At 43.6% G+C, this 62,182-nt stretch overlaps 2 protein-coding genes across 2 annotated transcripts; both read left to right on the top strand.

Annotated features, from left to right (window-relative positions):
• Nucleotides 1-2,100: 2,100 nt before the first annotated feature.
• LOC308668164 (2-acylglycerol O-acyltransferase 2-A-like) lies at nt 2,101-22,753 on the top strand (the record flags this gene model as incomplete). Its single annotated transcript, XM_081327864.1, has 6 exons — nt 2,101-2,282; nt 5,968-6,146; nt 11,979-12,183; nt 12,883-13,057; nt 13,392-13,591; nt 22,599-22,753. Exons 1-6 carry the CDS (start codon nt 2,189-2,191, stop codon nt 22,751-22,753), a joined length of 1,008 nt encoding a protein of 335 aa, XP_081183990.1. The 5' UTR covers nt 2,101-2,188.
• Nucleotides 22,754-27,775: 5,022 nt separating this feature from the next.
• On the top strand, nt 27,776-49,787 carry LOC308668166 (2-acylglycerol O-acyltransferase 2-A-like; the record flags this gene model as incomplete). Its single annotated transcript, XM_081327866.1, has 6 exons — nt 27,776-27,869; nt 30,220-30,398; nt 36,574-36,775; nt 47,597-47,771; nt 48,113-48,312; nt 49,633-49,787. The coding sequence occupies 6 exons, from the start codon at nt 27,776-27,778 to the stop codon at nt 49,785-49,787; spliced, it is 1,005 nt and encodes a 334-aa protein (XP_081183992.1).
• Between the last annotated feature and the right edge of the window lie 12,395 nt (nt 49,788-62,182).

The raw sequence follows: 62,182 nt of genomic DNA, 5'->3' as shown, positions 1-62,182 counted from the left end.
GGTTCCATTGAGGTTGTAAGTCGAGGACTGCCTGTACTGTCTTGTTTCCCTTTTTGCACAATTGTGATATTTAACCCTGACCAGGTTTTTGCTTCCTAACACAGACCGTCAAGCAGAAACTTCCTAAGGATGGTGACATGTCAATCACAGCCACACTGGATGGAAGACTTGCTGGCTGTTACTTCGTGCCTCCGGTGCCTTTTTTCCAAGGTGTGCGAGGGACAGACTGGGCGACCCCACCACACCCCCCATTCTTCTCTTGCTTGGCAGTACATGCAGTCCACGACATAAGACCACAATTGAGCTCAAAATTCCTCTTGCTAAACGAGTCAAGTTGTTGAGTGAATTTTGCCCCATTTTATCACCTTTCTTGCCAGAAATATTGTGAACCTTTACAGTTATTTAAAACTGTAGTACAGTTTATAACTGTAGTAAACAGTTACAGTTAGTAACACGGTTCTTCATAGGTTTCCCCCTTGACTTTGCTTGTCAGAAGGTCGCAAAATGGGGACACTGAAACCGTCATAAATATGAGTCAGTGGCCAAGTGTCCGAATTTTGATCACGTGACCACGGGAGATGCTGCATCTATTGTCATGTGTGGAAAATGGTCATCAGTCGCTTGGGTGCTGTTGTAACTTTGGACGGTCAGTAAACGAACGGTTGTAAGTCCAGGACATTAATTTTTCTAATCTTCTGGATCTCTGTCGGGCAGAAGAACGTTCTCCTGCAAGGTAAAGAAGGAAATAAACGTGGCAAAGGTTTCGTGTGGGTTGTGTTGTTGTTTTTTTTAGTTAGGACAAAGTGGTGTCTGGGTGTGTAAATGCCCCGCCTCTCCTTGCACAATTCTCTCTGTAGCCCTCTGCAGAGTGCAAGGCATGGCCCTTCACCCATCACCGCTGGACGTCTTCGGATTGGGACACCAGGCAACCTGGAACGTTTCCTCAGGACAGGATACGCCTGATGGAAAAAGAAATCAGCTTCAACGTTTCTGCCGTCTCCATAACAAGGCAGGCTCTAAAACCAGCAATCCAATATTTCAAATATTTGAGGATTCTGACCGTGGGAAGAAGCATTGGAAAAATGGGAGAGCTGGCTCCGCAGAAGACTCCGACCCAGGAGTGGCTCCTTAAAGGTGCTTTGGGTATAGGAGTCTGGTCTAGTGGTTAAGGTGCTCGTCTATCAATTGGGAGTCTGTGAGTTCTGCCTTAGGCATGGAAGCTCGTTGGGTGACTTTATTATTATTATTATTATTATTATTATTATTATTATTATTATTATTATTATTATTATTATTAATTTCGGTTTATATACTGCCCTATTCCCGAAGGACTCAGGGCGGTTTGCAGGGTAGAATTTAAAAACAATACAATATAAAATTAAAATAAAATTAAATTAAGTATAGCCCCCAAAAGTCAAAATTACAATTTAAAATCATTAAAACCCCTCAGTCCAGGCCAGATAGCTCAAAGAGCAAGGCGAAACGAACAAAGGTCGGGGGCAGTCCGAAGTTCCATTGGCAGTTAATTCCAAAGGCCAGGCGCGCCCACAGAGAACGCCCTCCCCCTGGGGATCACCCACCGGCAATCCTTGACTTTGGGCCAATCACCAGGAGACAGTGAGTTCTAGTTCTGCCTGAGGAGATATGAAAGCCAATTGGGAGACTTTGAGCTAGTCCCTCTGTCTCCCAGCCTATCCCACCTCACAGGGTTGTTGTTCTGGGGTTGGCAGGGAAGAAGGAATATTATGCATGTTTGCCACTTTGTATTACTTATAAACTAATAATGCCGGGTTAAAAAAAATCTAATAAATCCATGAAGAGGGATGCAGCGTGCTTTCCAATGCGCCGTTGGCGTCTTTACGAAGAGGAGAAGGTGCACCAGAAGGAAGATGGGTCCCTTCCAAAAGTTCTCATGAACTTTTCTGCTGCTTTTTGGTGAGGTGGCTGAGACACAACAGAGAAGCAAGAATTTATGACCCAGCCCTACACACTTAACCAGTCCAGTGTGCCAAAAAAGGGGCCGGGTTTCCTCCAGATTTCCACATTAATTACTGTAATTGCATCCAGCACCCTGTTCCTCCTGGACGGACAGAGGCCACAGACTTTGCCCCTTCCTCCCGCGACCAGCGCCACAACACTGGGTCAGCGTCTTCAGTCCGAAGACAGTGGAACGGGCTTGGCTGCTACGATGAAGATTGAATTCGCTCCTCGCCACATCCCGTGGGAGAGACGGCTTCAGACGGCTGCCGTGCTTCAATGGCTCTTCTGTTTATTATGCTTGGGTAAAAAAAGAGATGGTTACTCCTAATTAAGGGGACGTTTTTAAGGATATGGAGGTTGCCAAGGGGAGGGCAGGAGGAAGGTGGGGGCTGTCTTAAGGCAGAGGTCCCCAATCTTTTGGGCACCAGGGACCAGTTCTGTGGAGAGAGGTTTTTCCGCGGACCGGAGGGTGCGTGGTTTTGTGTGCTGCCAGCATCCCGCGGATGGGGCTTTGCTTGTTTGTCCAGACCGGTTGCTGGCATGCCACGGCCCGGTACCGGTCCACAGACCTGGGGTTGGTGACCCCTGTTTTAAGGGGTTGCCAGAAAAACTCCACCGGTGGCTGCATTGCACATCAAAACCGAGGGGTAGATTTTGCAGAAATAAGACTCTTGAGATGGACAGGGATCAGTTTTCCAAGCTCCCTCAGGCAGGGATCTGGTTTTCTTTCCTGTTGGCCTCGACTTACAACAATTCATTTAGTGACTGACGTCACAACGGCACTGGAAAAAAAGTGTCTTATGACTTTTTTTTTCAAGCTGACAACTGTCACAGCAGTCCCATGGTCAGGTGATCAAAATTTCAAACACTTGGCCACCAACTCATATTTATGACAGTCGCAGTGTCCCCGGGGGTGTGTGCCAGGTGATCCTCTTTTGTGACCTTCTGACAAAGTTAATGGGGGATGCCGGATCCACTTAACAACTGTGTGTCTACCTTAACTACAGTGTTTCATTTGTGGCAAGAAAGGAGTAATACAGGGCAAAATTCACTTCACAGCTCTCTCGCTTCATTTTGAGTTCAATAGGGGTCGTAAGTCGAGGACTACCTTTATAACATATCCTGGATGAAGCTAATCAAGGAGAGAAGCAATCTGGAATGAAGGAGAAATTTTCTGACAGTAAGAACAGTGAATCAGCAGAGTGACTTTTCTCCACATTGGTCGCGCTGGTGAATGATCTCTGGAGGGCTAGGGACAGGGGTTGCTCCTCTGTCCTGGTCCTATTAGATCTCTCAGCGGCTTTCGATACCATCGACCATGGTATCCTACTGCGGCGTCTCAGGGGGTTGGGAGTGGGAGGCACCGTTTTACGGTGGTTCTCCTCCTATCTCCTGGGCCGCTCGCAGTCAGTGTTGACGGGAGGGCAGAGATCCGCCCCGAGGCCTCTCATTTGTGGAGTTCCGCAGGGGTCGGTTCTCTCACCTCTCCTGTTCAACATCTATATGAAGCCGCTGGGCGAGATCATTCGTGGTTTCGGGGTGGGGTATCACCAGTACGCTGATGATACCCAACTTTTTCTTTCCACCCCGAACCAACCCAGTGATGCCCTCGCTGTGATGTCCCGGTGCCTGGAGGCGGTCCAGGTCTGGATGGGGAGAAACAGGCTTCGTCTCAATCCCGCCAAGACTGAGTGGCTCTGCATATCGGCATATCGGGTTAACCAGACTATTCCACCTCTAACGATGGGGGGTGAGGTGTTACCCCCCGTTGATAGGGCTCGCAACTTGGGCGTCCTCCTGGATTCACGACTCAATTTTGAAGACCATATAGGAGCCGTGACCAGGGGGGCTTTTGCACAGGTTCGCCTGGTGCGCCAGTTGCGTCCCTATCTGGACCGAGATGCCCTACGCACAGTTACTCATGCGCTCGTGACCTCCCGTTTAGACTACTGTAACGCTCTCTACATGGGGCTGCCCTTGAGGACCACTCGGAGGCTTCAACTGGTGCAGAATGCGGCTGCACGAGTTGTAATGGGGGTCTCCCGATACTCCCACGTAACACCTCTACTCCGCGAGCTGCATTGGCTTCCGGTTGCCCTCCGGGTGAAATTCAAGGTGCTGGTTATTACCTATAAAGCCCTACATGGCTTGGGTCCGGGGTATTTGAGGGAACACCTGCTGCCGGCAACAAATGCCCTTCGTCCAGTGCGCTCCCACAGGGAGGGTCTGCTCAGGGTCCCGCTGGTAAGAGATTGGGGCCTTCTCAGTGAGGGCGCCTGCCCTCTGGAACCAGCTGCCAGTGGAGCTGAGGACTGCCCCCGACCTCCGTTCATTCCGCCAGGGCCTGAAGACCTGGCTCTTCGAGCTCTCGGGCCCAGGCTGAGGAGTAATTTATTTTAATCGGGGTTTTAATTGCACAGGGTTAAGTTTAATCTTTTTTAAATGGGTTTTAACTTTTGTATTGTTGGTTTTTAATTTCCTGTAAACCGCCCTGAGTCCTCAGGGAAAGGGCGGTATATAAATGTAATAAAATAAAAATAAAATATCTGGCATCTGCGTGTCTGTCCTCAAAGGTCATAACTGTCCAAAGTTGATTTTTCAAGAGGCAACTACTAGACTTTCTTGTTTTTCCTTTGAAGATGTTTCACTTCTCATCCGAGAAGCTTCCTCAGGTTCTGACTGAATGGTGGGGAATGGAAGGATTTATACTCCTTGCAGTAAACACTGGTGGTTTGCCTCCTTTAGCAAGTCATTGAGGCCACTTGGAGGTTTATCTATGTCCTCAGGGTCACCTGAGTGGTGCAAATGGGTGTGGAGCCTTCTAGGCACTAATGTTAGTTGCTAATTAGGATGTTGGTGGCCAGCTATTGTTAATTCCCGCTCCTTTGTCTCCTAATTACCTGGTAGGGAGGTAATAAATCAGCACACCTATTGGCTGACAATGGGCCTGTTTCTCAGGCTTCAATAATTTCTCTTGCTATTTTTGTCCCTGCTTGGCCGACAATCTTAATGGATGTGAAATTGAATGCATGTCCTTGTTCACTGCAGTGTGAGACTTCCAACGAGTCTGGGTCTCTTCATCTAACCTAGGGGTAGGCAACCTTGGCTCTTTTATGACTCGGGGACTTCAACTCCCAGAATTCCTGAGCCACTACATTCAAAGTTTCACCCACCTCCAAACAATCTTTGTAGTTCACTAACATTTGATCTACATTTGGGAGAGACCAACACAGGATTGCATAACTGTCCAATATCTTAAAAAACCACCTTTCCACGCTTCAGTTACAGACTAGGTGAAACTTGGCTTAACAGCAGTAACTGCGAGAATGATCTCGGAGTTTTAGTGGACCATCCCTTAAATATGAGCCAGCCATGTGTTGCAGCTGCCAAAAAGGCCAACACTTTCCTATATTACATTAACAGAGGGATAGAATCAAGATCAAGTGAAGTGTTAATGCCATTTTACAAGCCCTTAGTAAGGCCACTCTTGGAATACGGCATCCAGTTTTGGTAACCACGATGTAAAAAAGATGTTAAGACTCTACAAAGAGTGCAGAGAAGAGCAAGAAAGATGGCAGGACAAGAAGCAACGGATGGAAACTGAACAAAGGGAGAAGCAACCTCAAACTGAGGAGAAATTTCCTGACAGTGAGAACAATTAACCAGTGGAACAGCTTCCATCCAGAAGTTGCGGGCACTCCATCACTGGAGGCTTTTATGAAGAGACTGGACAGTCGCTTGTGTGGGATGGCGTAGGGTTTCCTGCTGGAGCAGGGGGATGGACTAGAAGACCTCCAAGGTCCCTTCCAGCTCTGTTATTCTGTTATTCCCGATTAGGGAATAACAATGTGCTAAGCACATTGATTTGTGCTTTAGATTGTAAGCCGCCCTGAGTCTTCGGAGAAGTGCGGGATACAAATGGGATTTAAAAAATATATATGTGTGAATGTGAAAGACCCCTAATAGTTCTTCCTTTTTTTCCTCCAGGTCCATGCTCCGTTGCCATCTTCATCCTCCTCCTCTTCACGCGCTTCTGGCTGATCAGCGCCCTCTATGCTGCCTGGTGGGCTTTTGACTGGGACACCCCGAGCAAAGGGGGGCGGCGCTCCCACTGGATGCAGAACAGCGTCATCTGGCGATACGTGAAAGACTATTTCCCGATCACGGTACGTGTCCCCCTAGAGGGAAGGAGTATAATGGCGCGGGAGAAAGACCTTGGGAGACGGGGACGAAGAGATGCTGCCTAGGGGAGAAGCCGAGAAGAGGCAGCACAGCCTCCAGCTGCATAATGGGGTGGAGAAGGAGGCTGTCAAGGAGATGACGGGAGATTGATACAAGTAGTCCTTCACTTGCAACCGTTCATTTAGTGACCGTTTGAGGTTACAACGGGCCTGAAAAAAAGTGACCTATCAGCACTTTACACAGCATGATTGCTTTACACAGATGCTGCAACATCCCCGGGTTGATCTGATTGAAATTCAGATGCTTTGCAACTGCCATGTATGTAGGACGGTTGCAGTGTTTCCTTTTGCAACCTTCTGACAAGCAACATCAATGGGGGAAGCCAGATTCACTTAACAACCATGTTACTAACTCGCCTGTAGTGATTTACTTAACAACTATGGCAAGAAAGGTCACTTAATTACTGTCCTTTAACTGATAAATGATGGTTGTATTTTATGATTACGATCATGATTTATCTCTTGTTGCTTGAATGTACACTGAGAAATTATGCAGTGGAGACAAATTCTTTGTGTGTCCAATCACACTTGGCCAATAAAAAAATTCTTCTCCTTCTCCTTCTCCCCTCCCCTCCCATTCTATTCCGTTCCATTCTTTCCCATTATTCTGTATTCTATTCTGTTCTGTTCCAACACTGGAAGCTTTTAAGAAGAGACTGGACAACCTTTTGTCTGAAATGGTATAGGGTTTCCTGCATGAGCAGGGGGTTGGACTAGAAGACCTCCAAGGTCCCTTCCAGCTCTATTATTCTATTCAGTTCTGTTCTGTTCCATTCTATTACTATTTCATTTAGTGGTAGGATTCAAATATGTGAACAATCAGTTGTCTGTGTGGATGCCAATTCTGGAAGTCCATTCCGGGCCTGGGCAACAAAAAAGTAGCTACCGGTTCTGCTAAACTGGGGCGAACTGGCTGAATCCCACCACTGATTCCATTCCATTCCATATTTTCTATTCTATTCTATTCTATTCTATTCTATTCTATTCTATTCTATTCTATTCTATTCTATTCTATTCTATTCTATTCTATTCTATTCTATTCCATTCCATTCCATTCCATTCCATTCCATTCCATTCCATATTTTCTATTCTATTCTATTCTATTCTATTCTATTCTATTCTATTCTATTCTATTCTATTCTATTCTATTCTATTCTATTCTATTCCATTCATTCCATATTTTCTATTCTATTCTATTCTATTCTATTCTATTCTATTCTATTCTATTCTATTCTATTCTATTCTATTCTATTCTATTCTATTCTATTCTATTCTATTCTATTCTATTCTATTCTATTCTATTCTAATTCTAATTCTAATTCTAATTCTTGCTTAGTGGTGGAGATTTTGGGCTCAACTACAGCGTATCATAATTTCATTTTTATTGTTAATCTAAACAGTCCAAAGGGGGTTTCCAATCAGCATTAAAATTTCAGGTATGGTGTTCCTCAACTTTAAAAGGTAAAGGTTCCCCCGCACATGCGTGCTAGTCGTTTCTGACTCGAGGGGCCGGTGCTCATCTCCGTTTCAAAGCCAAAGAGCCAGCGCTTGTCCGAGGACGTCTCCGTGGTCATGTGGCCGGCATGACTAGACGCCAAATGCGCACGGAACGCTGTTACCTTCCCACCGGAGTGGTCCTTGTTTTTCTAGTTGCATTTCTACGTGCTTTCGAACTGCTAGGTTGGCAGAAGCTGGGACGAGAAATGGGCACTCACTCTGTTACGCAGCACTCGCGATGGGCAATTTAGCAGCAAAGAAAGGGTATCCGATAAGGTGGGCTAGTCCCAGGCCAATCCATGGAGGGGTTTTATGCAAAAAGGATGGATCACAGAACGCAAAACCAACCACTGAATGGATTGAGGTTTGGGGAGGGGGGGGTCAAGTGGTAATGAAACCTGTTGGGTCCTCGTTTGAGAGAGATTTTCCTCATTAGATCCCCCAGAGTCTCAACAGGGGTAGAGCTTCTAATATACTTGAAAAGTTCTTCGGAATTCATGGAGATACAGGTAGTCCTCAGCATAGGACCACAACTGAGCCCAACATTTATGTTGCTAAGTGAGAAACTTAAGTGAGTTCGCCCCGTTTTTACAACTTTCCTTGCCACGTTTATCAAGCGAATCGCTGCCGTTGTTACATGTGCCACACAGTCATTAAATGAATCTGTCTTCCCCCATTGACTTTGCTTCTCAGAAGGTCACAAAATGAAATCGCGTGGCCCTCGGGTCATGGCAGCCGTTGTAAATGTGAGTCAGTTGCCAAGCGTCAAGTGTTCAAATGCAATTCGCGTGACTGTGGACAGGCCACACACTTAAGGTGGTAAGTGTGAGCGGCACGTTTTTCAGTGCCGTTGTAACTTCAGACGGTCACTAAGCGAAGCGTAAGTCAAGAACTAACTTTATTCAGTGATGTGTCTGCCTCGGAAGCAGGCAAGGTGGAACTGTACAACACAGTCAAACATCAGGAGTTTTTTAATGAAATCTTGTATTATGTCAGAATGGAATATTTTATTGGCCAAGTGGGATTAGACACACAAGGAATTTGTCTCCAGTGCAGAAGCTCTCAGTGTACATGCAAAGGAAGGGAGGGAAGGAAGGAAGGAAGGAAGGAAGGAAGGAAGGAAGGAAGGAAGGAAGGAAGGAAGGAAGGAAGGAAGGAAGGAAGGAAGGAAGGAAAAGATTGACAGGGAGGAATGGAGGAAGGATGGAAACAAGGAGAAAGGGACAAAGGAAGGAAGGAAGAGAGCTAGGGAGGAAAATAATGAATAGAATGGAATGGAAAGGAAAGGAATAGAGTAGAGTAGAGAATAAAGAGATAAAAAGAATGGGATGGGATAGGATAGGATAGAATATAGAATATAGAAGAAGAATAGAATAGAATAGAATAGAATAGAATAGAATAGAATAGAATAGAATAGAATAGAATAGAATAGAATAGAATAGAATGGAATGGAATGGAATGGAATGGAATGGAATGGAATGGAATGGAATGGAATGGAATGGAATGGAATGGAATGGAATGGAACAGAATAGAATAGAATGACAAAAAATTCTGAATAGTGGACATGGCAGTACTTGGAGAGAGCAGAATAGTAGAGAAAGAACTGGAGATCATATAACATCGGACCTGCAAATAGAAGTAGAAACAACTGTGGCAAAAGCAAGCAAAGGTTGCACCAATAGTTATAGGAGCTTTGGGTGCAAGTCCAAAACATCTGGATCACCACTGGAGCAACCTCTGCCTCTCTCAGGTCCTTGAGAAGGACCCAATAGGTAGATAAAATGCCAACTCTTGGCCGTGTGACCAATAATATAAATATCCTTTTTTGCTTTCTTCTAGTTTTTTGGGCAGACAGCTTTCAAAAGCTTGTAATGTTCCCTTGTATTGTTATTCTTTTTATTAAAATGTCAAAATACGATGGGAATTTTATGCAAGGCAACCCACCATGCTTTATCAGCAGAAGATTTTCTGTGTGGGAATGAAATTAAGATGAGCAATTGGGCAATTTCGCTAATACGCCCACTGTCAAAATTTAAGCTCCGTAAATCTTTTCCTTTGCCAAGTCACCCACTGCCTGTCATCGAACTACCTCCTCAAAATGAAAATCTATACCATGATAAATCCTTTGGCTCTCAAACTTGTAAGACGTTGATGGTGCTAAGTGGTTCTTGTTCTACCTATCAGAGCAGAATTTGGGAAGGAATCCAGAACCAAGATTTATTCTTTTAGGAAGGCAGATTTTCCTGGTCCCGGAAACAGGTTTGATTGTTGTATCTAATCAGTAATAAAAAGGCATTTAACTAATTTAAAATGCCCTGGATAACTTCTTTCACTGGGGTAAATTGTACCAAAGAGGAATGCTGCTATGTGAATAAAATGAGATAGATAGAGACAGACAGATAGAGACAAGACAGATAGATAGATATAGAGATAGATATAGAGAGATAAAGACAGATAGATACAGTGCTTTTTTTCTATATAAAAAAAAATGTGCCGGAACTCAGAGGTGCTGTCGCCGACCATCCTTTGCACCCCTGCCCCTGCGGCTCGGAGCCACATGCTGTGGGGATTCCCCTCCCCAGAGCCGCCGTGGGGATTCCCCTCCCCACAGTTGCCTTGCTGCGGCCCATGCTGAGCCCCCACCCGGAGCTGCTCCGAACCCTGACCCAGAGCTGTGTTTCTCGTGGCAGCGGTCTCCGGCATCAAACAGCCTCTTTCCAACCACATCCAGAAAAATGTGTAACAAACATTGGAATTCTCAAGGCCGTGTTTGGTATTTCCCAGCAATCTGTTACTGGAAGGAAAAAGCAATCCCTGCTGCGTAACTGATCCCAGAGAAGCACTTGCACGTATGCAGGTATCCTTAGGGTGCCATAGTTATGGATGAGAAATATTGGTTGCAAAGTTGGCATTTCTGGATGTAATACAGATATTTTGGACTTATTTTTGTTTCATTGCATGTTTGATATTTTAAAAAAGGCATATGCTTCTGACTACACTTATGCACATACAGTATGTAACATCTTTTGCTAGGATACATGCCCACTGCTAAATATAGACACACAGACAGAGAGATTTGGCATGAAAGCCGACTGGGTACTTTGGGCCAATCACCAGGAGACGCTGAGATCTAGTCCTACCTTAGGCATTGTTGAAAGAAAAATCTTCATCAGGGTCCAGTCCAAGCCGGGAATAAATAAAATGGAGGCTGCCTCTGACAGAAGGTACTTGTTTATTGAAGAGCAGAACCACAACAGTATATGGCTCTGGGGCAGCTGACCACTTGTTGGGAGTGATGGGTTTTTATACCTTCTTGGGCTTTTGTGTTTGGACTCGTTCTTGTTCCTGTGGCATGAACTTTGACCTGAGGTCCAGTGTGCCCTTTTGGTATCCTGATGGTGGCGGGTTAATCCTATTACATCCTAAAGGTCATATCCTGCTTCCCTGGGGTTGTGGCTGATGGCTATGTCCTGTGTTGGATTTTGGGGTGAGGGGTTGCTGGTTCTAGGGGTCTTTTTCTAATCCCATCAGCTCCAAGCTTCCCAGCTCCAGTCTTTCTGAAAGGATTATCAAATCTGCATTTCTACAGAGCTGGTTTCTGCTTGGAGCAGAGAGACTTGTGGTGGGGGGAGTTGTTTCTGCCTAAGATTTTCTCCATTATTCCTTTGGGGAAATATAATATTCTGCCTTTTTAATATCCCCCAAAATATTTCTTTCTCTGGGGAGAAAGCTGGCTGGGTGACTTTGGGCCTCTCTCTCTTTCTCTCTTTTTCTCTCTTTCTCTTTCTCTCCCTCTTTCTCTCTCTTTTTTCTCTTTCTTGCTTTCTTTCTCTTTCTCTCCCTCTTTCTTTCTCTCTCTTTCTCTCTTTATTTCTCTTTCTATCCTTTCTTTCTTTCTCTTTTTTTTTCTCTCTCTCCCTCTCAGCCCAACCTACCTTACAGGGTTGTTGTTGTGGGGAAAATAGAAGGAGGAAAGTGGATTGGATATGTGGATATTTTTTTGCCAAAAATAATGGAATTGGATTGGATCGGATTGAACCGAATCCTTTATTCGGCCAAGTGTGATTAGACACACAAGGAATTTGTCTCCGGTGAGGAAGCACTCAGAGTACATGCAAAGCAACAGAATCTTTATCATCATCATGATCATCATCATCATCCCACCAATAAAAGGGGGAGGGGAAGTAATTAAGGCTGGATATAAATAAAATAAATAAATAAGAAATGGAACAAGTATCCTAAATGTCTTTGGTCTCCTAGCTGGTGAAGACGGCAGATTTGGATCCATCCAAGAACTACATCTTCGGCCTTCACCCTCACGGAATCTTGGTGGTTGGAGCCTCCATTAATTTCTGCACCGAAGCCACCAGTTTTTCCAAGCAGTTCCCAGGGCTGAAGCCTCACGGGATGACGCTGAATATTTTTTTCCGAGTCCCCTTTTTCCGGGATTACATGATGAGTATAGGTAAGCCGACTTTGAAGGGATTTCTGATTCATTGGGAAACTTTTGGAAGAGCAAAATCAATCAATCAGAATAGAGCTGGAAGGGACCCTGGAGGTCTTCTAGTCCAACCCCCTGCTGAAGCAGGAGAACCTATATCCTCTCAGACAAGTGACTGTCTAGCACCTCTTCTTAAAAACCTCCAGTGATGGAGCTCCCACGATTTCTAGAGGCAAGCTGTTCCACTAGTTAATTGTTCTCACTGTTAGGAAGTTTCTCCTTAATTCCAGGTTCTTCTCTCCTTGATTAGTTTCCATCCGTTGCTTCTTATCCTGCCTTCGGGCGCTTTGGGGAATAAATTGACCCCCTCCTCTTCTTTGTGGCAGCCCCTCTGATACTCCATCTCTGCTATCATGTCTGTCTTATTTCTTCTTTTCTTTAGCCAAACGCAAATTCTGCAACCGTTCTTCATACGCTTTAGCCACCATGCCTTCAATTGTCTTACTTGCTCTTCTCTGCACTTTTTTTGCAAAGTCTCAACATCTTGAGACTGAAATAGTAGGGTCTCCCGCTTGAGCAAGGGGCTGGACTAGAAGACCTCCAAGGTCCCTTCCAGCTCTGTTATTCTCTGTTAAGGCTATTTAGTGTGTGTGTGTATGTGTGTGTGTGTGTGTGTTGGACAGGGCTTTAATGTTCTTCTTTTTCCTGCTTTGCTTCACCCAGGTAGTATTGCCTCGGACAGGGAATCTGTTTCCTATGTCTTGAGGAAGAAGGAAGGTGGGAATATTGTAATCATAGTTGTGGGAGGGGCCCAAGAAGCCCTAGACGCCCGTCCTGGAGCTTACACCCTCGTGTTAGAGAACCGCAAGGGCTTCGTTCAGCTGGCTATAGAGAATGGGTGAGTAGGAGCAGCTTCTTGGGGGTCCTGAACTTCTTGTACATCACATGCAGCGGTGGGATTCAGCCAGTTCGCACCACTTCAGCAGAACCGGTAGCTAATTCTTTGTTGCCCAGGCCCAGAATGGACTTCCAGAAGCGCCATCTGCACAGAGAACCGGTTGGTCACAGATTTGAATCCCACCACCGATCACACAAAGTATTATCGTGTTTCCCTTAAACGTGCAAAGGTTGAGAAAGAGGGCTGGGATCCATTATTTGCAGCCACCCAGCCTTCCTCAGTTATCTCAACCGGTTTGGTTCCGTCTCTTCTTCTGCTTCCGCTCCGTTCCCAGCACACCGCTTGTCCCCGTCTTCTCTTTTGGAGAGAACGAGCTGTATGATCAGGTCGAAAACCCCAAAGGATCCTGGCTGAGGTGGACACAAGACCGTTTGCAGAAGATCATTGGAATCTCGCTGCCTCTCTTCCGTGCCAGAGGGATCTTCCAGTACACCTTTGGGTTGATTCCATACCGGAAGCCGATCTTCACCGTGGGTAAGTCCGTGTTTCTCCCATGGCATCCAAAAATGAGACGCAAGTAAAACGAGGAAAGATCAGCTGGACGCGTTCTTCCTTCTTTGAGGATTGTTCGAGGTTTCCTCTTATGAGCCTTCCCAGGTAGGCGAGAGAGGAAACACAACTGGATCTGCTAAGGCGACATTACACAAAGTCCTTGACTTATAAACATTAAAGGTTAAATTAGAATATTGATGAGAAATTAAAAATTGAGTAAAAAATTAATAACAGGATAGGGGTTGTTTATGATGATTGAATGTAATTAAGATAAGCTAAAAATGTTGATAAATGTACTAATGTTGTTTTTAATTGAGTTGATATAATTAGAAATGTGCTAACTCGAATACAAGACAGTAAATGTTAAGGGGAAAAAGAGGAGAAATATCTGATGTTGTAACCTGAGATTTTGCTATGGAACTATTTATTAGCCCAGTCACCGCGTTGCTTTTTAAATATCCAAATGTAAAATTGGAAAATTAATAAAATATTAAAAAAAGAAAGAAAAAAAGGAACTCCTCGGCTTATGACAATTGTGCCTGACTTTTCTGTGGCTGGGACATTTATTAAGTGAGCGATGTCCCATTTTACAACATTGCTTACCACGCTCTTTAAGTGGATCACTGCAATTGCAAAGTTAAATCACACGGCTGTTAAGTGGATCTGGCTTCCCCCTTGACTTTGCGCTCACAAGGTCGCAAAAGGGGATCACGTGTGACCCTGGGGCACTGCAACCGTCGTAAGTACATGCCAGTTGCCAAGCCTCTGAAGTTTGACCACTTGACCCTGGGGAGGCTGCAACGGTCGTAAGTATGAAAAGTGGTCATAAGTCACTTTTTTCATTGCCGTTGTAACTTTGAACGGTCACTAAACGAACTGTTGTAATTCAAGGACTAGTTGTAGTGCATTTTAAACAATGTCTGTAGTCCCTTTTGGTGAAATGGGTGGCACACAAGTTTAAATAAAATAAAATAATAAAATGAAGTAATAAAACTAAATTTAAAAAGTCATCAAATAAAATAAAGAATAGAGAAGAATAGGACTTCCGGGTGGCAAGGCGTCGCTGAAGACAGCCATTTGCAGGCTGTCCGCTCCGCGGCTTTGTAGAATCGCCGAAAACAGCGCCGATCAGCTGTTTTGGCGGTTCGGAAGCCCCCTTCTTGGGAGAAGAGGAGGGGGTGAGTACCCAGGTAGGGGTAGAGCTCTCTGGGGCCGCCAGAACTAAAGTTTTGGCGGCTGAAGGATTGAGCCTCCCCAAAGCCTGGGTTTGCTCCGGGCTGCGCGGCGTTTCTGCTCCGTGCTTTTAGGAGAAGAACAAGGCGTTCGCAACCATCCCTGCCAGCAGGAAAGGATTTCGGAGAACGAGGATGCAGGCAGAGCGATACAGGAGATTAAGGTGAAAGTGGACTTTTGTTCTTTAGCTCAATGGACTTTGCAGACTTTGAAAGTGAAAGGGTGTAGCAAGCAACAGTGGGGGGAAATGACGGCTAAATCTTCCACAGTTCTGAGAAGCGCGGGGGCTTCCCCGGTGCAGCAGTCTTCGTTGCAAGCTTTATTGCCCCCTGCACCTGCACCTACGCCAGCCCTGACAGTTAAAGATTTGCAGAATGTGATGCAAGAAGCTTTGGAAAAGCAATCGCAGCAAATAGCTGAGATTATAGATGAAAAGCTGGATGAGAAGCTAACAGAAAAATTTGTTGAAGTTATGGATGAAAAGCTGGATGAGAAGCTAACAGAAATAAGGGCAGACATTTTGCTTGCATTTCAAGGCATGGCTATATGTATCGAGTGCTTGGATGAAAGAGTGGAAGATCTCAGCCAAAATAATATCAAATTAGATGCAAAAATGTTAGAGACTGAGAATGTGGTGGATAAAATTGACAGTGACTTGACCTTGGTGCAGTACGACGAGATGGAGTTTGCTGTTAGAATCAGAGGCTTAAAAGAGAATCCTAAAGAAAATCTGAAGGAAATAGTCTCTGAGGCTCTGGAAGGGGTGCTGGGACGGCCAGCAGATGGAATTGTGGGAGACATAGATAAAATTTTTCGTGTCAATTCGTGGATTGCAAGACAAAGGAAATTACCCAGAGATGTTGTGGTTTATTTTACAAAGAGAGCAATCAGGAATGAAGTTATTCAAGCCTCTTACAATACTAAGCTTGTAATTGCTGAGCAAGAAGTTCTGGTTTTAAAAGAGATCCCTCCAAGAATTTTAAGGAGAAGAAAGGAGTTTGCTTTTTTAGCACAAGAGCTCAGGCGACGTGATATCAAGTTTAGATGGGAGATACCAGTGGGTATGGTGGTGATGCATGAAGGCACGAGACATCGTCTTATTACAGTGATGCAGGCACGTGATTTTTATAGTAATGTTTTAAAAGCAAATCTACAAAGAAGAATGGTGAGGGAGAGCCTCAAGGTGCTGAAGGAACAACGCAGACAGATGAGAAAGTTACAGGAGTGGATCAAATTTCAGTATCATCGGAAGAAGCTAGAGACCAGAGGATGACGCGTGCTGCTTTGAGACGAATGAGACGAGAGCAAGAACAAGATCAGCAGAAAGTTATGGAACCTCCAAAGCGTACCTATAACAAAGCTGTGGGAGGGGCGCGACCTAAGAATGTAAAGGGGATTCTGGAAGAAGCGCTCCAAAAGCTTCGGGTCGCTAAGGATGGCGACTAAGCTTCTAACTTGGAATGTTAATGGTTTAAATTAACATTAAATTAACCACTTCGCCACCCTTATCGCGTCTGCAGATAATCGCCCGGCCGCCCTGTTTAGGGTGACTCGCTCCCTCCTGAATCAGGAGGTGAGGGAGGAACCCTTGCAGGGTCGTGCCGAGGAGTTTAACCAACATCTGTCGGACAAAATCGCTCGGATTTGGACCGGTTTGGACTCTGACTGGGCAGAGTCTGACGATCAGGACACGGGTGGTCTTGTCGATATTACCTGGGAGGAGTTTGATTCTGTGACTCCGGAGGAAGTGGACAGGATTATGGGGAGGCTGAGCTCCACCACATGTTTATTGGACCCGTGCCCTTCCTGGCTGGTTTATGCAGCCCGGGAGAGGACGCGCAGCTGGTTCCAGGCAGTTATATCGGCTTCTTTGAGTGAGGGCTGCTTCCCTGCCGTCTTGAAAGAGGCGGTGGTGAGGCCTCTCCTCAAGAAGCCTGCCTTGGACCCAACTGTATTGAACAACTTTCGTCCGGTCTCCAACCTTCGCTTCCTTGCGAAGGTTGTTGAGAGTGTGGTGGCGCATCAGCTCCCTCTGGTCCTGGATGAAGCGGATTATCTAGACCCGTACCAATCGGGTTTCAGGCCCGGGTACAGCACGGAGACGGCATTGGTCGCGCTGGTGAATGATCTCTGGAGGGCTCGGGACAGGGGACATTCCTCTGTTCTAGTCCTATTAGACCTCTCAGCGGCTTTCGATACCATCGACCATGGTATCTTGCTGCGGCGTCTCAGGGGATTGGGAGTGGGAGGCACAGTTTTACAGTGGTTCTCCTCCTATCTCCAGGGACATTCGCAGTCAGTGTTGACAGGAGGGCAGAGGTCGACCGCGAGGTCTCTCGTTTGTGGAGTTCCTCAGGGGTCGGTCCTCTTGCCTCTCCTGTTCAACATCTATATGAAACCACTGGGTGAGATCATTCGTGGCTTTGGAGTTGGGTATCATCAGTATGCTGATGATACCCAGCTTTTTCTTTCGACCCCAAACCACCCCAGTGATGCCCTCAACGTGATGTCCCATTGCCTGGAGGCAGTCCGGGTCTGGATGGGGAGGAACAGACTTCAACTCAACCCCGACAAGACTGAGTGGCTTTGCATACCTTCATCCCGGGTCTATTTGGATATTCCATCTCTTTCTATGGGGGGTGAATTATTACCCCCTGTAGATAGGGCTCGCAACTTGGGAGTCCGCCTAGATTCACGGCTTACCTTGGAAGACCACATAGTGGCTGTGACTAGGGGGGCTTTCGCCCAGGTCCGCCGGGTGCGCCAGTTGCGGCCCTATCTAAGCCGGGATGATTTATGCACAGTCACTCATGCGCTCGTGACCTCTCGTCTGGACTACTGCAACGCTCTCTACATGGGGCTGCCCTTGAAGACCACCCGGAGGCTCCAACTGGTACAGAGTGCAGCCGCGAGAGTTGTGTTGGGAGTCTCCCGATACTCCCATGTTACACCTCTGCTCCGTGAGCTGCATTGGTTGCCAGTTGTCTTCCGGGTGAGATTCAAGGTACTAGTAATGGTGTTTAAAGCCCTACATGGCAGGGGTCCGGAGTACCTCAGGGAACACCTGCTGCCGGCATCAACCTCCCTGCACCCTGTGCGTTCCCACAGAGAGGGTCTCCTCAGGGTGCCACCGATCAGAGAATGTCGATTGGTGGCCCCCAGGGGGAGATCCTTCTCTGTGGGCGCTCCGGAACTATGGAATCAGTTACCGGTAGAGCTCCGGATGGCGCCCGATCTTCGCTCCTTTCGCCGCGATCTGAAGACGTTTTTGTTTGCACAAGCCGGCCTATCCTGACGGGGTATTGGTGGGGTTTTTATTCTTGTATTTTTATTGTTGTATCTTTGGGGTTTTATAATTGTAGTATATTAATTGTTTTAAAATCGGGCAATTATTTAATTTCCTTTTAATATTTGTAACTTTGTATTTTATTCTTGCCCTGTGAACCGCCCTGAGTCCTCAGGGAGAAGGGCGGTATAGAAATATTATTAAATAAATAAATAAATAAATAAATTCACCACAGAAGAGAAAGAAAATCTTTCAATATTTAAAACAATTTAAGACTGATGTTATTTGCTTACAAGAAACACATATTAGAGTTACGGACCAAAAGTACTTATTAAACTCAAGACTGGGTACACAATTTATTGCTTCTGCAATGAATAAGAAGAATGGAGTGGTTGTTTATATCAAGAATACTATGACAGCGGAGTTAATTGAAGCAGATAAACAAGGAAGATATGTTATAATAGATTTGTTAATAGAAGGCAAAAAAACGCTTTTGGTTGGATTATATGCTCCTAATCAACAACAAGCAGACTTTTATAGTTTATTACACAGCAAGATCACTCAGTTGGATTACAAATCTTTTATTTTTATGGGAGACTGGAATGGTGTTTTGGATGTACAAATGGACAAGAGTGGTTCTTTTAGAAGTACTCCAAGTCATGCTAAATTGCCTAAATCCTTTTTTGAGATGAAGGATGATTTGGAGCTGCGAGATATTTGGAGAGAAAGAAATTTACAAGAAAAGAATTATACTTTTTTTTCTGATAGACATCAATCTTTTTCTAGGATTGACTTTATATTAATCACTAATGATTTCTTTTCTAGGATTAAGAAGATAAAGATTTGTCCAAGAATTATGTCTGACCATAGTCCAGTCTGGCTAGAGATTGATAAGGATAACAGAGATAAGCATTCCTGGCGTCTAAATGAGAACCTGTTTAGAAATCAGGAAAATGTGGAAGAATGTAAAAAACAGATGGGTTTTTTTTGAAACTAATATGAATAAGGGTACTTCTATGGACATGGTTTGGGATGCTAGTAAGGCTTATATGAGAGGTGTGTTAATATATATGAATAATAAATACAGACGTAATTTGGAATTTAGGAGGAAAGAATTAGAGAATGAAATTAGGGAAAAAGAAAAGGCCTTAATTTTGAATCCATTGGATGTGAAGATTAAAGAGGTTATTAATTTATTAAGGGGACAGTTTGATAAGTTAATGGCTGATCAGGTGGCAACTAATCTACGGTTTGCTAGACATAATACTTTTTGTAATGCCAATAAACCAGGTAGATGGTTAGCTTATATGTTAAGGAAGAAGCAAAGGGCTTCTAATATAGACAAAATAGAACACAAGGGTAAGGTAGTGTATCAACAGAACCTCATTAAGGAAACTTTTGTTGATTTTTATTCTAAATTATATGCTAGAGATAAGATTAATGAAGTAGATATTGATGTATATTTGAGGAATGCTAGTATTACGATTCTTACACAAGAACAAAAGGAAGAGATGAATCAATTGATAACTGAGGAAGAAATTCTTTTAGCAATTAAACAATTGAAAGTGGGTAAAGCGCCAGGCACGGATGGATTGACTGCTGTGTATTATAAAAATTTACAGTCTGAGATGATAAAGCCACTAAGGGAATTGTTTCAGACAATTCAAATGGGAGGAGGGGTGCCTCCGTCTTGGAAAACTGCTTTCATTTCTTTGATTCCGAAGGAAGATCAGGATGTCACTCAAGCAAGAAACTATAGACCAATATCACTTTTGAATACGGACTACAAGATATTTGCTAAGGTTTTAGCTAATAGATTAATGAGGGTACTGCAACAGGTAATTCATGGTGACCAAACCTGGTTTATAAGTGGTAGACAAATGAAAAATAACGTGAGGCATATAGTTGATTTGTTGGAATTTCTGGAAAGAAACAACCAGATCCCTGCTGCGCTGATTTTTTTGGATGCTGAAAAAGCCTTTGATCAATTGGATTGGCAATTCTTGTTGAAAGTATTAGATAAAATGAATTTTGGGATAAATTTCTACAACCAATCAGGGCATTATATCAAAAGCAAACAGCCCGTATAATAGTAAATAACAGTTTGACTGAAGTATGTAATATTGAAAAGTGCACAAGGCAGGGGTGTCCGTTATCACCTCTATTATTTGTTTTAACATTGGAGGTATTAATGATTAAAATACGGGATTTGGAAAAAATTAAGGGAATTCAAATAAGACATCAGGATTACAGATTGAGGGCGTTTGCAGATGATCTGGTTGTTATGGTGACCCAGCCAGAAAAGTCTGTTGTAGGACTGATGGAGATAATAATGCAATATGGGAAAGTTTCTGGATTCAAGGTTAATATACAAAAAACTAAAATGCTGTCTAAGAACATGACAGTATCACAAAAGGCTGTTTTAGAAGGGTTAACTGGATTTGAAATTGTTAAAAGGGTTAAATATTTGGGGGTATATTTGTCACCCTCAAATGCAAAGTTATATAAAAATAATTATGAAAAGCTATGGGGAAAAGTTCAAAAAGAATTGGATAGTTGGAAAAAATTACAATTGTCTTTATTGGGAAGAATTGCAGCAGTGAAAATGAATGTCTTGCCGAAATTTTTATTTTTATTTCAAATGATACCTATTCTCAAAAAGGATACAAACTTGGAGGAATAGCAAAAGGGTATTAATAAATTTGTTTGGGCATGGAAAAGGCCACGAGTTAAATTTAAGATTATGCAGGACACGCGTGAAAGAGGTGGTCTCAAAATGCCCAACTTTAAATTATATTATGAAGCTGCTGCTTTGTCAGCGATAAGTGATTGGATTAATTTAACACAAGGAAGATTATTAAATCTTGAAGGTCATGATTTGTTATTTGGCTGGCATGCATATTTATTGTATGATAAGAAGGTAGATAATGTGTTTAAGGTGCATATTTTAAGACATGCTCTGTTGGGAGTTTGGAAAAAGTATAGACACAAGTTAAACTATAAGATACCTTTATGGGCAATACCGAAACACGCAATAGAAAATATAAATGTTGGGTTTAAACATGATGTGACTACATATAAGGAAATTTTAAGTTTGGAAAGGAATGTATGGCATTTGAAGCCGTATAATTTTTTACGAGGAGAAAAGATTGTTCAAACCTGGTTTCAGTATGGGCAACTACAGGCCAGGTGGAAAGAAGATCAGAAAATTGGTTTTTCAATGACTGATGAAAATTTGGTAAAGCAAATTAGAAATCAGGGTCAAGCACATATCAAACGGATATATCTTGCATTGATAGAAATTGATTCAGAGACAGAACTTGTTAAAGATTGCATGATAAAGTGGGCTCAGAATATTCAAGAAGTTATTACAATGGATACTTGGGAAAAGATTTGGGTGAGAAATGTAAAATTTACGCAAGCCCAAAATTTAAGAGAGAATTTTTATAAAATGTTTTATAGATGGCATTTAGATCCCAAAAAATTAGCAAGTATGTATCCGAACTACCAACCTAAATGTTGGAGGTGTGGTGGTGAAGATGCAACGTATTTTCATATATGGTGGACCTGTAAAAAGGTTAAAGCTTTTTGGATCAAAATTTGGTGGAATATGCAGAAGATATTTAAGAGAAGGATAAAGTTTTCTCCGCAATTGTTCTTACTGGGTATTATTACTGATACTACTGTTGTGGACATTAAATTGATGTTGAATTTAATTACGGCAGCAAGACTTTTAGTAGGGCAATATTGGAAGAAAGAAGAACTGCCGACTATAGAAGAATGGACTTTAAAAGTTTCCAACCTGGCGGAAATGGCAAAGATTTTGGCGTATTTGAAGGACCATTCACAACAGAGATATATTGTGGAGTGGAAAAAATGGATTGATTATATCCAGAATAAATATGGGACTAAAAAGTTTCACCTAGCATTTGAATAAGTATTGATGTGATATTTATATTGCTTGTAGTCATTTTACAAGAGCTAAAGTGCGGTAGACCTAATAGTTCATTGTTGTTAGCATATGGTAGTTTATGATTGTTTCTACTTTTATACCTTGTATTTAGCTCTGGGAAGTCGGGGATGGTGGAAGGGGAGGGGGGGAGGGTTGGGTTGGGTGGGTGGGGAGGGGTTGTTTTGTTAAAGATAAAATGTATTGAAAAACTTTTCAATAAAAAAAAAGAATAGAGTAGAATAGAATAGAATAATAAAATAAAATCAAGTCAAATAAAGAATAGAATATGTAGAATAGAATAATAATAGAATAATATAGAATAGAATAATAATATAATAGAATAATAGAATAGAATAGAATGATAGAATAGAACAGAATGAATAGAATAGAATATTAGAATAAGAATAGAATAGAATAGAATAGAAAAAATTAAATTAAATTAAATTAAATTAATTTAAATTAAATTAAATTAAATTAAATTAAATTAAACTATTATTTCTCCTTTTTGGTCCCTCCAGTGGGAAAACCCATTCAGGTGGGGAAGAAGCACAATCCCAGCCAAGACGAAGTTGATGAGCTGCATAAGAGATACTTGGAGGAGCTTTGCAAGCTCTTTGAGGAGCATAAATTGAAGTACAACGTGCCAGAAGACAAGCATCTCTCTTTCATATGAGGCCACAAACTTTGGCACCAGCGACAATGATCTGAAAACATTGAAGCTGCAAGAGACAAGCGAATCTTCCATGGAAACCAAGAGATATAATCCTTTTGGGGCCAACTGACAAATCGTTGGAAAAAAATAAAACCTCACACAGATTTGTCTTTATTTAGGATAACAGTCGTGAGACTTTTGTGGGCATAACAGTGAAAAGATTTCACACGACCCACAATGGAAGAAAGGATGGTGGAGTCAATGGAACCGGCAGAGATGGCAAAAATTGGCAGCTTTGGTTTTATTCAGGGTGATCAATGTGGCCCCTTTAGACCTGTGGACTTCCACTCCCAGAATTCCTGAGCCAGCCAAGGAAATTCTGGCTCCGGAATTCTGGGAGTTGAAGTCCACCGTTGGTAAAGGGGCTATATAGATGAGCCACCCCTGGATTAGAGAAAAGATTCATTTTAATGCCGATTGGAATCCCCTTTGGGACTTTCTGCATGAAACAGGGGAAAAAATGAAATTACGAAATATGCATTCGATGATTAAATAGGGTAGAAAACAAAAATGAAAGCTATGCTGTCAATTTAGATTAAGAGGTTCCTGGAAGCTGATATTTACGTCTTGTGGGAAAAAAGTTGAATTTTTTTTTTTTTATATTTCTGCTTAATTCTGCACTTTTGACTTTGTAACCTCTTTCACTCTTTGCTTCCCCCCCTCCTTTTCTATCTTAATTATTGGTTCCTGTTAAAACAGGGGTCTTCAAACTTGGCCCTTTTATGACTTGTGGACTTCAACTCCCAGAATTCCTCAGCTAGAGTGCCGGGCTGAGGAATTCTGGGAGTTGAAGTCATAAAAGGGCCAAGTTTGAAGACCCCTGGTTTAAAAGTTCTAATCAAGCTGTTTAAGAAAAAGAATCTGCAAGTGACAGATCAAACAGGAAACAATTCTTCCTATCCCAGTGGCTGTCAGACTGTTTCCTTTTTTTATAGAGGTGGGGATTAAAAATAGGTTTTTGAGTTCACAAGAGCATTTAGAGCCTGAACTGGACAAGAATTGGAAGAAAATGAAGAATGTATATCTTATATTGTATTTCACATTATATCATATTAGCTGATCTCTTATCTTATACCTTTATCTGATATCTTCCTCTTATATCTATCTCTTATATAACTTATACTGTGCATCTTGTATATATCATATTAAATCCTATGAGATCCTATGTGTTGTTATCATAATCATCCTATTATTATTATTATTATTATTATTATTATTATTATTATTATTATTATTATTATTATTATTATTATTATTATTATTATTATTATCATCATCATCATCATCATCGCTCAGGATCTCCCTAAAGAGGAAAGTCGGGGGAAATAATAGCCTGATCCTAGGAATCTGGGGGGGTTTTCAGAGGTCCCCATCTCCCCTTCCCCCTTCCACCCCGCGGGGAAGGAGCCCCGGAGAGAGGCGCGGCATCCCCCCGCCCTACCTCGCAGGACCCCCGCGTAGGCGGCGAGCAGCGTCTTCATGGCTTCGGCGCCCATCCGAGCCGCGGCGGGCAGCGGAGGAGGAGGAGGAGGCGAGGCAGCCCGAGGGGGAATCTCCGCCGCCCGGCTCGGCTCGGCCAGCCCAGCGCAACGCCCGCCGCGCCGCCCTTTAGAGCAGCTGCCCGGGGCGGAGCTGGGCGGGCGGGCGGGAGGAGCCGGGGCCGGGGCGCGCCGCCCGGGCATTGTGAGGCTGCCGGTGGGGAGGGGGCGCGCAGGGAGGGGAGGGGGCGCCCAGAAGAGGGGGGGACCCAGGACCAGGGGCAGGGGCAGGCAGAAAGAGGGGCATTCACAGGACCAGGGTCACTTAAAAGAGGGGGGGGGGACCCAGGACCAGACAAAGACAGAATGAGGGAGTACACAGGGGAGGGGTCACCCAGAAAAGTGGGGAGACCCAGGTACAAGGATATGCAGAAAAAGGGGGGTACACAGGACGAGGGACACCCAGGAAGAGGGGGTCATCCAGGTCAGGTCCGGGACCGAGGCTGCATTCGGATGGCTTTGTTCCCACAGGCTGCTAAAACTGGGCAATCAGGATGAATCCACCTGGCGCAGGTGATCCAGGAGGGCTCCTAGGGCAGGGTTAGGGCAACCTTGGCTCTTTTATGACTGGTGGACTTCAACTCCCAGAATTCCTGAGCCAGCCATGCTGAGGGGAAAGGGAGAGGTTTCCAAGCTGAGCCATGCTGGCTGAGGAATTATGGGAGTTGAAGTGCACAAGTCATGAAGGGACCATAGGTCCCCCATGCTGACTCAGGAATTCTGGGAGTTGAAGTCCATGAGTCATGAAGGGGCCATAGTTCCCCCATGCTGGCTCAGGAATTCTGGAAGTTGAAGTCCACCGGTCATGAAAGGGCCAATATTTTCCCCATGCCAGCTGAGGAATTCTGGGAGTTAAAGTCCACCAGTCATGAAAGGGCCATAGTTCCCCCCATGCTGGCTCAGGAATTCTGGGAGTTGAAGTCTGCAAGTCATGAAGGGGCCAAAGTTTCTCTCAGACTGGCTCAGGAATTCTGGGAGTTGAAGTGCATAAGTCATGAAGGGGCCAAAGTTCCCCCACGCTTGCTGAGGAATTCTGGGAGTTGAAGTCCACAAGTCATGAAGGGGCCATAGTTCCCCCATGCTGGCTCAGCAATTCTGGGAGCTGAAGTCCACGAGTCATAAAAGAGCCAATTTGACTACCTCTGCCTTATACCATTTCTACACCGTTTGATGTACACTGTTTGGTGATAAAAATGGAACACACGTTCTAATTCAAAAAAGATGTTGAAACTATGGGGGGGGGAAAGTCCAAAGAAGAGCAACTAAGATGATTAAAGGCCTGGAGGCTAAAACATATGAAGAACTGTTGCAGGAATTGGTTAGGTCTAGTTTAATAAAAAAAGGACTATGTTTTTTATTCTATGTTCTATAACTAAGAAGGAATTTCCTGAGAATAATTAATCAGCGAAACTCCAGATTTTCTGCAAACGTGGGACCTTTGACATTTTATTCTTCAAGCTGCTTTACAAAAGCTACACAGGAGAGACCTTGTTTGTTCTGGGGTCCTTGGAGCTCTCTGAGCTTGGTTGTCTTCTGGCAGACGTTTCATGAATCAGCTAGTTAACAGCATCAGTGTTAATATGGAGTGGGGCTGGAGGAGGAGGAAGGAGGAGGAGGAGGAGGAGGGATAGAGAAGATCTGTGGGGTCCCTGGTGCTCTCTGAGCTTGGTTGTCTTCTGGCAGACGTTTCATGAGCCAGCTAGGTCACATCATCAGTGCACTGTTGAGTGTTGGGACATGAAACATCTACCAGAAAACAACCAAGCTCAAGAGAGCACCAAGGACCCCACAGTTCAACCCGGAGCGACAATTATTCTCTTCTCTTGAGACCTTGTTCTCCAAAAGAGGCACCCGAGAATCTGTTCAATTCCGGGGGTGGGCAAAGCAGAGAGCTGGCAGAATGACAACGCTCCAGAAAGTGTCGCCTCTAACCAGGAATCCTAACCTAGATTTGCTTCCCTGCCCTACCCCAAATTCATTCGCCTTGAGTTTGCAACCTGATTTTTGTGGCTTCCTCTTGACAGCCTGCGTTATGCCAGCTTGCTCTGTTTTTACACATGGCTCCATATGTGGCTTTGGCAATGGGTGCGTTTGTGTGTTTGGCTGAGAAACGCCTCTTTCTTCGCTTCGCTGCAGTTACCTGGTGGGAGACGAGCTGTGGGTGGTCATGGAGTATTTGGCTGGTGGTTCGTTGACAGACATAACAGAGACCTGCATGGATGAAGGACAGATAGCGGCCGTGTGCCGTGAGGTAAGACTTTTAATGAAGACTGGACAGCCTGTGTGCCTTTGGGTCAGGGGGTCAGAGACATTTCCTTCCCAGATTGCCCGATGGCCCCAACAGCACCAGAGCTTCGAATGTATTGGAAAAGTGGGTTAAAAACTCAGTAAAAGTAGCCCAGTTGAACTGTATAGCCCGTATAATCTTCCTTCCTTCCTTCCTTCCTTCCTTCCTTCCTTCCTTCCTTCCTTCCTTCCTTCCTTCCTTCCTTCCTTCCTTCCTTTCACCCATCACCGCTGGACATCTTCGGATTGGGACACCAGGCAACCTGGAACGTTCTCTCGGGACAGAAGGACACGCCGGATGGAAAAAAAATCAGCTTCAACGTTTCTGCCGTCTCCATAACAAGGCAGGCTCTAAAACCAGCAATCCAATATTTTAAATATTTGAGGATTCTGACCGTGGGAAGAAGCATTGGAATAACGGGAGAGCTGGCTCAGCAGAAGACTCCGACCCAGGAGTGGCTCCTTAAAGGTGCTTTGGGCATAGGAGTCTGGTCTAGTGGTTAAGGTGCTGGCCTAGAAACTGGGAGACTGTGAGTTCTAGTCCCGCCTTAGGCATGGAAGCCGGCTGGGTGACTTTGGGCCAGTCACCAGGAGAAGGTGAGTTCTAGTCCTGCCTTAGGAGATATGAAAGCCAATTGGGAGACTTTGAGCTAGTCCGTCTGTCTCCCAGCCTACCCCACCTCACAGGGTTGTTGGTCATGGAGGGGGGAAGGAAAAAGGAATATTAGGCATGTTTGCCACTTTGTATTACTTATAAACTAATAAATCCGGGTTAAAAAGAATCTAATAAATCCATGAAGAGGGGTGCAGCGTGCTTTCCAATGTGCCGTTGGCGTCTTTGCGAAGAGGAGAAGGTGCACCAGAATGAAGATGGGTCCCTTCCAAAAGTTCTTGTGAACTTTTCTGCTGCTTTTGCGTGAGGTGGCTGAGACACAACAGAGAAGCAAAAATTTATGACCCAGCCCTTCACACTTAACCGGTTGAGCAAGGGGCTGGGTTTCCTCCCGATTTCCACATTAATTACTGTAATTGCACCCAGCACCCTGTTCCTCCTGGACAGGCAGAGGCCACAGACTTTGCCCTTCCTCCCGCGACCAGCGCCACAACACTGGGTCAGCGTCTTCAGTCCGAAGACAGTGGAATGGGCTCGGCTGCTAGGATGAAGATTGAATTCGCTCCTCGCCACATCCCGTGGGAGAGACGGCTTCAGACGGCTGCCGTGCTTCAATGGCTCTTCTGTGCTTTGTGCATGGGTAAAAAAAGAGATGGCTATTCCTAATTAAGGGGTCATTTTTAAGGATATGGAGGTTGCGGGGGGGGGGGGTGCAGGAGGAAGGGAGGGGGCTGTCTTTTAAGGCAGAGGTCCCCAACCTTTTGGGCACCAGGGACCGGTTCCGTGGAGAGAAGTTTTTCCGTGGACTGGAGGGTGTGTGGTTTTGTGTGCTGCCAGCATCCTGTGGATGGGGCTTTGCTTGTTTGTGCCGACCGGTTGCTGGCATGCCACAGCCATATACCGGTCCACAGACCGGGGTTTTGGGACCCCTGTTTTAAGGGGTTGCCAGAAAAATCTCCACCGGTGGCTGCATTGCACATCAGAACCGAGGGGTACATTTTGCAGAAATAAGACTCTTGAGATGGACAGGGATCAGTTTTGCAAGCTCCTTCAGGCAGAGATCTGCCTCTTTTTTGTTGGCCTCGACTTGCAATAATTCATTTAGTGACCGACGTCGCAGCAGCGCTGGAAAAAAAGTCTCTTATGACAGTATTTTTCAAGCTGACAAGTGTCACAGCAGTCCCATGGTCAGGTGATCAAAACTTCAAACACCTGGCAACCGACTCATATTTAAGACGGTCGCAGTGTCCCCTGGGGGGGTGTCAGGTGATCCCCTTTTACGACCTTCTGACAAGCAAAGTCAACGGGGAAAGCCAGATCCACTTAACAACTGTGTGTCTACCTTAACTACAGTGTTTCATTTGTGACAAGTAAGGAGTAAAACGGCAAAATTCACTTCCTAGCTCTCTCGCTTCGAGTTCAATAGGGGTCATAAGTCGAGGACTACCTTTATAACATATCCTGGATGAAACTAATCAAGGAGAGAAGCAATCTGGAATGAAGGAGAAATTTCCTGACAGTGAGAACAGTGAATCAGAAGAGTGACTTTTCTCCAGAAATTGTGGGGGCTCCATCTTTGGACGTTTTTAAGGAGAGATCGACAGGGTTTATCTGGAATGGTATAAGATCTTCTGCTTGAGTAGGGGGTTGGACTAGAAGACCTCCAAGGTCCCTTCCAGCTCTATTCTATTCTATCCAGAAGGTGTGCACACTGGTCTGTTCTTCAGGTTCTATTTATTTGGTGCCTGGTTGTGTGTTGCTTTTAGTTGCTAATTAGGGTGTTGGTGGCCAGCTATTAAGTTGTTAATTGCGATGCCCTTGGCTCCTAAGTACCTGGTAGGCAGTAATAAATCAGCACGCCTATTGGCTGAGAAGGGTCCCGTTTCTCAGGCTTCAATAATTTCTCTGGCTATTTTTGTCCCTGCTTGGCCGACAATCTTAATAGATGTGAAATTGAATGCATGTCCTTGTTCACTGCAGTGTGAGACTTCCAATGAGTCTGGGTCTCTTCATCTAACCCAGGGGTAGGCAACCTTGGCTCTTTTATGACTCGGGGACTTCAACTCCCAGAATTCCTGAGCCACTACATTCAAAGTTTCACCCACCTACAAACTATCTTCGTAGTTCACTAACATTTGATCTAGGTTTGGGAGAGACCAACACAGGATTGCATAACTGTCCAATATCTTAAAAAACCACCTTTCCACGCTTCAGTTACAGACTAGGTGAAACTTGGCTTAACAGCAGTAACTGCAAGAACGATCTCGGAGTCTTAGTGGACCATCCCTTAAATATGAGCCAGCCATGTGTTGCAGCTGCCAAAAAGGCCAATACTTTCCTACAGTACACTAACAGAGGGATCGAATCAAGATCATGTGAAGTGTTAATACCACTTTTTAATGCCTTGGTAAGGCCACTCTTGGAATACGGAATCCAGTTTTGGTCACCACGATGTAAAAAAGATGTTGAGACTCTAGAAAGAGTGCAGAGAAGAGCAACAAAGATGATCAGGGGACTGGAGGCTAAAACATATCAGGAACGGTTGCTGGAATTGGGGATGTCCAGTTTAATGAAGAGAAGGGCGAGGGGGGACAGGATAGCTGATGTTCCAATATCTCAGGGGCTGCCCCAAAGAAGAGGGAGTCAAGCAGTTCTCCAAAGCACCAGAAGGCAGGACAAGAAGCAACGGATTGAAATTGCACAAAGGGAGAAGCAACCTCGAACTAAGGAGAAATTTCCTGATAGTGAGAACAATTAACCAGTGGAACAGCTTCCTTCCAGAAGTTGCGGGCGCTCCATCACTGGAGGCTTTTAAGAAGAGACTAGACAGTTGCTTGTCTTAGATGGAGTAGGGTTTCCTGCTGGAGCAGGGGGCTGGACTAGAAGACCTTCAAGGTCCCTTCCAGCTTTGTTATTCTGTTTTTCTGGATTAGGGAACCAAACGTGTTAATGTGAAAGACCCCTAACAATTCTTCCTTTTTTTCCTCCAGGTCCGTGCTGCATTGCCATCTTCATCCTCCTCCTCTTCACGCGCTTCTGGCTGATCAGCGCCCTCTATGCTGCCTGGTGGGCGCTCGACTGGGACACCCCAAGGAAAGGGGGGCGGCGCTCCCACGGGATGCGGAACTGGGTCATCTGGCGATACATGAAAGACTATTTCCCGATCTCGGTACGTGTCCCCCTAGAGGGAAGGAGTATAATGGCGCGGGAGAAAGACCTTGGGAGACGGGGACGAAGAGATGCTGCCTAGGGGACAAGCGGAGAAGAGGCAGCACAGCCTCCAGCTGCATAATGGGGTGGAGAAAGAGGCTGTCAAGGAGATGACGGGAGATTGATGCAAGCAGTCCTTGACTTACAACCGTTCATTTAGTGACACTTTGAGGTTACAACGGACCTGAAAAAAGTGACCTATGATTGCTTTACACAGATGCTGCAACATCCCCGGGGTGATCTGATTGAAATTCAGATGCTTTGCAACTGGCGTGTATGTAGGACAGTTGCAGTGTTTCCTTTTGCAACCTTCTGACAAGCAACATCAATGGGGGAAGCCAGATTCACTTAACAACCACGTTACTAACTCGCCTGTAGTGATTCACTTAACAACTATGGCAAGAAAGGTCACAAAATTGGGTAAAACTCACTTAATTACTGTCCTTTAACTGATAAATGATGGTTGTATTTTATGATTACGATCATGATTTATCTCTTGTTGCTTGAATGTACACTGAGAGATTCTGCAGTGGAGACAAATTCCTTGTGTGTCCAATCACACTTGGCCAATAAAAAAATTCTCCTCTTCTCTTCTTCTCCTTCTTCCCTCCCTTCCCCTCCCATTCTATTCCATTTCATTCTTTCCCATTATTCTGTGTTCTATTCTGTTCTGTTCTGTTCTAACACTGGAAGCTTTTAAGAAGAGATTGGACAACCTTTTGTCTGAAATGGTATAGGGTTTCCTGCCTGAGAAGGGGGTTGGACTAGAAGACCTTCAAGGTCCCTTCCAGCTCTATTATTCTATTCAGTTCTGTTCTGTTCCATTCTATTCTATTTCTATTTCATTCAGTGGTAGGATTCAAATATGTGAACAATCAGTTGTCTGTGTGGATGCCACTTCTGGAAGTCCATTCCGGGCCTGGGCAACAAAAAAGTAGCTACCAGTTCTGCCAAACTGGTGCAAACTGGCTGAATCCCACCACTGATTCCATTCCATTCCATATTTTCTATTCTATTCTATTCTATTCTATTCTATTCTATTCTATTCTATTCTATTCTATTCTATTCTATTCTATTCTATTCTATTCTATTCTATTCTATTCTATTCTATTCTTATTCTTGCTTAGTGGTGGAGATTTTGGGCTCAACTGAGGCGTATCACAATTTCATTTTTATTGTTAATCTAAACAGTCCAAAGGGGGTTTCCAATCAGCATTAAAATTTCAGGTACGGTAATTCCTCGACTTTACTGAATGCCAAATTAGGATGGGCAATTTAGCAGTAAGGAAAGGGTATCCGATAAGGTGGGCTAATCCCAGGCCAATCCACGGATGGGATGGGATGGGATAGAATAGAATAGAATAGAATAGAATAGAATAGAATAGAATAGAATAGAATAGAATAGAATAGAATAGAATAGAATAGAATGACAAAAAATTCTGAATAGTGGACATGGCAGTACTTGGAGAGAGCAGAATAGTAGAGAAAGAACTGGAGATCATATAACATCTGACCTGCAAATAGAAGTAGAAACAACTGTGGCAAAAGCAAAGGTAGCACCAATAGTTATAGGAGCTTTGGGTGCAAGCCCAAAACATCTGGATCACCACTGGAACACCATCGGCATTGACAATATCCCCATCAGTCAATTGCAAAAGGCAGCTTGGTCTGGAACTGCTGACATCCTTCAACCAGACCTTTAACAGAATTAAAGATCAACCTCTGCCTCTCTCAGGTCCTTGAGAAGGACCCAATAGGTAGATAAAATGCCAACTCTTGGCTGTGTGACCAATAATATAAATATCCTTTTTTACTTTCTTCTAGTTTTTTGGGCAGACAGCTTTCAAAAGCTTGTAATGTTCCCTTGTATTGTTATTCTTTTTATTAAAATGTCAAAATACGATGGGAAATTTTATGCAAGGCAGCCCACCATGCTTTGTCAGCAGATTTTTTTTAAAATCCGATTTATATCCCACCCTTATCCGAAGACTCAGGGCAGCTTACAATCTAAAGCACAACTCAATGTACTTAGCATTGTGTGTGGGAATGAAATTAAGATGAGCAATTGGGCAATTTCGCTAATACGCCCACTGTCAAAATTTAAGCTCCATAAATCTTTTCCTTTGCCAAGTCACCCACTGCCTGTCATTAAACTACCTCCTCAAAATGAAAATCTATACCATGATAAATCCTTTGGCTCTCAAACTTGTAAGACGTTGATGGTCTTACAAGAGCCTTGGTGGAGCAGTGGGCTAATACCTCCTTAAGTAACACCAGCTGCCTGCAATTAGTGCAGGTTCGAGTCCCACCAGGCTCAAGGTTGACTCAGCCTTCCATTCTTCCGAGGTAGGTAAAATGAGGACCCAGATTGTTGGGGGCAATTAAGCTGACTTTGTAATAATGCCGCTTGGGGTGTGTGTGAAAGCCCTAATAAGCAGGCATATACATAGGATGAAGGCTACTGCTAAGCTTGTAAGCCGCCCTGAGTCTTCGGAGAAGGGTGGGATATAAATGGAATTAAAATAAATAAATAAATAAATAAATGGTGCTAAGTGGTTCTTGTTCTACCTATCAGAGCAGAATTTGGGAAGGAATCCAGAACCAAGATTTATTCTTTTAGGAAGGCAGATTCTCCTGGTCCCGGAAACAGGTTTGATTGTTGTATATAATCAGTAATAAAAAGGCATTTAACTAATTTAAAATACCCTGTATAACTTCTTTAACTGGGGTAAATTGTGCCAAAGAGGAATGCTGCTATGTGAACAAAATGAGATAGATAAATAGAGACAGACAGATAGACACAGACAGACAGATAGATAGATATAGATATAGAGAGATAAAGATAGATAGATACAGTGCTTTTTTTCTTAAAAAAAAAGGTGGCAGAACTCAGAGGTACTGTCACTGGGAGCGATGCCGGTGTGTTGCTACGGCGTCGCCGCCCGTCCTTTGCACTCCTGCCCCTGCGGCTCGGAGCCACATGCCGCAGGGATTCCCCTCCCCACAGCCGCTGTGGGGATTCCCCTCCCTGCAGTTGCCACGCCGTGGCCCGTGCTGAGCCCCCACCCGGAGCTGCTCCGAACCCTGACTCAGAGCTGTGTTCCTCATGGCAGTGGTGTCCGGCGTCAAACAGCCTCTTTCCAACCACATCCAGAATTTTTTTTAATAAACATTGGAATTCTCAAGGTCGTGTTTGGTATTTCCCAGCAATCTGTTACTGGAAGGAAAAAGCAATCCCTGCTGCGTTACTGATCCCAGAGAAGCATTTGCATGTATGCAGGTATCCTTAGGGTGCCATAGTTATGGATGAGAAATATTGGTTGCAAAGTTGGCATTTCTGGATGTAATACAGATATTTTGGACTTATTTTTGTTTCTTTGCATGTTTGATATTTTAAAAAAGGCATATGCTTCTGACTACACTTATGCACATATGTAACATCTTTTGCTAGGATACATGACCACTGCTTGTCCAGAATGTGAAAAGTGAAAGATTTTGACTAAACAAAATTTTAATGTACAGATAATACCACCAGAAATTATTTTAGCCTTTTTAATAAATGCTATTATTGATGTTAGGTTCACCATGGAAAACATCATATATTGTTATGTATATGCTAGGTTAATTATTTAAAGACTGAAGTACAACATAACTAGATTCTAAATAATCTATTTTTCAAAACACACAACAGTCCAAACAGTAAAAGTAAAGTCCAAATTAAGAATATTTCATTCTTAAGAATTGTTTAATTTAAAATGGTTTAGTTGTAATAGATGGTTATAGATTCAAAATACTTTTCAAGACTGTACAAAAGATTCTATTTTTTTCCTAGCATCAGCTAAATTAGACATATTACAGTGAGAAAAATGTTTCTCATTTCGTTCCTGTTACCTTTACTGATTTTATTGCAGAGAAGTTAACATAGGAAACAGATTATTTTGTTATCTAATTTTACCTTCCAAAAGACAGAAGCAGATGAAAAATGTGAGGTTCTTTCCTGTTGGCTTTTTGGAATTAGCTGTTTTAGATTGTAAAAGTTTAGTTCCTAAAGAAGTAACCTTGTAAATAATTTTAATGTCCTCCTCTAGTGCAGGGTAGGCAACCTTGGCTCTTTTATGACTCAAAGACTTCAACTCCCAGAATTCCTGAGTCAGCATGGCTCAGCTTGGAAACCTCTCTTTCCCCTCAGCGTAGCTGGCTCAGGATTTCTGGGAGTTGAAGTCCATGAGTCATAAAAAAGGGCCAAGATTGGTGCCGGAACACTGAGCGTTCTATGAGAAAAAAAGCCCTGGATAGATATAGATATAGATAGATAGATAGATAGATAGATAGATAGATAGATAGATAGATAGATAGATAGATAGATAGATAGATGTAAATATAGAGACAGAAAGACAGACAGATAGATATAGAGATATAGAGATAGATGATAGATAAATGTAGACACAGAGATAGATAGATAGATAGATAGATAGATAGATAGATAGATAGATAGATAGATAGATAGATAGATAGATAGAGAAGAGATAGATGGAGAGATAGATAGATGGATGAAGGGATAAATATAGAGACAGACAGACAGACAGATACAGACAGACAGAAACAGTAGATATAGATGGATGGAGATAGATAGATAGATAGATAGATAGATAGATAGATAGATAGATAGATATAGACAGATGGATGAATGGATAAATATAGAGACAGACAGATAGAGATAGAGATATATGATAAATAGATATAGAGACAGTCAGATACACACAGACATAGATATAGAGATATAGAGATATAGAGATAGAGATAGATAGATAGACAGATACATGAATGGATAAATACAGACAGACAGATATAGATAGATAGATAGATAGATAGATAGATAGATAGATAGATAGATAGATAGATAGACAGATAGATAGATAAGATAGATGAATGTATACATATAGACAGACAGACAGAGAGATATAGGCACGAAAGCTGGCTGAGTACTTCGGGCCAATCACCAGGAGACGCTGAGATCTAGTCCTGCCTTAGGCATTGTTGAAAGAAAAATCTTCATCAGGGTCCAGTCCAAGCCGGGAATAAATAAAGTGGAGGCTGCCTTTGACAGAAGCCTCTTGTTTATTGAATGTGGCTCTGGGGTAGCTGACCACTTGTTGCTGGGAGTGGTGGGTTTTTATCCCTTCTTGGGCTTTTGTGTTTGGACTCGTTCTTGTTCCTGTGGCATGAACTTTGACCTGAGGTCCAGTGTGCCCTTTTTGTATCCTGATGGTGGAGGGTTAATCCTATTACGTCCTAAAGGTCATGTCTGCTTCCCTGGGGCTGTGCTGATGGCTATGTCCTGTGTTGGATTTCTGGGTGAGGGGTTGCTGGTTCTAGGGGTCTTTTTCTAATCCCATCAGCTGTAAGCTTCCCGGCTCCAGTCTTTCTGAAAGGATTATCAAATCTGCATTTCTACAGAGCTGGTTTCTGCTTGGGGCTGAGAGACTTGTGGGGGGGAGTTGTTTCTGACTAAGATTTTCTCCATTATTCCTTTGGGGAAATATAACATTCTGCCTTTTTAATATTCCCCAAAATATTTCTTTCTCTGGGGAGAAAGCTGGCTGGGTGAGTCTTTCTCTCTCTTTCTTTCTCTCTCTCCTTTCTCTTTCTCTCCCTTTCTTTCTCTCTCTCTCTTTCTCACTTTTTCTCTCTCCTTTCTTTCTCTTCCTCTTTCTTTCTCTTTCTATCTCTCTCCTTTCTCTTTCTCTCCCTCTTTCTTTCTCTCTTTCTCTTTTTTTTTCTCTTTCTCTCTGTTAGCCCAACCTAGCTTACAGGGTTGTTGTTGTGGGGAAAATAGGAAAGTGGGTTGGATGTGTGGATATTTTTTTGCCCAAAATAATGGAATTGGATTGGATTGGATTGAACTGAATCCTTTATTCGGCCAAGTCTGATTAGACACACAAGGAATTTGTCTCCGGTGAGGAAACACTCAAGAGTACATGCAAAGCAACAGAATCCTTATCATCATCATCATCATCATCATCATCATCATCACACCAATAAAAGGAGGAGGGGAAGTAATTAAGGCTGGATATAAATAAAATAAATAAATAAGAAATGGAACAAGTATCCTAAATGTCTTTGGTTTCTCCCAGCTGGTGAAGACGGCAGATTTGGATCCATCCAAGAACTACATCTTCGGCCTTCACCCTCACGGCATCTTGGTGATTGGAATCTTTAATTTCTACACCGAAGCCACTGGTTTTTCCAAGCAGTTCCCAGGCCTGAAGCCTCACCCGATGACGTTGAATATATTTTTCCGAGTCCCCTTTTTCCGGGATTTCTTCATGAGTGTAGGTAAGCCCATTTGGAAGGGATTTCTGATTCATTGAGAAACTTTTGGAAGAGCAAAATCAATCAATCAATCAGAATAGAGCTGGAAGGGGCCTTGGAGGTCTTCTAGTCCAACCCCCTGCTCAAGCAGGAGACCCTATCCCATTTCAGACAAATGGCTGTCCAGTCCATTCTTAAAACCCTCCAGTGATGGAGCACCCACAATTTCTGATGGCAAGCGGTTACACTGGTTGATTGTTCTCTCTGTTAGGAAATTTCTCCTTAATTCCAGGTTGCTTCTCTCCTTGATTAGTTTCCATCCGTTGCTTTTTTTGTCTTGTCTTCTGCTGCTTTGGAAAATAAATTGACCCCCCTCCTCAGATACTGGAGCTCTGCTATCATGTCTCTCTTATTTCTTCTTTTCTTTAGACTAGCCAAACCTAAATTCTGCATCTGTTCTTCATACACTTTAACCTCCATGCCTTTAATTATCTTAGTTGCTCTTCTCTGCACTTCTAAAGTCTCAACATCTTTTTTGTAATGTGCTGTCTAAAACTGGATGCAGTATTCCCGGCATGGCCTTACTAAGGCTTTATAAAGCGGTGCTAATAGTTCACCTGATTTTGGATTCTATGCCTCCGTTTGCACAGTGGGCTCATGTTTAAGTGATCGTCCATGTTGTGTAGTGGGTTCTTTGGAAGCAGGAGGTGAGACGAGAGAGTTCAAACAGGAACATTGCTTTATTGAAGTAACAGGAACATGTAGGCAAGGCAAAACAGTTTCATTGGACATGTGTTAAAAAGTTATTGAGATATCTAAAACACACCAAAGACATGAAGTTGTTGTTAGAACCAACACATACTGACTATGCAGAGTTATGTTGTTATGCAGATTCTGATTGGGTAAGTGATAAGAAGTCACGTAAAAGTACTTCAGGTTATATGTTTTTAAACGGATTTGGGATGTGGGATTGTGGTTTTGAATTTGGGGGGTATCCACCAACCACTATTCAGTCCAGGCTTGGGACAGATCACGGTGGGATGGGCCTGGGTTGGGCCCTGGAGTGGGGTGTGGGATTGTCTATCCCCACGACGTTTGGGAATGGCAGCAGGAGATTGAACAGAGGGCCGTATCGATATCCGGGAGCGCGTCCCCGCTGTCTTCAAGCAGTGATGTGCTCCGACTCTCTGGTTTCGACCTGTGGTTCCAGGAACGAGGGTGAGCAGCCACCTGAGCTTAGGCTTGTGTATTTCAATGCCAGGTCCGTAGTTAATAAGGGTCCTCTCATCCGAGATTTGGTTGAGGAGCGTGCGGACCTGGCTTGCATTACGGAGACCTGGTTGGGCCCAGAGGGTGGTGTCCCTCTGACTGAACTCTGCCCACCAGGTTTTCAGCTGCTCCACCAGCCTCAGGCTCAGGGTAGGGGCGGGGGTGTGGCAGTGGTTGTGAGGGAGACCTTATGTCCGCGGGAAGCCACCGTTGTCCAGATATCTGGGTATGAGTCACTCCTCCTGAGATGTGGCCCTAGGGCTCAGTTGGGCTTGCTGCTGGTGTACCTTTCGCCCAGGCGCGTAGCAGCAGCCCTGCCTGAACTTCTCGATATCCTCTCGGGGTTGGTGATTGAGTTCCCCAAACTTATGATTCTGGGGGACTTTAATCTGCCATCCCTGGGGGGATCATCAGAGTTGGCTCGGGAGTTCATGGCTTCCATGACGGCCATGGACCTGATGCAAGTAATTCAGGGCCCGACTAATGGGGGGGGGGTGTCACACGCTCGTTTTTGTATTTCTATCTGGACGGTGGTTAGATGATCTGGGTGGGGGTTCTCCAATTATTATGCCCCTGTCATGGACCGATCATCATCTCCTGCGACTGGCCTTCCATTTCGCCACTCCCCGTCGCAGGGCCACGGAACCAAGATGGTTCTGCCCCAGGCGCCTAATGGACCCTGAGTGGTTTCAGGTGGTGCTCGGGTCCCCGCCGGCCGCCTTCGCTCACAGCCCGGCCGATGCCTTGGTGGAAGCCTGGGAAAAGGCAGCCATGGAGGCACTTGACCACGTTGTACCCATGCGGCCCCTGACCCGGCGCAGATCCCAGTGGGCTCCATGGTTTTCCACGGAGCTCCGGGAGATGAAGCATTGGAGACGGGGCCTAGAGAGCTGTTGGAGATCCAGCCGATCTGAATCCAACCGATTGCGACTAAGGTTCTCTATGAGGTCTTATCTCGCGGCAATGAGGGTGGCAAGGTCTAACTACTTTGCTACCCTCATCGCATCCGCAGATAATCTGCCAGCCACCCTCTTTAGGGGGACCCGCTCCCTCCGTAATCAGGAGGTGAGGGAGGAGTCCTTGCAGGGTCGTGCCGAGGAGTTTAGCCAACATCTGGCGGACAAAATTGCTTGGTCTGGACTCCGACTGGGCAGAGTCTGACGGAGGTGACACGAGCGGTCTTGGTGATATTATCTGGGAAGAGTTTGACCCTGTGACTCCAGAAGATGTGGACAGGATCATGGGGAGGCTGAGCTCCACCACGTGTTTATTGGACCCGTGCCCCTCCTGGCTGGTCTATGCGGCTCGGGAGGGGACACGAGTGATAACTGCTTCTTTGAGTGAGGGTAGCTTTCCCGCCACCTTGAAGGAGGCGGTGGTGAGGTCCCTCCTCAAGAAGCCTGCCCTGGACCCGGCTATTTTGAACAACTATCATCCGGTCTCCAACCTTCGCTTTCTTGCGAAGGTTGTTGAGAGCGTGGTGGCACATCAGCTCCCTCTGTTCCTGGAGGAAGCTGATTATCTGGACCTGTACCAATTGGGTTTTAGGCCCGGGTACAGCACTGAGACGGCATTGGTCGCGCTGGTGAATGATCTCTGGCGGGCTCGGGACAGGGGTTGTTCCTCTGGCCTAGTCCTATTAGACCTCTCAGCGGCTTTCGATACCATCGACCATGGTATCTTACTACGGCGTCTCAGGGGGTTGGGAGTGGGGGGCACTGTTCTTCAGTGGTTCTTCTCCTACCTCCTGGGACGTTCGCAGTCGGTGCTGGCATGAGGGCAGAGGTAGGCCTCGAGGCCTCTCGTTTGTGGAGTTCCTCGGGTCGGTCCTCTCGCCTCTCCTGTTCAACATCTATATGAAGCCGCTGGGTGAGATCATTTGTGGTTTTGGAGTTGGGTATCATCAGTATGCTGATGATACCCAGCTTTTCATCTCTACCCCAAACCACCCCAGTGATGCCCTCGATGTGATGTCCCGTTGCCTGGAGGCGGTGAGGGTCTGGATGGGGAGGAACAGGTTTCGGCTCAATCCCGATAAGACTGAGTGGTTGTACGTGCCGGCATCTCGGGAAATTCAGGCCATTCCATCTTTAACCATGGGGGGGTGAGGTGTTACCCCCCGTAGATAGGGCTCGCAACTTGGGTGTCCTCCTGGATTCACAGCTCAGTTTGGAAGATCATATTGGAGCTGTGACCAGGGGGGCTTTTGCCCAGGTTCGCCTGGTGCGCCAGCTGCGACCCTATCTGGACCGGGGTGCCCTGCGTACAGTCACTCATGCGCTCGTGACCTCTCGCATAGACTACTGCAATGCTCTGTACATGGGGCTGCCCTTAAGGACCACTCGGAGGCTTCAGCTGGTGCAGAATGCGGCCGCGCGAGTTGTGATGGGGGTCTCCCGATACTCCCATGTAACACCTCTACTCCGCGAGCTGCATTGGCTTCCGGTTGCCCTCCGGGTGAGATTCAAGGTGCTGGTGATTACCTGTAAGGCCCTAAATGGCATGGGTCCAGATTACTTACGGGAGCACCTGCTGCCGGCATCAACTTCCCTTCGTCCTGTGCACTCCCACAGAGAGGGCCTCCTCAGGGTGCCGTCGGTCAGAGAGTGTCGGCTGGCGGCCCCCAGGGGGAGAGCATTCTCTGTGGGCGCACCAGCCCTTTGGAATCAATTACCGGTTGAGCTCCGGATGGCTCCCGACCTTCGCTCTTTCCGCCGTGATCTGAAACCTACTTATTTGAACAAGCCGGCCTGGTCTAATGGGTTGGGGTATTTTTAATTTTTAATTTTTAATTATTATTGTTAGGGCTAGATTAATTTAATCTCATTTTAAATTTTTGTATGTTGTATTTTTATTGCCCTGTACACTGCCCTGAGTCCTTCGGGAGAAGGGCGGTATAGAAATAAAATAAAATAATAAAATAATAAAATAAAATAAAATAATAATAAAATAAAATAAATAAAATAAAATAAAATAAAATAATAAAATAAAATAAAATAAAATAAAATAAAATAAAATAAAAAAATAAAATAAAATAAAATAAAATAAAATAAAATAATAAAATAATAAAATAAAATAAAATAAAATAAAATAGTGCAATGTTGGGTCTGGTCCAACTGCTAATATACAGCAGCGACCTAATGACTAAGCGATAGAGTGTTTGATCGTCGAACTCAGGACTCGGTTCATGTGCCAAATTGTAAAAATTGGTTTGCATGGGTATACTCACAGGTTTAGCATCCTTCATGTTGCAATGATGCAATAGTTGTTCAATCTTACCTTCTTGTATAAGGCTAAACCCCTTCTGAGTTTTGACAACCTGAACACCTAAATAAGTGTTAATATATCCTAAAGACTTCAATGTGAAATACTTTTGTAAAGCTTTTGCAAACATCTCACTCATCTGCTTATTTGGACCAATATAAACAATATCATCAACATAAACAAGAATTATCTCATACCCTTTATCAGATCTTTTAGTAAACACGCATTTATCTGTTTCGGTCTTAATAAAGCCCATTGAATTTAGTTTCTCAGAAAGACATAAGTATCACATTAAACCAGACTGTTTCAGACCATAAAGACTTTTGTGTAGAAACCAAGTATCTCCTTCTTGCTGTCAGAAACCTGGAGGACCTCTCACATAGATGTCTTCATCCAGGTCAGCATGTAGATAAGCTGTTTCAACGTCGAACTGGAAAGCCTCTAAACCAAGGATAGTTGCAGTGGCTAAGGCGATTTTCACACTCTCAGTCCGCACTGTGGGTGAGTATGTGTTTGTATAGTCCTCAGGATAACGTTGAGCGAAACCCTGGGCTACAAGTCTGGCCTTGTACAACGACTCACCATTCAGCTTCTTTTTAATTCTGTAGACCCATTGAGTGCCAATAACTTTATTGTTTGCTGGAGGACTTGCAGGCGTAAACACTTGAAGTTTCTTTAGACTGTCCATTTCAGCCTGCATTGCCTCATACCATTTATCTTGCTCTGCTTCAGGAAGATGTTTGATTTGTGTGAACTTCTCAGGAGGAAGTGTAACATTACAAATCAATGGTAAAGGTGTTTTTGTTACTTGCCACGAATACCGTTTTGGAGGGATCCCCTTTGTGGTCCTCTTGGAATGTCTCGGAACAACCGTCCATTCTTCTTCCATTTTGTCCTCATCTTCATCATCGTCGCCAGCGGCAGCATCGGCTGCTTGCGAAGACAGAACAGTAGGCTGAGAAGACCTCGTGGAAGGAACGTTCACCTGTGAATCTTGATCATCAGGCTGCGTGGCATCAGTAGCATCATCTCTAGGAAAATAAACTCCAGGATCGTTAGAATGAATCCTGGACCAGTCAGCATCTTCCTCAAAAATAGCAGATCGTGAAATCACTATGACATGATGAGAGTCAATATATTTGCTCCATTTTGAATTATCATCAATGCCCATAAATCTCATTCTTTTTGCTGCAGGACCCCCTTTCTTTCTTTGGGCTAAGGGAATATTCACCATAGCGTATGAACCAAAAATACGGAGATGTGATAAGTCAGGCTTGTGTCCATACAACATGAAATAAGGGGTCTGGTTTATCACACTACTCCAAGTACGGTTGATGATATGGTTAGCATATTTGATAGCTTCACCCCAGTATGGAAGACTGAGGTTAGCATCTTCAAGAAGGCAACGCATCATGGTTTGCAATACCCCATTTCTGCGTTCTGCCACTCCATTTTCAGCTGGAGTGTAAGGAGCTGAGGTCTGGTGTAGTATGCCATTCTTATGCATCCAGTCCTGGAAACGCTGAGACATGAATTCAGCACCACGGTCATTCTGAATTCTGGCAATGTTGACTTCGTGTTGGGTATAGACAAGACTGGCAAAGTCTTTAAAGATCTGAAAAGTCTCTGATTTTTCTCTCATAGGAAATACATATCCATATCTAGAATAATTATCAACAATTGTCAAGAAATATCTTTTACCACCAATTGTTGGTGTAAAAAGACCCACTATGTCTGTATGTACCAAACAAAAATGCGTGTTGACAGGCGTGTAGCGCGTTTTGGAATTGCTGCTGCTTTGGATTTGGCTTTCTTGCAGACAGCACAGTCCAAGAACACCTTACACCCCTTTAGATCCAAACCTCCACTGTGCGTTGAGCAATAGGCACTTGATTAATCTTAGCAATAGCATCTTTCCACTCGTAATTCAATGAATTGATGATAATGCTGATCATTTGAAAATCATCAATAGTATAACCTTTTTCACCCAGTTCTTTTCTAATTCCTTTCATTTTAGTTAAATGTTCTCCAATACGTTCACCAGGTTTTAATCTGGAACCATGGAATTCAGACAAAAGTAAACATGTTGACTCAATTGACGTAGGCCGATAACATGTCTCTAATTGAGTCCAAATTTGTTGGGCAGTTGCATCTTGTGAAAATGTGAGCTGCAGCTCAGTGTCCATTGACATTAATAATGTTGTGCGTGCTCTATTATTGAAGTCCCATATGTCAGGAGTCCATGGCTGGGCAGGAGGATTAAACACCATCATGTGAGTACCTTCTCTGCGTAGCAATAGGCCAACTTCATGATCCATGCCCTGTAATTCTGTCCTGACCGCTTTAAGTCACCAGCCAGTGGTACAATAGAGGGTGTCTGTTGAGGAACATGCACTTGAGGTACATGCTGTGCAGGTTGTGCAATCTGACCATAACCTGCAGGGGGCATCAGTGGCGTTTGTGCCTGTGCCTGGACATGCGGCAGTTGCATTGGAACTGCCGGTGGTGCTGGTGCTGGCTGTGACTGTATTTGAGCTGCCATTCCACCCTGGCCAGCAGGAGGTGTTGGCGCTGGCGCTGGTGCATTAGCATGACCTGCAGATGGCACTGGCCTTCGCATTTGAGAACCCAGTGGCAATTGCGTGTGGGCTAAATATGGCTGTGCTCTGCCAGGTAGAGGGACTTGCATAGAAGCAATATTAACAGGAATTCTAGCACCATCAGGGGCTGGAGCCTCAGGTAACTGTAGAAACTTTGCATCTCTGAGCAATGATTCCTGCATGGACATTTGTGAGAGTGAGAGCTCCAGGCTTTGCAATTCATGTCTTAATGCAGCTTCACCAGCAGATGGTGCTCTAATTTTAGATTCAGGCATCATTGTGACTCTGTGTGTCCTTTGAGACTTCCCATAGTCATGTGTCTGTGACATAGGAGCTTCCAGTTCCCATTCGTCTGACATGACACTCAATGGTGGGCGTGACTTTGGCTTTGGAGAAGAAGGAGGCAATATGGCGTCTTCTTGTGGGTGTGGCAATATGGCCAGCACTGGCCTTTGAATCACAGCAGAGCCACTCTCATGCTGCTTCATCTTTGATACATATTCTTTTGCCTGCTGCAATCACTTTTCAAAAACTCCAATTTGTTCACAGTAGCCTTGCATAGCCCTATCTCGCATATTTTGCTCAGGGCTAGAAGGAGCATAAGGAATTTCTTCCTTCCTAACTTTAGGTTTGACTCCAAGCCTTTGGAATTCATCATGAGCCCCTGGAGTGTGAACTCTTTCAGGGGCAGCTGCCAGGGAGCTTAAGAAATCAGAAAAAGGAGTGACCGACCTTGCATCGTCAACAGGAGCAGGTGCGTCTTCTCCAAGGCGTGTGGCTGAAGCGATCGGAGTCTGTATACTCAAAGGAAGATGCCCCAGAGACAGGCTCTGAGCCTCCCTTTTTATCTGTGCCTTCCTTCCCGACATGGTTCAGCAGTCAATTACAGCTTCCTCAGACGCTAGAACTAACGAACTGATAACAGCCTCAGCAACATACATCTAAAAGCATAAATCAAACCATCCTCTGCTACCAAATGTCAAGGAATAATTCGCCCTATCAGAGGGCGATAGACCGTGCTTCCGATGATGCATGATGTGCATGGGTGAAGGAAATAAAGCACAACGCATATTCTAGTAAAAACCTTTTAATTACAAAGAAACTTATAAAAACAAAGAAAACTAAACTGACTACATCCTCTCTCATCAGACAGTAAAAGTAAAGTGAAAAGAGACAAAGACTAGAAAACTTTCTTACGCTTGAGCAAGCAACAAAGCTAACTAAAAAAACATAGCTAGACCACATGACATTCACTATGGTTACCAGATAAGTTATTAACACAGGTGCAGAGAGCAGAGAGAAATGTACATTTAGAAATAAGCTTTTCGGACGAACTAAAAAAAAACATGCAGTGACAAGAACTGCAGTGATTTGCTTAACAAACATGGTGAAAAGGTCATAAAATCACTTAACTGCCTGGCTTAGCAATGGAAATTTGGGGGCTCAGTTGCAGTCGTACGTTGAGGACTCTATATTGGTGACCTGGATGGACAAGGAGGAAATTGAATGGCTTCCCACCAGAGGTTGCGGGTGCTCCAACACTGGAGGTTTTCAAGAAGAGACTGGACAGCCATTTTGTCTGAAATAGTAGGGTCTCCTGCTTGAGCAGGGGGCTGGACTAGAAGACCTCCAAGGTCCCTTCCAGCTCTGTTATAGTCTGTTAAGGCTATTTAGTGTGTGTGTGTGTGTGTGTGTGTGTGTGTGTGTGTGTGTTGTACAGGGCTTTAATGTTCTTTTTTTTGTATTGAAAAGTTTTATAATACAGTTTTCCTTTAAGAATCCCCCCTTCCCCCTCCCTCCTCCCCCCTCCCTACCTCCCCCCCTCCCCCCCTCCCCCCCCCGACTTCCCAGAGCTAAATACAAGGTATATATATAAAAAGCAATCATAAACAATCATATACTAACAATTATAAACTCTAAAATCCATCACTCTCTAGCTTATATAAGATAAAACAAATAATAATAATATTGAATATGTATAAAAAAACAAAAAACTAAGATAATAAAGAAAAAACAACAACGAAGGAAGACTTATTCAAATGCTACATAAAACTTCTTAACCCTATACTTGTTCTGGATAAAATCAATCCATTTTCTCCATTCCATAATATAGCGTTCTTGCGAATGATCTTTCAAATAGGCCGAAATCTTCGCCATCTCTGCCAGGTCGGAAACCTTTAAAGTCCACTCCTCTATGGTCGGCAGTTCCTCTTTCTTCCAGTATTGGCCTATCAAAAGTCTTGCCGCCGTAATTAAATTCAACATCAACTTGGTGTCCACAACTGTGGCATCTGTAATTATTCCCAACAAAAAAAATTGCGGACAAAACTTTATCCTCTGTTTAAAAATCTTCTGCATGTTCCACCAGACTTTTATCCAAAAAGCCTTAACCTTTTTACAAGTCCACCATATATGAAAATATGTTGCATCTTCATCACCGCACCTCCAACATTTAGGCTGATAATTCGGATACATACTTGCAAGCTTTTTGGGATCTAAATGCCATCTATAAAACATTTTGTAAAAATTCTCTCTTAAATTTTGAGCTTGTGTAAATTTTACGTTCCTAACCCAAATCTTTTCCCACGTGTCCATTGTGATAACTTCCTGGATATTTTGGGCCCATTTTATCATACAATCCTTAACAAGCTCTGTTTCTGAGTCAATCTCTATCAATGCAAGATATATCCGTTTGATATGTGCTGGTCCCTGATTCCTGATTTGCTTTATCAAATTTTCATCAGTCATTGTAAATCCATTTTTCTGGTCTTCTTTCCACCTGGCCCGTAACTGAGTATATTGAAACCAATTTTGAACAACCTTCTCTTCTCGCAAGAGGCTATATGATTTCAAACACCAAACATTTCTTTCCAAACTGAGAATCTCCTTGTACGTAGTCAAATCATGTTTGAAGCCAGCATGTATATTTTCTATTGCGTGTTTTGGAATTGCCCACAATGGTATCTTGCAACTTAACTTATGTCTGTACTTCTTCCAAACTCTCAGCAATGCCTGTCTTAAAATATGCACCCTAAACACGTTGTCTACCTTCTTATCATACAACAAATATGCATGCCAGCCAAACAACAAATCGTGGCCCTCAAGATTTAATAACCTCCCTTGCGTCAAATTAATCCAGTCACTTATTCCTACTAATGCAGCAGCTTCATAATATAATTTAAAATTAGGCAATTTAAGGCCACCTCTCTCACGAGTATCCTGCATAATCTTAAGTTTAACTCGTGGTTTTTTCCCTGCCCACACAAATTTATTGATACCTCGCTGCCATTCCTCCAGATTGGAATCTTTCTTAAGAATCGGTATCATTTGAAATAAAAATAAAAATTTAGGCAGGACATTCATTTTTACTGCTGCAATCCGTCCCAACAAAGACAATTGCAATTTTTTCCAACTCTCCAATTCTTTTTGAATTTTCCCCCATAATTTTTCATAATTATTTTTATATAGCTTTGTATTAGAGGGCGACAAAATCACCCCCAAATATTTAACCCTTTTAACAATCTCAAATCCAGTTAATCCTTCTAAAAGGGCCTTTTGCAATGTTGTCATATTTTTGGCCAAAATTTTTGTTTTTTGTACATTAACCTTAAATCCAGAAACCTTCCCATATTGTGTTATTATCTCCATCAGGTCCACAACAGAGTTCTCTGGCAGGGCTTTAATGTTCTTTTTCCTGCTTTGCTTCACCCAGGTTTAATTCCCTCAGACAGGGAATCTGTTTCCTATGTCTTGAGGAAGAAGGAAGGTGGGAATGTCGTAATCATAGCTGTGGGAGGAACCCGGGAAGCCCTAGACGCCCGTCCTGGAGCTTACACCCTCGTGGTAGAGAACCGCAAGGGCTTCGTTCGGCTGGCCATAGAGAATGGGTGAGTAGGAGCAGCTTCTGGGGGGTCCTGAACTTCTTGTACAATGTACATCACATGCAGTGGTGGGATTCAGCCATTTCGCACCACTTCGGCAGAACCAGTAGCTAATTCTTTGTTGCCCAGACCCAGAATGGACTTCCGGAAGTGGCATCTACACAGAGAACCGGTTGGTCACAGATTTGAATCCCACCACCGATCACACGAAGTATTACCATGTTTCCCTTAAACGTGCAAAGGATGAGAAAGAGGGCTGGGATCCATTATTTGTAGCCACCCAGCCTTCCTCACTTATCTCAACCGGTTTGGTTCCATCTCTCCTTCTGCTTCCTCTCCGTTCCCAGCACGCCGCTTGTCCCCGTCTTCTCTTTCGGAGAGAACGAGCTGTATGATCAGGTCGAAAACCCCAAAGGATCCTGGCTGAGGTGGACACAAGAACGTTTGCGGAAGTTCATGGGAATCTCCCTGCCTCTCTTCCACGCCAGAGGGATCTTCCAGTACACCTTTGGGTTTATTCCATACCAGAAGCCGATCTTCACCGTGGGTAAGTCCGTGTTTCTCCCGTGGGATCCAAAAATGAGAGGCAGATAAAACGAGCAGGGATCTGCTGGACGCGTTCTGCCTTCTTTGAGGATTGTGCTAGGTTTCCTCTTATTAGCCTTCCCAGGTAGACAAGAGAGGCAACACAACCGGATCTGCTAAGGCGACATTACACAAAGTCCTCGACTTATAAATATTAAAGGTTAAATTGGAATATCGATGAGAAATTAAAAATTGAGTAAAAATTAATAACAGGATAGGGATTGTTTATGACAATTGAATGTAATTAAGATAAGCTAAAAAAGTTGATAAATGTACTAATGATGTTGATATAATTTGAAATGTGCTAACTCGAATACGAGACAGTAAATGTTAAGGGGAAAAAGAGGAGAAATATCTGATGTTGTAACCTGGACTAAGATTTTTCAATTGAACTATTTATTAACCCAGTCACTGCATTGCTTTTTAAATATTCAAATGTAAAATTGGAAAATTAATAAAATATTTAAAGAAAAAGAAAGAGAAAAAAGAAAGTCCTCGACTTATGATAGTTGTGCCCGACTTTTCTGTGGCTGGGACATTTGTGAAGTGAGCGATGTCCCATTTTATAACATTTCTTATCACGCTCTTTAAGTGGATCGCTGCAATTGCTAAGTTAAATGAAACGGTTGTTAAGTGGATCTGGCTTCCCCCTTGACTTTGCGTGTCACAAGGTCGCAAAAGGGGATTACATGTGACCCCAGGACGCTGCAACTGTTGTAAGTACATGCCAGTTGCCAATCCTCTGAAGTTTGACCACGTGACCCTGGGGAGGCTGCAACGGTCATAAGTATGAAAAGTGGTCATAAGTCACTTTTTTCAGTACCGTTGTAACTTTGAACGGTCACTAAACGAACTGTTGTAAGTCAAGGACTATCTGTAGTGCATTTTAAACAATGTCTGTACATTGCCTATAGTTGCTTTTGGTGAAATGGGTGGCACACAAGTTTAAATAAAATAAAATAATAAAATGAAGTAATAAAATAAAATAAAAAAGTGGTCAAATAAAATAAATAGAATAGAATAATAAAATAAAATCAAGTCAAATAAAGAATAGAATAGAATAGAATAGAAATAATAGAATAGAATAGAACAGAACAGAACAGAACAGAACAGAATAAATTAAATTAAATTAAATTAAATTAAATTAAATTAAATTAAATTAAATTAAATTAAATTAAATTAAATAAATTAAATTAAATTAAATTAAATTAAATTAAATTAAATTAAATTAAATTAAATTAAATTAAATTAAATTAAATTAAATCCTTTTTGGTCCCTCCAGTGGGAAAACCCATTCAGGTGGGGAAGAAGCACAATCCCAGCCAAGAAGAAGTTAATGAGCTGCATAAGAGATACCTGGAGGAGCTTTGCAAGCTCTTTGAGGAGCATAAATTGAAGTACAACGTGCCAGAAGACAAGCATCTCTCTTTCATATGAGACAACAAAACCCACAAACTTTGGCACCGGCGACAAGGATCTGAAAACATTGAAGCCGCAAGAGACAAGCGAATCTTCCATGGAAACCCAGAGATATATTCCTTTTGGGCCAACGGACAAATCGTTGGGAAAAAATAAAACCTCACGCAGATTTGTTTTTATTTAGGATAACAGTCGTGAGACTTTTGTGGGCATAACAGTGAAAAAATTTCAGACGACCCACAATGGAAGAATGGATGGTGGAGTCAATGGAACCGGCAGAGATGGCAAAAATTGGCAGCTTTGGTTTTATTCAGGGTGATCAATATGGCCTCTTTGGACCTGTGGACTTCAACTCCCAGAATTCCTGAGCCAGCCAAGGAAATTCTGGCTCAGGCATTCTGGGAGTTGAAGTCCACCGTTGGTAAAGGGGCTATATAGATGAGCCACCCCTGGATTAGAGAAAAGATTCATTTTAATGCCGATTGGAATCCCCTTTGGGACTTTCTGCGTGAAACAGGAAAAAAAATGAAATTACGAAATATGCATTCGATGATTAAATAGGATAGAAAACAAAAATGAAAGCTATGTTGTCAATTTAGATTAAGAGGTTCCTGGAAGCTGATATTTACGTGTTGTGGGAAAAAAGTTGGAATTTTTTTTGGTATATTTCTGCTTAGTTCTGCACTTTTGACTTTGTAACCTTTTTCATTCTTTGCTTCCCCCCCCCTCCTTTTCTATCTTAATTATTGGTTCCTGATAATTTTTATCTCGCTCGTTTAAAACAGGGGTCTTCAAACTTGGCCCTTTTATGACTTTGCTTGTCAGAAGGTCACAAAAGGGGATCGCGTGGCCTCTGGGACACTGCAGCCATCATAAATGTGAGTCAGTTGCCAAGCGTCAAGTGTTCAAATGTAATTCACGTGACAGGTCACACACGTAAGGTGGTAAGTGTGAGCAGCACTTTTTTCAGTGCCGTTGTAACTTCAGACAGTCACTAAGCGAAGCGTAAGTTGAGAACTACCTTTATTCAGTGATGTGTCTGCCTCGGAAGTAGCCCAGCAGCCCAACACAGTCAAAAATCAGGAGTTTTTTTTTTTAATGAAATCTTGTATTACGTCAGAATGGAATATTTTATTGGCCAAGTGGGATTAGACACACAAGGAATTTGCCTCCGGTGCAGAAGCTTTCAGTGTACATGCAAAGCAACAGAGTAATAATAGTCAATAGTGCGCCTAGTGCGCCAGTTGCGCCCCTTTTTGGACCGAGATGCCCTATGCACGGTTACCCACGCCCTCCTCGCCTGGATTACTGCAATGCTCTTTACATGGGGCTGCCCTTGAAGAGTACCCGGAAGAGTACTCCCATGTTACACCACTCCTGCGCGAGCTGCATTGGCTTCCGGTTGCCCTCCGGGTGCGATTCAAGGTGCTGGTAATAACCTTTAAAGTCCTACATGGCTTAGGCCCGGGGTACTTGCGAGACCACCTGCTGCCAATGTCAACCTCCCATCGCCCGGTTCGCTCCCACAGAGTCGGCCTCCTCAGAGTTCCATCGGCCAGGCAGTGCCGGCTGGCGACCCCCAGGGGGAGAGCCTTCTCTGTGGGCGCGCCGACCCTCTGGAACGAACTGCCTCCGGAGCTGCAGATGGCCCCTTCCCTTTGGTCCTTCGGCCGTGACCTGAAGACGTAGTTGTTTCAACAAGTGGGCCTGGACTGACTACAATTTTTAATTAGGCTTTTTACTGGGTTAAATTGTATTTATTGTTTAATTCTCTTTTAAATTTTTTATTCTATGTTTTTTTAATTTTTATTGTTGTGAGCCGCCCTGAGTCCTTAGGGAGAAGGGCGGCATATAAATTTAATAAAATGAAATGAAAATGAAATAGGAACGGGTAGTAGAGAAGGGTAACAAGGATACTACACCCATACAACATGGGTGAATTTACTTAGACATAAGGCAATATTGTGAGGATTCTGTGTTCAGCAGCGGGATGACGGGGAGAGAGCGAAGGAAGAGAAAAGGGAGGGAGGGACAGAGGAAGGAACGAAGGAAGGAAGGAAAAGATTGACAGGGAGGAATGGAGGAAGGATGGAAAAAAGGGGAAAGGGACAAAGGAACGAAGGAAGAGAGGTATGGAGGGAAAAAAATGAATAGTATAGTATAGTATAGTATAGAATAGAATAGAATAGAATAGAATAGAATAGAATAGAATAGAATAGAATAGAATAGAATAGAATAGAATAGAATAGAATAGAATAGATCAGGGGTCTTCAAACTTGGCCCTTTTATGACTTGTGGACTTCAACTCCCAGAATTCCTCAGCCAGTCTGGCTGAGGAATTCTGGGAGTTGAAGTCCACAAGTCATAAAAGGGCCAAGTTTGAAGACCCCTGCAATAGATGGTGATGGTGATGAGAATAGACTAGACTAGACTAGAGTAGAATAGAATACTTTATTTGGCCAAGTGTGATTAGACACACAAGTAATTTTATTTATTTATTTATTTATTAGTTGAATTTATATACCGCCCTATTCCCAAAGGACTCAGGGCGGTTCACGGGGCAGTTAAAACAGTACAAAAAGAGAATAAAATGGAATTAAATTAGTACAAGCCCACAATTCATAATAACAATAAAATTAAAATTTTAAAATTAATTTAATATAATTTAATATGATTTAATTAAAATAGTTTAAAATTTAAAATCCCTCAGTCCAGGCCAGACAATTCGAACAACCAGGTTTTTAAGTCCCGGTGAAACGAGCGAAGGTCGGGGGCAGTCTGAAGCTCCATCGGCAGTTCGTTCCAAAGGGCGGGCACACTCACAGAGAACGCCCTCCCCCTGGGAATCTCCGGTGCAGAGGTTCTTAGTGTACATGCAAAGCAACAGAGTACATAATAATGATACCAATAAGATCAGGTAATAGAGACGACGAGAAGGGTAACAACGATACATCAGCCCTACAACATGGGCAAATATACTTGGTACTTGAATGTAGGACAGTACTGTAGGAATTGGGCGTTCAGCAAAGTGATAGCATGGGGGAAAACTGTCTTTGGGTCTAATTGTTTTGGCATGCAATGCCCTATAGCGGCATCCAGAAGGGCGGAGCTGAAACTGTTTACGTCCAGGATGCGAGGGGCCTGTAGATATTTTCTCAGCCCTCCTTCTGACCCCCACAATATACAGGCCTGTGATGGAAGGAAGGCTGGCTGCAACGGTTTTTTTTTCTGCAGTCCTAACTATCTGATGGAGTCCGTGCCTGCCCTGTTTGATTGTTGTACCAAACTGGATCATATGATATCTATGGAGATTCTCAGTCGTCCAGGTCACAGTTATCCCAAAGATGTTTTTTTTCCCCCAAGAGGCAACTGGACTTTCTTGTTTTTCTTTGAAGACAGAGCTGAAGAAGCTTCTTGGATGGGAAGCGAATCGTCTTCAAAGAAAAACTAGGAAGTCCAATTAATTGCCTTGTGAGAAAAAAAGAAAAGAATCTTTCGGACAAATGATAATTTTATGAGCCATAGTTCCCCCATGCTGGCTGAGGAATTCTGGGAGTTGAAGTCCACAGTCATAAAAGAGCCAAGGTTGCCTAGCCCTGCACTAGTTGGTGATACCAGCCCTGATCTCAATCAGCTTTTCGATACAGGCAAAGCAGACAGGTGCTGCCCCCTGGTGGCACGGTATGGGAAAAAAATATCAAGAGTCTGGATGTCGTTTTTCCAGACTAGGAAATTGTACAAATCAACAAAACAAATAACAACAGCGGCAAGGATCAATCCAGGCAGTTGTGAAGAGCCGAGACTGACCTGGAGTGACAAATCAATAAACGGGAAAGTTTATGCCTATGAAAAGTTTTGCTGTTGGTTACAGTAAATCGGGGGTCTTCAAACTTGGCAACTTTAAGACTTGTGGACTTCAACTCCCAGGATTCCTTCAAACTTGGCAACTTTAAGACTTGTGGACTTCAACTCCCAGAATTCCTCAGCAGCCAGGGAGTTGAAGTCCGCAAGTCTTAAGGTTGCCACGTTTGAAGACCCCCTGCGGTAAATGTTTAATTTCTCATGCTTGCAATGGAGCTAGACTTAAAACTTAGTGAACTTAGACCGTTGCAGCCTGCCCATGGTTGGTTATGTGATCCAAATTCAGGTCCTTGGCAACTGACTCACAGTTATGACCGTTGCAGTGTCCCAGGGGTCAAGGCTTTTGTGACCTTCTGACAGGGAAAGACAACAGGGAAAGCAGATTTTTTTTTTGTATTGACTCTCCAAAACTGCTATGGGAATTATATACCCAGTTAATATAACCACAAATGTGGTGTAAACCTGATCAGCTCATTGTGTGCTTCCTTCTCTTTTAAAGAGAATTTAAGAGTGGGGAAGAGTTGACATGGTTAGCTGAATTGTGGTTTTTTTTACTTTTGCAATCAAATCTAGAAGGTGGCATCTTCCTGTCAACACAACCCAGATTGTTCCCACTTGACCGGGTTCAAAAGCCTCTTTGTGGCTGTGGAAAGAGGGCTAAAGAGGGCTTTTTAAAAAAAGAGAGAATGCTGAGGGGTCGTTTTCTCATGCAATTATCTTTCTTTGACGTGGTTCTTTGGCCTACAGCCAAACAGGTGTTGCAGGCTTTTGAAATACAACAAAGAGCTTTGTTTTTGGCCCGGGGTTTAAGGAGGAAGGTTGTACATACCAGGAAAAAAAAGCCCTATTTTTCTTTTTCATACTATCTGGAGAAAAGCAAAGTTTTACATTTAGTCAGGAAAAACCAAAGGCCCAAATACAGATTAGGTGAGATCTGGCTCAAAAACAGTAACGGTGAGAGGGACCTTGGAGTCCTAGTGGACGTGAGCCAGCCGTGTGCAGCAGCAGCCAAAAAAGCTAATACAATCCTGGGTTGTATAAACAGAGGCATAGAATCAAGATCAAGCGAAGTATTAGTACCGCTTTATAAAACCCTAATAAGACCACACCTGGAATATTGCAGCCAGTTTTGGTCACCGTATCACAAAAAAGATGTTGAGAGTTTGGAAAAAGTTCAGAGAAGAGCAACTAAGATGATCAAAGGCTGGGAGACTAAAACATACGAAGAACGGCTGCGGGATTTGGGTTTGGCCAGTCTAAAGAATAGAAGAAATAGGGGAGACATGATAGCAGTCTTCCAGTATCTGAGGGGCTGCCACAAAGAAGAGGGGGGTCAGGTTATTCTCTAAAGCACCAGAGGGCAGGACGAGAAACAACGGTTGGAAACGAATCAAGGAGAGAAGCAACCTGGAATTAAGGAGAAACTTCCTGACAGTGAGGACAATTAACCAGTGAAACAGCTGGCCACCAGAAATCATGGACTCTTCATTGCTGGAGATTTCTAAGAAGAGACTAGAGTAGACAATTACCTGTCTGAGATGATATAAGCTCTCCTGCTTGAGCAGGGGGCTGGACTAGAAGATCTCCAAGGTCCCTTCCAGCTTTATTCTATTCTGTTCTGTTCTGTTCTGTTCTGTTCTTAACAGCTACAACAACAAAGGTCGTAACATCGGTGACCGCTGTACAACTTTACGACTTACGACCTCAAGGGGCCAACTCCACTGCAGTCATAAGTTGAGGATTTTGTATTATAAGTCAGGTTTTGATGTCATCAATATCACACCACTAGGAATAGATAGATAGATAGATAGATTATATAGAGATAGATAGATGATAGACTAGATAGATAGATAGATAGATAGATAGATAGATAGATAGATAGATAGATAGATAGATAGATAGATAGAGATAGATAGTTTATATATAGAGAGATAGATGATAGATAGATAAATAGATAGATAGATAAATAGATAGATAGATAGATAGATAGATAGATAGATAGATAGATAAACAGAGATAGATAGATAGATAGATAGATAGATAGATAGATAGATAGATAGATAGATAGATAGATAGATAGATAGATAGATAGATAGATAGATGAGCAACAAAGATGATTGGGGGACTGGAGGCTAAAACATATAGGGAACGGTTGCTGGAATTGGGTATGTGTAGTTTAACGAAGAGAAGGGTGAGGGGTGACATGATAGCAGTGTTCTAGTATCTCAAGGGCTGCCCCAAAGAAGAGGGAGTCAAGCTATTCTCCAAAGCCCCTGAAGGCAGGAGAAGCAGCAACGGATGGAAACTAGTCAAGGAGAGAAGCAACCTAGAACTAAGGAGAAACTTCCTGACAGAACAATTAACCAGTGGAACAACCTGCCTCCAGAAGCTGTGAATGGTCCAACACTGGAAGTTTTTAAGAAGAGACTGGACAGCCATTTGTCTGAAATGGTATAGGCTTTCCTGCTTGACAGAGGGGTTGGACTAGAAGACCTCCACCAAGGTCCATTCCAGCTGCTGCTGCTGCTGCTGCTGCTGCTATTATTATTATTATTATTATTATTATTATTATTATTATTATTATTATTATTATTATTATTATTATTATTATTATTATTATTATTATTCAACCCTTTCTTTTGCGACAGTTGTTCTATTATTATTATTGCCAATAATAGTTGGTAAGAAAGACAAAAAATTCTGAATAGTGGACATGGCAGTACTTGGAGAGAGCAGAATAGTAGAGAAAGAACTGGAGATCATATAACATCGGACCTGCAAATAGAAGTAGAAACAACTGTGGCAAAAGCAAAGGTAGCACCAATAGTTATAGGAGCTTTGGGTGCAAGCCCAAAACATCTGGATCACCACTGGAACACCATCGGCATTGACAATATCCCCATCGGTCAATTGCAAAAGGCAGCTTGGTCTGGAACTGCTGACATCCTTCAACCAGACCTTTAACACCATTAAAGATCAACCTCTGCCTCTCTCAGGTCCTTGAGAAGGACCCAATACGTAGATAAAATACCAACTCTTGGCCGTGTGACCAATAGTCACACGGGCGGTCTTGTCGATACCACCTGGGATGAGTTTGATTCTGTGACTCCGGAGGAAGTGGACAGGATCATGGGGAGGCTGAGCACCACCACATGTTTATTGGACCCGTGCCCTTCCTGGCTGGTCTATGCAGCCCGGGAGAGGACACGCAGCTGGTTCCAGGCAGTTATATCGGCTTCTTTGGGTGAGGGTAGCTTCCCCGCCGTCTTGAAAGAGGCGGTGGTGAGGCCTCTCCTCAAGAAGCCTGCCTTGGACCCAGCTGTATTGAACAACTTTCGTCCTGTCTCCAACCTTCGCTTTCTTGCGAAGGTTGTTGAGAGTGTGGTGGCGCATCAGCTCCCTCTGGTCCTGGATGAAGCGGATTATCTAGACCCGTACCAATCGGGTTTCAGGCCCGGGCACAGCACGGAGACGGCATTGGTCGCGCTGGTGAATGATCTCTGGAGGGCTCGGGACAGGGGATATTCCTCTGTTCTAGTCCTATTAGACCTCTCGGCGGCTTTCGATACCATCGACCATGGTATCTTGCTCCGGCGTCTCAGGGGACTGGGAGTGGGAGGCACAGTCTTACAGTGGTTCTCCTCCTATCTCCAGGGACATTCGCAGTCGGTGTTGGCAGGAGGGCAGAGGTCGACCGCGAGGTCTCTCGTTTGTGGAGTTCCTCAGGGGTCGGTCCTCTCGCCTCTCCTGTTCAACATCTACATGAAACCGCTGGGTGAGATCATTCGTGGTTTTGGAGTTGGGTATCATCAGTACGCGGATGATACCCAACTTTTCTTTTCGACCCCAAACCACCCCAGTGATGCCCTCAACGTGATGTCCCGTTGCCTGGAGGCGGTTCGGGTCTGGATGGGGAGGAACAGACTTCAACTCAACCCCGACAAGACTGAGTGGCTTTGCATATCTTCATCCCGGGTCTATTCGGACATTCCACCTCTTGCTATGGGGGGTGAACTATTACCCCCCGTAGATAGGGCTCGCAACTTGGGAGTCCTCCTAGATTCACGGCTCACCTTGGAAGACCATATAGGAGCTGTGACTAGGGGGGCTTTCGCCCAGGTTCGCCTGGTGCGCCAGTTGCGGCCCTATCTTAGCCGGGATGATTTATGCACGGTCACTCATGCGCTCGTGGCCTCTCGTCTGGACTACTGCAACGCTCTCTACATGGGGCTGCCCTTGAGGACCACCCGGAAGCTCCAACTGGTACAGAATGCAGCCGCGAGAGTTGTGTTGGGAGTCTCCCGATACTCCCACGTTACACCTCTGCTCCGTGAGCTGCATTGGTTGCCAGTTGCCTTCCGGGTGAGATTCAAGGTACTGGTAATGGTGTTCAAAGCCCTTCATGGCATGGGGCCGGAGTACCTTAGGGAACATCTGCTGCCGGCATCAAGCTCCCTGCGCCCTGTGCGTTCCCACAGAGAGGGCCTCCTCAGGGTGCCACCGATCAGAGAATGTCGATTGGTGGCGCCCAGGGGGAGATCCTTCTCTGTGGGCGCTCCGGAGCTGTGGAATCAGTTGCCGGTAGAGCTCCGGATGGCGCCCGATCTTCGCTCCTTTCGTCGCGATCTCAAGACGTTTTTGTTTGTACAAGCCGGCCTAGCCTGATGGGGATTGGTGGGGTTTTTATTTTTTTGTTTTCTTAATTTTATTTTTGGGGTTTTATTATTGTATTAATTGTTTTAACTTGGGCAATTATTTAATCTCTTTTTAATGTTTGTACTTTGTATTTGACTTTTGCCCTGTGAACCGCCCTGAGTCCTCAGGGAGAAGGGCGGTATATAAATATTATTAAATTAAATTAAATTAAATATAAATATCCTTTTTTGCTTCCTTCCAATTTTTGGACACACAGCTTTCAAAAGCTTGTAATGTTCCCTTGTATTGTTATTCTTTTTATTAAAATGTCAAAATACGATGGGAAATTTTATGCAAGGCAACCCACCATGCTTTGTCAGCAGAAGATTTTCTGTGTGGGAATGAAATTAAGATGAGCAATTGGGCAATTTCGCTGATACGCCCACTGTCAAAATTTAAGCTGCATAAATCTTTTCCTTTGGGAAGAGGTCCAGAATCAACATTTATTCTTTTAGGAAGGCACATTCTCCTGGTCCCGGAAACAGGTTTGATTGTTGTATCTAATCAGTAATAAAAAGGCATTTAAATAATTTAAAATACCCTGGATAACTTCTTTAACTGGGGTAAATTGTGCCAAAAAGGAATGCTGCTATGTGAACAAAATGATAGATAGATAGATAGATAGATAGAGAGAGAGAGAGAGAGAGAGAGAGAGAGAGAGAGAGAGAGAGAGAGAGAGAGAGAGAGAGAGAGAGAGAGAGAGACAGACAGACAGACAGACAGACAGACAGACAGACACAGATAGACAGATAGATATTGTAATGTATTGGCTTGAATGCTAGGTTAATTTCACATATATTTGTTAACTGCTGCTCCTTATTGTATGTATGGGGTAACGGTTACTGTCTGGGCCAAACTGGCTGTCTAGGAGGGCGGAGCTGTAGGTTGAGGCGGGGAATGCCTCCTTCAAACCTATTGGCTGCCGCCTAGTGGCCAACTGCATAAATAGCTGCGCAGCAGCTATTGCTTTGTTTCTGTTCCTGTTAACTTCTGAATAAATCAGTTCCTGTTTTCAATGCCTCGTCTCGCTTTATGCCTAACGAACCGAATATACAACAGATATAGAGATAGATAGATAGATAGATAGATAGATAGATAGATAGATAGATAGATAGATAGATAGATAGATAGATAGATAGATAGATATAGATAGATGGATGAATGGATATATATATATATATATATATATATATATATATATATATATATATATATATATATATATATATATATATATATATATATATATATATATATATATATATATATATATATATATATATATATATATATATAGAGAGAGAGAGAGAGAGAGAGAGAGAGAGAGAGAGAGATGGATAGATGAATGGGTAAATATAGACAGACAGACACAGACAGACATAAAGAGATAGAGATAGATAGATAGATAGATAGATAGATAGATAGATAGATAGATAGATAGATAGATAGATAGATAAGAGAGAGATGGATGGAGAGAGATATAGATAGATAGATAGATAGATAGATAGATAGATAGATAGATAGGATATATGATAGAAAAATAGCGAGAGATAGAAAGATAAAGAGATAAACAGGTGAGAGAGAGAGAGACAGATGGAAGAAAGAGAATGAGAGAGAGAGAGAGAGGGAGAGGGAGAGACAGATAATCCAATTTCTAAAGAATTAACTTTGTAAGGATAAATGGGGGAACATGATGTACCCAACCGGGCCAGTTCATAGCCGTGAGCTCCATAACAGCCTCATTAATCAGAAGGAACTGTGAAAGAAGCCCATTGCGAGTGGCTAGTAAACAGCTGGGATCTGCTTGATGCGCCTGGTGATCAATTAAATGCAGTGAGCAGAAGGAGCCTGGAAGTTCGGGGGAGGGGGGGAATACATTAGGTTATTTTATAGTGTGCTCAGATCAATGAGTGTGGCAGGGGGGGAAAAAAGGCAGCTGTGCTTTGAGAAACAAGGCGAAGGGTCATCTTTTTTAAAAAAAATGTTTTATTGAATAAACATTTTAAAACAGGTTGAACACAGTGTGACTTTTCTGGCTGTTATTTTGCCATACATACTATACCATATATCTCCCTAGTCATTGATCTTTTATACCATTTACATATTGCATTTTATACTATTTACATATTTATATATTTACATACATATTTACGTCTATTTACAACATAACTTCCATTTCCATTCTTATTTCATATTCTTTCTGATCTCTATCTTACGCTCACTTTGGGGTTGAAAGTCTACACTTTCTCTCTTCTAGACGAGCTTTCTTTGCTCTGACTTTTTCTCCTTGAGTCTAACCAATAATACATCATATCCCAAACTTCGTAGTACTCTGTTTCATCCTTATCTTTAATTTCTAAGGTTAGTCTATCCATCTCTGCACATATCAATTTTTTTATTAATTCACTCTCCAATGGGGTATTTCTGTTTTTCCAGTTCTGGGCATACACCAACCTTGCTGCTGTTATGATATGCAACACTAGATATGTCTCTCCTTTGTTAAACTTCCCATCTATCATTCCCAGTAAAAACAATTCTGGTCTGAGATCTATCACCTGGTTTTGGATTCCATGCCTCCGTTTGCACAACCAAGATTTGTGTTGGCTTTTTCGGCTGCCGTTGCACACAGTGGGCTCACATTTAAGTGATCGTCCATGTTGTGTAGTGGGTTCTTTGGAAGCAGGAGGCGAGACGAGAGGGTTCAAACAGCAACGTTGCTTTATTGAAGTAACAGGAACAGAACTGAGAACAGAGGCTTCTGCGCAGCTGCTTATACGGTTGGCCACTAGGTGGCAGCCAATGGGTTTAAAGGGACCTATTCCCGCCCTAGAGGCAACCAATGGTTGTCCTGGAGAGTGTATGTCTGGGCAGTCAGCGACTGTTACACAGACACCCTAATTAAGCAATCTTAAGCAGCATTCAAAAGACATGTGAAAACAGTTCAAGTAAAAGGCCCAATACATTACAGTCCACTAGGAGTTCAGGGACGACGAACTTCTTGAAAGCTACTTTCCACTTAGGGTATGCTGGAGATCATTTGGGAATTTCGCCAGATTTTGCTCTGGCGGAAAGGTGATTCCTGGGGAAAAGTCTTCTAGAAGAAAATCTGTGAATTGGTTTTTATCCCATTTGCAGGTTGCCCTCGACTTCTTACGATTCGTTTAGTGACCGTTCAAAGTTACAACGGCACTGAAAAAAGGGATTTACGACCGCTTTTTACACTTACGACCGTCGCAGCCTCCCCATAGTCACAGGATCAAAATTGGGACGCTTGGCAACCGATTCAGTTTTACAATGGTTGCAGTGTCCCCACGGTGATGGGATCTCCTTTTGCGACCTTCCCAGCCAAGCCAAGTCAATGGGGGAAGCCAAATTGGAGCGCATGGCCGCACGAGGCAGTTCAGAACTGCAGGGATTCGCTTAACAGACATGGCAAAAAGGTCATAAAATCACTTAACTGCCTGGCTTAGCGATGGAAATTTGGGGGCTCAGTTGCAGTCGTAAGTTGAGGACTCTCTATATTGGGGACCTGGATGGACAAGAAGGAGAAAATTGAACGGCTTCCCTCCAGAAGTTGCGGGCGCTCCAACACTGGAGGTTTTCAAGAAGAGGTTGGACAGCCATTTTGTCTGAAATAGTAGGGTCTCCCCCTTGAGTAGGGGGCTGGACTAAAAGACCTCCAAGGTTCCTTCCAGCTCTGTTATGGCTATTTAGTGTGTGTGTGTGTGTGTGTGTGTGTGCGTATGTGTTTGTGTGTGTTGGACAGGGCTTTAATGTTCTTCTTTTTCCTGCTTTCCTTCACCCAGGTTTCATTGCCTTGGACAGGGGATCCATTTCCTATGTTTTGAGGAAGAAGG

This window comes from Vipera berus (assembly GCF_964194415.1).
Source record: "Vipera berus genome assembly, chromosome: 4".
Lineage (NCBI taxonomy): Eukaryota > Metazoa > Chordata > Lepidosauria > Squamata > Viperidae > Vipera > Vipera berus.
Note: the sequence above shows the minus strand (reverse complement) of the source record. Positions and strands in the feature narration are given on the sequence as shown.